The sequence below is a fragment of the Triticum urartu genome, chromosome 2A (genome assembly GCF_056163025.1).
Source record: "Triticum urartu cultivar PI428250 chromosome 2A, HENAU_Tu73, whole genome shotgun sequence".
In the NCBI taxonomy this organism is placed as follows: domain Eukaryota; kingdom Viridiplantae; phylum Streptophyta; class Magnoliopsida; order Poales; family Poaceae; genus Triticum; species Triticum urartu.
The window spans coordinates 26150696-26207057 of NC_141874.1; the positions used below are offsets into that span (position 1 = coordinate 26150696).

Sequence of the window (56362 nt, forward strand, 5' to 3'; positions counted from 1 at the left end):
TCGGTACATCAAAACGCATAAACTCATAATATAACTGTCATCGAAACCTTAAGCGTGCGGACCCTACGGGTTCGAGAACAATGTAGACATGACCGAGACACGTGTCCGATCAATAACCAATAGCGGGACCTAGATGCCCATATTGGTTCCTACATATTCTACAAAGATCTTTTATCGGTCAGACCGCATAACAACATATGTTGTTCCCTTTGTCATCGGTATGTTACTTGCCCGAGATTCGATCGTCGGTATCCAATACCTAGTTCAATCTCGTTACCGGCAAGTCTCTTTACTCGTTTCGTAATACATCATCCCGCAACTAACTCATTAGTTGCAATGCTTGCAAGGCTTAAGTGATGTGCATTACCGAGAGGGCCCAGAGATACCTCTCCGACGATCGGAGTGACAAATCCTAATCTTGAAATACGTCAACCCAACATGTACCTTTGGAGACACCTGTAGAGCACCTTTATAATCACCCAGTTACGTTGTGACGTTTGGTAGCACACAAAGTGTTCCTCCGGCACACGGGAGTTACATAATCTCATAGTCATAGGAACATGTATAAGTCATGAAGAAAGCAATAGCAACATACTAAACGATCGGGTGCTAAGCTAATGGAATGGGTCATGTCAATCAGATCATTCAACTAATGATGTGATCCCATTAATCAAATGACAACTCTTTGTCTGTGGTTAGGAAACATAACCATCTTTGATTAACGAGCTAGTCAAGTAGAGGCATACTAGTGACACTCTGTTTGTCTATGTATTCACACATGTATTATGTTTCCGGTTAATACAATTCTAGCATGAATAATAAACCTTTATCATGATATAAGGAAATAAATAATAACTTTATTACTTGCTTATCATGCCCCCCAAATTGCCATGCCAAACCTCTAACCCACCATGTCCTAGCAAACCGTTGATTGGCTATGTTACCGCTTTGCTCAGCCCCTCTTATAGCGTTGCTAGTTGCAGGTGAAGATTGGAGATCGTTCCTTGTTGGAACATCATTTACTTGTTGGGATATCACTATATTACCATGTTATCTTAATGCATCTATATACTTGGTAAAGGATGGAAGGCTTGGCTTCTCGCCTAGTGTTTTGTTCCACTCTTGCCGCCCTAGTTTCCGTCATATCGGTGTTATGTTCCCGGATTTTGCGTTCCTTACGCGGTTGGGTTATAATGGGAACCCCTTGATAGTTCGCCTTGATTAAAGCTTTTCCAGCAATACCCAACCTTGGTTTTACCATTTGCCACCTAGCCTCTTTTTCCCTTGGGTTTCCGGAGCCCGAGGGTCATCTTATTTAAACCCCCCGGGCCAGTGCTCCTCTGAGTGTTGGTCCAACCGAGCGATGTCCGGGGCTACCAGGGGCAACTCTGGGCTAGCCTACCCGACGTCTTGCTCATCCGGTGTGCCCTGAGAACGAGATATGTGCAGCTCCTATCGGGATTTGTCGGCACATCTGGGTGGTGTTGCTGGATTGGTTTTAACTTGTCGAAGTGTCTTGAAGAACCGGGATACCGAGCCTGATCGGAACGTCTCGGGAGAAGGTCTATTCCTTCGTTGACCGTGAGAGCTTGTCGTGGGCTATGTTGGGACTCCCCTGCAGGGATTTGAACTTTCGAAAGCCGTGCCCGTGGTTATGGGTAGATGGGAATTTGTTAATGTCCGGTTGTAGATAACTTGAACCTTCACTTAATTAAAATGTATCAACCGTGTGAGTTACCGTGATGGTCTCTTCTTGGCGGAGTCCGGGAAGTGAACACCGTGTTGGAGTAATGTTTGCGCAGGTTGTCCTCTAGTTTCTCGCTCACGCTTTGCCTCCTCTTCTCGCTCTCTTTTGCGAACAGGATAGCCACCATATATGCTAGTCGCTTGCTGCAGCTCCACATATATTTACCTTGCCTTACCTATTAAGCTTAAATAGTCTTGATCGCGAGGGTGCGGGATTGCTAAGTCCCTGTGGCTCACAGATTACTATTACACCAGATGCGGGGCCTGATGATTCCGCTCCAGATGGCGCGCTTGAGCTCAAGTGGGAGTTCGACGAGGACTCTCAACGATACTACGTGTCTTTCCCTGATGATCAGTAGTGGTGCCCAGTTGGGGTGATCGGGACCGTGTCGCATGTTGGGTTGTCTTTTATTTTGGCGCCGTAGTTGGGCCATGAGTGTTTGAATGTTGTAATGCTATTTATGTACTTGATTGACGTGGCGAGTGTAAGCCAACTATGTTACCTCCCCTTTTATTATCTATATTACATGGGATGTTGTGAAGATTGCCTAACTTGCGACATTGCTTTCAATGCGGTTATGCCTCTAAGTCGTGCCTCGACACGTGGGAGATATAGCCGCATCGAGGGCGTTACAAGTTGGTAATCAGAGCCTTCCCCGACCTTAGGAGCCCCCATTGCTTAATCGTTTTTAGCGGCCGAGTTGTGTCTAGAAAAATGTTTTCAGTCATTTAGGAATCATATATCGGAGAGTTTAGGAATTGTTTTTACTTCCCAGTCTCCTCAATGCTCTGGTAAGGCATCCTGACGTAGAGTTTTGACTCTTCTCTTCTCAAATTTCACGACAGTAATAGGCAGCCGAGACCCGTCACCTACGAGGATGCCAGAGGTATGACGCAAAGAGGGGGAACCATACGAGGTGAGGTTGTCCGTTTTACCTGCGACGTGCGACGTAGCGCCCGTGTCGAGGAACCAGTCCGGCGTACCGCCGGCATGCTGCTGTTAGACGGAGAGGTTCTGGAGCGCCGCATACAGCTGGTTATACTGCTCCCAGGTTGGCCCGCTGAAGGAGGGCGCGACGGCCACCGGGTAGGCCTGATGGGGTGGTGGCGGCTGTGGGCCTAGGACGCCTGCGACTTTGGGGGCGGCCCAGGGTGCGCGAGGCGTGGAGGGTGGGCCGGGCAGAAGGGCGGCGTAAGGGGCGAAGTAGCCGGTGGGCAGCGGCGCACTGGTGCTAGGCGCGGGCGCGCCACGACCAGCTGGAGAACCACCAGAGGACTGGCCGCCACGGCCGCGGCCGCACCCACGGCCATGCCCGCGTCCGCGGTCAGTAGTTAGAGAAGCGGCCGGACCTTTGCCTTGGTCATTGGAGATGCGATCAGGTGCCCGGTCGGTGGAGGCGCCGCCGGAACCCTGCCCGATGGTGAGTGCGGCGGCCGTGGCTTCGAGACGACCGTCCAAGCGCGCTCCACTAGTAGAAAAAGGGGCTTTGGTTCGGCCAGAAAAGAGCATTAGTACCGGGATTAATGTGAGCATTAGTCCCGGTTCGAACGGCTAGGGCACCGTGCAGGCATTACTCCCGGTTCAAATGGGACCTTTAGTCCCGGTTGGTGCCACGAACCGGGTCTAAAGGGTGCGATGCAATTTTCAAATCCTAACACCCCCCCCCCCCGTGTATCGCCTTTTCAGTTTTGTAAAAAGCAAATAAAATGATAAAAACTTCAAAAGTTAAAATCCTTCGAGATGTAGTTATGTTACTACATCTACTAGTTAGGAAAATTTAAAAATTTAAATTTGAACATGTTTTGCAAAAAGTGCAGGAAAAATGTAAAACGGCAAAAAGCATGGGACGGTGTTAAGAGGCGACGGGACAAGGGGGACGGGGACCCGGGGGGGGGGGGGGGGGGGGGTTGGGGTTTACTATTTTTGGTACAAGAACTAGAACAACGCTTTCCTTCTGAAATTATGTGAACAAGCTCCAACATGACCATATAACAACCAATTGTGGATGACTACCGGACCTAATAACTACTAACACAATTTGCAGGCCCATATGTAGTACTAGATGATTAGCAATTTAGCATTAATACGTCATCTGATCCTTTTACTCTCTGTATAAGATTTGTCCGAATTCGAACTTCGTAAAGTTTGATCATATTTATATGAAAAAAATCAACATCAAAAATACTAAAGTTATACAATATGAAAATTAAATTAACGGCACATTTAATGATATTTATTTTCTATTGTGAATGTTGATATTTACTTCTGTAAAGCTTGTCAAACTATATGAAGTTTGACTCCAAAAAGAAAAAACTTATATGTGAAATAAAAAGGAAAGGAGGGAGTACTATCCATGGAAGCTATTTCTCGCACTAAGCAAGTTAAGAAGGATCTCTCGCTAAAGCATCTAAAAGACGGGTCGGCCCATCAACTTTCACCGAAAAGAGAAATAATAAGTAAAGAAAAAAGACGAGCGCCAAAAGTCGATCCAGTGGTCTTGTGATAGTAGAAAACGCCCTAACCACTGTGTTAGCTTCCCATTTCGTGACAACAAGAAGGGGCGCGACCTACTTAGAGGGAAAACTATCTGGTTTTTCATTGGTTTTGTCATTCTTTTTTGCATTTTCTTTTTTCTTCTTCATTTTTGATTGGTTTTCTTATTTCTTCTCCATTTTTTGTTTGGTTTCATTTTTTCTTCTTCATTTTTTGTTTTTTCTTTTGTTTTTTTTCACTCTACATACCCGTATGTCAAAAACAGTTTTTTTATAAGTGATCCACACTTTTTGTAAACACTTTCAAAATTGTCCGAACACTTATTTAATTTTTTTAAATGTTTGTTCAACATTTTAATACTAATTCAACATTTTCAAATACTCGTTCAACATTTTTCAAATACTCGCTCAACATGTTTTAATACTTATTCTACATTTTTCAAATACTTGTTCAGCATTTTTAATACTTATTAAAGATTTTTCAAATACTTGTTCAACATTTTTTAAATACTTGTTCAACTTTTCTTAATACTTATTCAATTTTTTTCAAAAACTTGTTCAATATTTTTAATGCTTATTCTACATTTTCAAATATTTTGTCAACATTTTTCAAATGTGTTTTTTAAAGTATAAAGAAGAGTACAAGAATAAAGCAATAAACGAAGACAGAAAAAAAACAGGTCGTGGCCTCTTGTGCGGGCCGGCCCATCTGGGGCTTCCCCAGACGCGAGGCTACTCCCTCGTCTCGCGTAACGCGAGGAACAGGGGGTGCCCAGTACTAGCAGCCCGGTAACCCACGCCCCACACGTTTGCAGCCAGATATTGATAGATTGAAGGCCCATTCATTTCCTTGTGGTCTCCTCTTTCTTCTCGCGTGCGCGCCGCCTGCCGCCAACCCTGCCAGATCCTGACATTGAAATTAGACGAGAAGGGGATTAATCCGATCTAAGCATGGATGGCTCCAAACGCAAGAGTGTGCAACATGAGCGACACTAGCAACAACACATAAAGGGCCCGGAATAATAAAAGCTTGACATCAGATTTTTAGGCATGGCAGAATGATTTTTGCATGGCAATTTATATTGGAACAATGATGGCAAAATTAGTTTGTAAACACTGTAATTTCCCAACACATAAAATGAACTGAGACGGATTTGTCATGCTCATCAACAAAACATGCTATCCACGGCGAACATAATTTGCCTTAAGAATCATTAGATTTATCAGGCTTAAAAATCTGACGTTCACTACATATTCGGGTCCTCGTATGTTCCTAGTTTTGCCTAGTTGTGGCGTGCAATAAATTATTGTAGCATTAGTTAGAAACATTAAACACCAATTCCAAGATTGAAAATATTGGATTGTAAACTTATGTTTGTGTAGGCTTGAAGAGGAAACCACAACTAAGTATAGTAATGAACAAATTATGGATACCACTTTTGATCATTTTGCTAGTTACGTACAAAGCCTATCTTAAAATTACCATGTTGAACGATTCGAACTTACTGTCTACTTAATATGATATGTATATATATTACAAGTAATGCTTCATATGTACTCCCTCCGGTCCTTTTTAGTCTGCATATTAAAATTCTTTGAAGTCAAACTTCACAAAGTTTGACCGTATTTATATGAAAAAATATCAACATCTGCCATGCTAAAGTTATATAATATGAAACTTTAAGTCATGACACATCTAGTGGTATTGATTTTAGATTATAAATGTTGGCACTTTTTTCTACAAAGTTAGTCAAACTTTACGAGGCTTGACTTCAGTCAAATCTTATATGCGAACTAAAAAGGACCGGAGGGAGTATTAATTTTAAGAATAAAATGCTACATATATTGAGCGTTTCTATATGTCTTCTTTAATTGTCATCTTAGCCGCCTTCATGCTTAAATCCTGGCTTCATCCTTGCATAGAAATATAAATATGATATGGGTGCGTTCATTGAAGTGAGTGTATGTGAGCATTTGCGGTTGTAGTGTATTAAAAAAATATGCTTGGAAACTGCTTAGTGGTTGTTTTAACATGGTCCCTCTTACCTCACTACTAGGAAAATGCTTATAGGTAGAAGTTTACCAGTAGCGCATGTTTCTGACCCCACGCTACTGGTATTTACCAATAGCGCTAGGTAGAAAACACGCTACTACTATTAAATAACAACAGCGTTTGTTAGCTTGGGCCGCGCTGCTGTTACATGGGCCGCAGGGCAAAAACGGTAGCCCACTTACCTGTTACGTTTGTTTCGAACGGGCGCTACAGCTGGTGAGCTTAGCAGTAGCGCCGGCCTCTACCCAATGCTACTACTAGGGGAAAAGAAAACCTGCCTGCGAGCGCCCCCCTGCACCCCCTCACTCTCACAATCGATCCCCTCCGACGACGCCGCCGCGGTTAGGGTTCCTCCCCGGCCGCCTCACCCCCGTCGACGGCGCTGTGCACCGCCACCACGCACGGTTGCCTCTCGCCTCCTCCGACGCTCCAGCCCCGTAAGTCCCCCTCGATCTCCTCCTCCCTGCGCGCGCCACCACTATAGCTAGGCTCCAATCGATTCGCCGCAGCGGCTCGCCATGTTTTGGGATTTCGTGTGGGGGAAAGGGATTTAGGGATTGCACGGTGAAACCCATGCGGCTTAGAGAGGGGTTCTTTCCTGACAGTAGGGTTATGTCGTGAATGCTCCTCCTTTCATCTGAATGATGTTTATTGTGCCAGTTCTTCTTAAAGGTCTAAATGTTTGTATCCTCGTGATGAGCTACCCTATGTGTGAATTTGATCCACTAGCTTCTTTGTTGATGCATATAAAGATATGACCAAGAAGCCCTCACTGTTATGTGGTTTCATGGAAAAATCAATGCTTGATTTGATACTCTTTCAGGTTGAAGAGAGTGTTTGTATGTGGTGATGCTCAAATTGTCAAGTTGTTATGGTGCGCATTTGAATATATGCTAACACCCGATTAAAAAAAAAGCTAACTGATCTGTCTCATGTCTCTATTTTCTTGAATGAGAAAACTGACTTTGCTGTGTTAATTAGGACAGGTTGATGCTATCTTTTGTCTGTGTGTGCGATTGTTCTTCCCTTGTATTACCTCTTAGTCTGGTGCTTATATTTTGTAGTAGAAAATGTTGGCTAAATTTTCACCCACTTGTGAATTCTATATTAGGCTCTGTTTGGGTTATTAGGCTCTGTTTGGGTTACATGATCTCTATTAGGTTATTGCCTGAACTGAACTACAATTTAGTTGTTATTTTGCTTGCCATGTGAACCTCATGTGTATTCTCTATGATGCGTATATTATTCAAAACCTGATGTGTGTATTGAAAACTTTATATTTAATTTTTGGATCGTTAATCCTCTAATCATATTGCTTTAGGGAAATGACGCCACCACCACCACCACCATGCCGACGGTGCAGGTCAAGGTGCACCAGCAGCGTTGCAACTGGCACGCTGTTCGGCATCTACTACCAGTCGAGTTTTCTTCATGCGGCGGTAATAAATTATATGAAACTAGTAACCACTATTTTGTTTTTAGTGTTATTGGCATTAATGCATCGTGTATATATCATTTTGCCTTTTGCACACAGTTCGTCCCATCCAATGTGAGGTCAGAATTCAACAAGCTGACCGGAGACTCTGTGACCTTTGAGGCTCCTGGGGGACCCTACACTATGGAGGTCGAGAAAGGACGAAATATGACGCAGGTGGGAGGAGATGGATGGGTCCGTTTCATCGCCCACATGCGTATCACCGGTGGTGAGTTGATCAGCTTCTCCTTCAGAGCAGAAAGACCCAAGTTGGCCGTGATTTATGTCAACAAAGCAGAAGATGATGAAGATGATGAGGATGATGACAACCCACTTGGTGAAGCCATCGTTACTCAAAGAATAAGGTTGAGCGAGGAGGAGGTGTGCAACCTATGGGACATCATTCCGCCACGTGCTGACTTCGTCGGGGTGCCATTCGTGACCCGCCTGACAAGTACCATGGTTGATCGGCATATCATGGTATGTTGCATTTACTGTAGTAATTTGATGATATGCTTTATTGTTATACTTAGTGTAGAGTCCGATGATATATATGCTTAGTGAATCTTATATGCTTAGTGAATCTTATATGCTCAGTAAATCCGATGATCTATATGCTTAGTGAATCCGATGAATATATGCTTAGTGAATCCAATGATATATATGCTTTATTGTTATACTTAGTGTCGAAATGTAGGACTGTCTTTTGATAGTGTAGAATGTGTGAGGCTACTTATTAATTGATATGTTTTTCTTATTCAGAAATTGCCAAAGAGCCTATCTGAGAGTTTTGGTATCAAGCCTGATGAAGAAGGCTCTGCTGGAATACGCCTTACCACGTGGGGCTCCATCACCACTTGTGCGTACGGCGTGGACACGGACGGTCGCACACACTTCAACTCGGTTGGGTGGAAGAGCTTCCTCGTTGGCAAGAATATTCATGTTGGATAGGCAATCCTTATTACTATAAGGAACACCCACCGCCTAAGCTTGAGGATGATGGTCGTCATCGATATCATCTAGAACTACATATGCTTGTGAGATCTATCCATGCATGCGTGTGGATGCTGAACCATATATATGCTAGTATGACTACTTAGTAGACTTATCAACTATGATCTATCCATGCATTTTTGACTACTATATATGAGTTTGTGAGATTGTGTGGTTATATTAAATGTGGTGTTTGTCGTTAATACTTGTGAGATGGTTCTGTGAACTTAGTTTATTTGCACTGGACTTGTCTTGATTTCCATGAATATTGCCTCTGACTCTTTTTTTATTTTTAATTTCTATTTACCTAGTTGTAGCGCGGGGAGAAAATAGGGCGCTGCTACTATGTGATCATAGTAGTAGCGTTGGTTGAGAAAGAGGCGCTACTACTAAGTATTTTAGCTACATCGCTTGTTTAGAAATGCGCTACTGCTAAATAATAGCTGTAGCGCCCTAGCAGTAGCGCGGGTCCCCGCGCTACTGCTATGTAAAAAACCAGAGCCACTAGTAAGGTTTTCTCTAGTAGTGCCTCCTCATTTCACATAAGAGGTAAGAGTACATAATAGATCTAAGCCGTTTATTTTATTAAGAAGTGGCATGATTAACTCTTACCTTTTTACCCATCATGTGAAAAGAGAAGGTAATGTTGGAAATATGAGCAATTTACCGAATGATTTTGTTAACAGAAATACTAGATAAAGCATGGCCAATATAGTAGCGATAAAACAAGCCATGCGATTTGTCATAGAGAAGGTAAACAACATCTGCATATATGAACTTGAACTAAACACATCTAGAACAGACACTAGATGAAGTTGCATATATGAAGTAGAACCTAACACATGTAGGACAGAAAGTAGAGCAAAGAACTGTGTCATGACATCTAACAGAAAGAGCAAGAACACGTACGGGACAACAGCAGTAGAAGTGCTAGACTTGGGGTCGGTGTCCTCGCCTGCCATGTCGTCGAGGAGGTCTTGGACATCGGGGAAGAAGTCGTCGTCGGGGAAGTAGTCGTCGGCGACTGGATCATCCGTGATGAAGAAGCCAGTAGTTGCGCTGAGCGCTCCCCAAAAACCTTATCACCCTTCTCCCGTACAGGACTCAAAAGGTGCGGTTTCGGAGGCCTACTATCCCGATCCGCGGTGCACACGTCGTAGCAGCAGCGCAGTGCTCAGGAACTTGTGGCGAGAGGAGGAAGAGGTTCTAGTGCGTCTCTCTAGGAGGAGCGACCTCCCTTTTATAGGCGCAAGAGAAGGAGGCGAGAGGGCAGCGACGGGAGGCGAAACGAAGAGACAGAGGCAAAGCGAACAGCCAGCAGCCGAAGGGCTGCACCGTTCGCATTCGAACTGCACTTTCGCAAAAATCTTTTCAGCTTCCGTGTGACCTTTCGTAACCCGTAGTGCGTGGCAAAAATTTAGATATCGGCTCGGCTCATTCCCGCAACCCGCAACCCGCGGTGCGGCGTGGCGTGGCGTGGCGTGGGGAGGCGGGCGGCGGAGGAGGAGCACGCGTGGATATCCCTCTTGTTCTCATGCTCGTACAAGTGGGGAAAGAACCTCCCTTATAAGGAGGTCCAACTCCCACTAAACTAGCAATGTGGGACTAAACTTTAGTAGTATCCCTTGCCTTGCACAAATGGGTTAAGTAGAACTCTAGGATTTATTAGCAATTTCTGAAATAGTTATTGGGCTGCCAAAATAGACTAAATTCCAGTAATCCCCCACCAGATCCCAGAGGCACACATAAATTTGCCTTTGGTTCCAAAACACTGTTTTATATACCAGTACTGTAGTGGAGACTGTTAAGTTGAACTTCCACCTAGAATTCTATGCTACACTAGTAAGCAACTTGAACAATGGACTGGGCCTTGAACTGCAAGTTTTCTGCGAATCTAGCTTCACATAAAGCCTTAACCGATACGTGGCTACCGTGGGTCTTCCCCGCGGGTGGAGCTTATGCGTCATACTCCGTGACCTTTCATGAGTTTACTAGAGAGAACCCTACTCTCATAGATTGCGACGTTTGACAATCAGACTCCTATAGGTGTGTTCTTCAAAAGATGTTCTGCAGGATAACATCTCTGCTTAAATAAGCCAATTAGAACACATTAAGATATACATCAACCTGCCATGCAGATTAGGAGAGTATTGCATCTTCATGGAGTGGTATTGTGAATAGTAAGGATACTCTCCTCTCAGTTGACCAACAGCTTGTCTTCCACATCTAATTCATGGGATCTCCGATCACAAAGAATAGGTTACCACTGTGAACAACTCATATTGTGGGTCTCATACCCATCTCTCTCGATGCATTATCTATCACATTACGTGATAGACCCTTAGTAAAAGGATCTGCCAGATTTTTAGACGTTTGGATATAATCCAATGCAATAACTTCGGAGTTTTTCATTTTCCTGACAGACTTTAACCTTCTCTAAACATGGCTTGATGACTTCATGTTATCCTTTGAGCTGCTCACTTTCGTGATCACAGTTTGATTGTCGCAGTTCATAAGGATACCCGGTACAGGTTTCTCCACAACTGGCAAGTCATTCAAGAGCCGACGAAGCCAATCTGCTTCAACCGTAGCTGTATCTAGTGCTGTGAGTTCTGCTTCCATTGTTGACCTCGTTAAGATGGTCTGCTTGCAAGACTTCCAAGAAACAGCGCCACCTCCATGAGTGAATACATAACCGCTCGTGGCCTTTATCTCATCAGCATCTGAGATCCAGTTTGAGTCACTATACCCTTCAAGCACCTTTGGGTGCCCGGTGTAGTGAATTCCATAATCCACAGTGCCTTTCAAATAACGCAAAACTCTTTCTAGAGCTTTCCAATGCACATCTCCTGGTTTTGAGACAAACCGACTCAGTTTGCTAACAACAAAAGAGATGTCAGGTCTTGTAGCACTGGCTAAGTACATAAGCGAGCCAATAATCTGAGAATACTTCAATTGGTCTCTAGCAATTCTTCGATTCTTTCGAAGTAACACACTTGCATCATAAGGTGTTGGAGAGGGCTTGCAGTCACTATAGCCAAAGCGACTCAAGATCTTTTCCACATAGTGAGATTGAAGCAATGTAATCCCACCATCATCGTCTCTCAACAACTTAATGTTCAGAATGACATCAGCCACTCCTAAATCCTTCATCTCAAAACAGCGAGATAGGAAATCCTTGACCTCCTTAATAACATTCAGATTTGTTCCGAAAATCAGTATGTCATCAACATACAAGCAAAGGATAACTCCCTCGCCCCCACCATGGCGATAGTACACACATTTGTCAGCTTCGTTTACAACAAAGCCTGCAGCTGTTAAAGTTCTTTCAAACTTCTCATGCTACTGTTTGGGTGCTTACTTGAGTCCATACAAAGACTTCAGCAACTTGCACACTTTTCCTTCCTGGCCATCTAGTACAAACCCATCTGGTTGTTCCATATAAATTTCCTCGTCCAACTCTCCATTTAGGAAAGCAGTCTTAACATCCATTTGATGAACGAGAAGACCATGCGATGCATCTAGTGAAAGTAGAACTCGAATAGTGGTCAATCGAGCCACAGGTGAGTAAGTATCAAAGAAGTCTTCACCTTCCTTTTGGGTATAACCCTTAGCCACGAGCCGAGCCTTATACTTTTCAATGGTACCATCAGGCCTAAGCTTCTTCTTGAATACACATTTGCATCCTATAGGTTTGCACCCATAAGGACGATCAGTTATCTCCCAAGTTTCATTCGCCAAGATGGAATCCATCTCGCTAAGAACCGCTTCCTTCCAGTAGTCAGCATATTCAGATGCATAGGCCTCTGAAATAGAATTGGGAGTGTCATCTATGAGGTACACAAGAAAATCATCACCAAAGGACTTTGCAGTCCTCTGTCTCTTGCTTCTAATAGGAACTTCATTGTTCTCCTCCACAGGACTTTCAAAGTGTTCCATCAAAATTGTAGGTTCGGTAATTGTAACTGGTTCCTGATTCGATGAACTAGGCATATCCTGATTAGATGAGGTAGCCATATCCTTCATGGGAAAGATATCTTCAAAGAAAGTCGCATCATTCGACTCCATGATCGTACCGACATGCATGTCAGGTACCTCAGATTTTACAACCAAGAATCTATAGCCAATGCTATGAAAAGCATATCCCAGGAAAACACAATCCAAAGTCTTTGGTCCAAGCTTTCGCTTCTTTGGAATTGGAACATTGACTTTCGCCAAACAACCCCATGTTCGTAGATAAGAGAGTTTTAACCTTTTCTTCTCCCATTCCTCGAATGGAGTTATCTCTTTGTTCTTTGTGGGAACTCGGTTTAGGACATGACATGCCGTCAATATCGCCTCCCCCCACCATGCCTTGGAGAGACCCGATGTGTCTAACATGGCATTAACCAAATCTGTTAGAGTACGGTTCTTTCTTTCGGCCACCCCATTTGACCGAGGTGAGTAGGGAGGCGTCCTCTCATGGATTATACCATGTTCCGCACAAAAAGCATCAAATTCATTGAAAAAATACTCTCCACCACGGTCGGACCTAAGCCTCTTGATTTTTCGATCAAGTTGGTTTTCCACTTCAGCTTTATAGATCTTGAAAAAGTTCAAAGCCTCATCCTTAGATTTCAGAAGATACACACGAGAGTATCTAGTGGAGTCGTCAATTAACGTCATGAAATATTTCTTTCCACCTTTTGTCAAAACGCCATTCATTTCACAAAGATCTGAATGTATGAGTTCCAGTGGTGCAAGATTTCTCGTTTCCGTAGTCGTGTGAGACTTACGAGGTTGCTTAGCTTGCACACACACTTGACACTTAGATCCCTTGACAGTGGTGAAACTAGGGATTAAGTTCAACTTTGCTAGTCGCGACATGCAACCAAAGTTAACATGACAAAGACGTGAATGCCACACATTTGATTCACTATTGTTGCAAACATGATTAACAACTTTATTGCAAACGTCTGATAAGGATAAACGAAACAGGCCTCCTGACTCATAGCCTTTACCAACAAAAGTTCCATACTTGGATATTACAAATTTATTCGACTCAAAGACAAGCTTGTAGCCATCTCTACACAGAAGGGATCCGCTAACAAGATTTTTATTGATGGAGGGGACATAATGCATGTTCTTCAGCCGCACGATCTTCCCCGAAGTAAACTTCAGATCGACCATGCCAACACCATGAACAGAAGCACTTGAACCGTTGCCCATCAGCACGGTTGAAGTCCTTGCGGTCTAATAAGACGAAAACATGGAAATATCACCGCATACATGCACATTAGCACTCGTGTCAATCAATCAATCAGAAGAATGACATACTGAAAGAATAGTGGGAAATATACCATACCCAACATCCTTCATATCAATGTCTCCAATGACAACATTAGCGGTCTTGCCGCCTTTCCGAGGATGACGCTTGTCATAGCGATTAGGGCAACTAGGAGCCCAATGATCAGGATCCCCACACACATGACAGACACCTTTCTTCTTGTCATTCTTCTTCTTGAAGTTCTTGTGCTGGACAGCCTTGTTCTTCCCATCAAACTTTGCTTTACCATCAAACTTGCCCTTGTTCTTGAACTTGTGGGGCTGGAAGTTCTGCTTCTGTACCACATTGGCACTAGATCCTCCCTCAATACCTCGAGCACGTGTGTCCTTTGCTCTCGCCTTTTCTTCCACATCAAGAGTGCCAATGAGATCCGGGACGGAAAACTCCTGCCTCTTATGCTTCAGCAAGGTAGCAAAGTTTCTCCATGAAGGAGGAAGCTTAGTGATGATACCTCCGGCAACAAACTTGTCCGGTAGCATACAACCGAAGTGCTCAAGTTCTCTAGCAAATGACTGTATCTCATGAGCTTGCTCAACCACGGAGCGCTCTTCAGTCATCATGTAACCATAGAATTGCTCCATGATGTACAGCTCAGTGCCAGCATCCGAGACCCCAAACTTGGCCTCGAGTGCATCCCACATATCTTTTCCATTATCAATTGACGCATAAGCATCAACTATGTTCTCACCAAGAACACTCAAGAGAGCAGCCTTAAACAGAGTATCCATTTTCTGAAAGGCTTGTGCCTGTTGAGCATCAAGCTAGCTCTCCTTCAGGTTTGCCAAGAGTGGCGTCATAGCAACTCATGGTTTGAAACCATAAGACTGCTCTCACGCACCACCTCTTATAGTGGATACCCTCAAACATAGGCGGTCTCATGGAAGCAGCAAAACCACTTGGGGTAAATTGCCTATAATAAGGTTTTTGGATTGCTGGAAATATGAGAAATTTACCGAATGATTTTGTTAACAGAAATACTAGATAAAGCATGACCAATATTGTAGCGATAAAACAAGCCATGCAATTTGTCATAGAGAAGGTAAACAACATCTGCATATATGAACTTGAACTAAACACATCTAGAACAGACACTAGATGAAGTTGCATATATGAAGTAGAACCTGACACATGTAGGACAGAAAGTAGAGCAAAGAACTATGTCATGACATCTAGAAAGAGTAAGAACACGTACGGGACAGCAACAGTAGAAGTGCTGGACTTGGGGTCGGTGTCCTCGCCTGCCATGTCGTCGAGGAGGTCGTGGACGTCGGGGAAGAAGTCGTTGTCGGGGAAGAAGTCGTTGGCGACCGGATAGTCCGTGATGAAGAAGCCAGTAGTCGCGCTGAGCGCTCCCCAAAAACCTTATCACCCTTCTCCCGTACAGGACTCAAAAGATGCGGTTTCGGAGGCCTACTGTCCTGATCCGCTGTGCACGCCGCAAGCCGGGATGGGGAAGATCGTAGCAGCAGCACAATGCTCAGGAACTTGTGGCGAGAGGAGAAAGAGGTTCTAGTGCGTCTCTCTGGGAGGAGCGACCTCCCTTTTATAGGCGCAAGAGAAGGAGGCGAGAGGGCAGCGATGGGAGGCGAAACGAAGAGACAGAGGCGAAGTGAACAGCCAGCAGCCGAAGGGCTGCACCGTTCGCATTCGAACTCCACTTTCGCAAAAATCTTTTCAACTTCCATGTGACCTTTCGTATACCCGTAGTGCGTGGCAAAAAATTAGATATCGGCTCGGCTCATTCCCGCAATCCGCAACCCGCGGCGCGGCGTGGCGTGGCGTGGGGAGGCGGGCGGCGGAGGAGGAGCGCGCGTGGATATCCCTCTTGTTCTCATGCTCGTACAAGTGGGGAAAGAACCTCCCTTATAAGGAGGTCCAACTCCCACTAAACTAGCAATGTGGGACTAAACTTTAGTGATATCCCTTGCCCGAACATAGGGAAGGGCGACTGCATCGAAAGAAGGGTCGCCATGACCTGAAACTTGCGGGAGAGGCCGCAGATGAGATGGAGGGTCAAGGTCTGGTCGGTGATGAATTCGCCGACGTCGCCGAGCTCGTTGGCGAGGGATTTGAGGCGCCGACAGTACTCGGCGACAGAGAGGTCCCCCTGGACCAAGTTGCGGAACTCAGCGCCCAGGATGACCGCGCGACCTGCCTGGTTGTCGCGGAAGAGCAGGTGGAGCTGGGTCCAGACGTCGAACGCGGTGCTGGCCGGGGTGGCGACGACGTCCATCAGATCGTCAGCGACAACCCCGTGGAACCATAGGACGATCGTCAGATCATCGTTGCGCCAGATCGCGCTTTGGAGGAGCGGCGCGGTGGCCTCGTCGAGATGACGCTGCACGTTGTACTTGCAGCAGATGCAGTAAAAAAGTTGACGCCACTTAGTGTAATTACCGGATTCCAGCTCCAGCCGGTTCTGGAAGTGATGCGAGATGGAGGGTGGGAGACCGACCGAGGAGGAAGAGCCGACGTCCAGCGCGTCGTGGCGCGGGACGGGGACGCTGCCGGCGAGGCGGAGAGTGCCCACTGCAGGGGCCGTGGACGGCGCGACGAGGTGGAGCCCGTGGGGCGCCGCGGAGGAAGAGGGAGCCGCAGCCTCGGGGATGGGTTCCTTGCCGCGGACGACGGCGGGCGCGAGGCAAGGTGCGGGGGTCGCGACGGGGGCAACGCTGGGGGCCGCGGTAGGAGCCGCGAGGGCCGCCGTGGGCACCGGTGCCGTGGTGCCCATGGAGACCGCGGCGAAGAGACGCCGGACGGAGGCAGGAGTGTAGAGGGACTCTAGATCGGCAGAGCGGGAGCGGCGCAGGAGACGATCGATGGCAGAAAAACGGAAGCGTAGAAGGTGGATCGAAGGTATCTGATACCAAGCTGAGTTATATGTATCTCTCACACTTGTATTACATGGCCTCAACGGGCTTATATAGCAGTACAGCGGGTGAGTACAGCGAGAGAGAGGGAGAGATTACAACGGCACGCCTGCCATGCAGGACGTGCAAGCGCACGTAGTGCACACGAGGAGCGTGGGCCGTTAGGCCAACTGGAGACCCGGCGTGGAGGTTCAGCCGCATGGGAGCTGACGTATAGGAGTGCTCGAACAGGAAGAACACCTTCTGTACATCTAGCTATCTAAGACTCTAGTTCCTAGAAATAACAATAGACAGGACAAGACGAATGGTAGCAGCTTTTACAACTGGACTAAACGTGTCCTCATAGTCTATGCCATATCTCTGTTTAAAACCCTTTGCAACAAGTCTAGCTTTATAATAATCAATGGTTCCATCAAATTTTCTTTTAATTCTGAATACCCACTTGCAGTCAATCAAGTTTTTGCCTTGCTGTGGAGGAACCAAATGCCATGTTTTATTTTTCTTCAATGCCATGTACTCTTCATTCATAGCTTTCTTCCATTGCTCATTACCAAGTGCTTCTTCAACCGTGTTTGGTTCACCTGGTTCTCCTGTAGAACAAATCATGTCGTATTTAACTATATGTTTGTAGTCTACAAGTTTCGTTACCCCTTTTTGTAGTCGTGTGCGCCGTGGTGATGACGCAGCCTCGTCCACAGCCACAGAAGATCCAGCCTCCTGTACAGGAGTTCCAGCCGGAGCCGATCCCGAGGAGGATCCCCTGGGTGCAGCAGCGCGGGCTGTCCCAAAGGGATCTTCTGTGGCTTGTGGCTGTATTGCGTCGCCTGAGGAGGCCGCAGAGGATCCCGGCCTCTGGACCGGCCCATCATTGCGCAATGATGACGAATCAGCACTGGGAGCCGCACCAGGGCCCGCGCCAGGGCCCGCGTTGATGGAGCGAACCGGAGCCTGCCGCTTGTAGCACACCAGCTGGCCGCGGTAGCGCGCGTCGTCCGAGCCATCCATGCGTCGCCAGTTGGCAGCAGGGGATTGGCGCGCCGCTGGGTCCGCGTCGCGACCACCGAGAGACGACCGCATGTCGCAGGTGGAGTCGGGCGCTGCGGCGCGTGCGCCTGCAGCTGCGCTGGATCCCGAGGGAGAGGGAGATCCCGCGTCTGCTGCAACAGATCCCGAGGAGGATCGGATTTCCTGACGCTGCACCGATCCCGAGGAGATTTTGTCTCCTGTTTCTGAACACATGAAATAAGGGCCGAAATTTGCTCTTTCTTCTTCGTTTTTTTCGCCATTTGTTCCTGGTTCTGTCCCTGTTTCATCAACACAAGGCTCATGCAACGTATCAGCGGGATTAGTCAATAAGTGATCATCAATATCGTTCCCCCCTTGATCACGACCGGTGAGATGTGAGGGCAAAAGAAGGATTTCTTTGCGAAAAAGCGCACCGGCGTTAGGATAAGATCAGCAAAGGGAAACTATGTTTCATCGAACACAACATCCCTAGAGACGTAGACTCGACCCGTAGAGACCTTGTGTGACACCCGGGTAATTAAGCTACAGTGATCCTCTGCTAATGATGCCACGTCACCTCGTTTATAGTTGCTAATCTCGAGTTAGTTCGAAACCGATTCAAATTCAAATTCAAAAATAGGCAAACAATAAAAGTTTTCAAATATTAAAACTAAAATGTTCGGAGTGAACCAAATATTGCATAGATAATTATGGGGGGAAAACCACACATTTATAAAATGTTTAAATACTATGAGATGAATAAAAAAAGTAGTAAAAATGATTATTTGAATAACTTTTATAATTAATAAAATGTCAAACTAAGTTATTTGGGGTCTAGACTTTTTGTGACTATGGACTAGGTTGTAATACTAATTTAAATACTAAGTGTATGTTTTACTAAAATAGAATGCAACTACAATAAAGCAGGAAAGAATAAATAAAAAGAAAAGAAAACACAAAGACAGAAAAGAAAACTAAACAAAAAAAAGGTAAAAAGAGACCCCCCCACTGGACCCCTTGGCCCAACTGGGCCATGGCCCAGCCGGCCATCCCCTGGCCTATAGGCCACCCCCACCTCTTGCCCTGAAACCCTAACTCCCCCCACACACGACCGCACACTTCCCCCCACTCCCCACGTCTCCCTCTCGATCCGATCTGGATCGGGGAGGGGCCCCGACCACGACGTCGCCCGGATCGATCCCGGCGCCACTCACCACCCTGCCGCCCTCGTCACCGGTGGCTCGGTCGCTGGCCCCCGCCCTCGTCCTCGCGCCCCGTCCCCTCTCCCTCGACGGTGCCCCTCGCTGCGACGGCCGCGAGCGTGCCCTCGACGCCCGACGCCGCCTCGACCACGCCTCCCCGCCCGAACCGCCACCTCGCCGAAGCTGCCCCGCCGTCCTCTCCGTCGCGGCCTCAACTCCTCCCCGAGCCCACTGCCCTTGACCCCACGATCGCCGGTGAGGCCCCGGGCCTCTCCTCTCCCCTATCCCCGTATGCACGCACACGCGCCGACCGGCCTTGCCCATGAGCTCCTCCCCTTCTCTCTTCCTCTGCCCGTCACCGCGCCGGACCACCACCACTTACGGGCGCCGACCGCGCTCACTGTGGCCCCGCCCCGCCCGGCGTGTCATCGCACATGCCCGCGCCCGCCTCCGTGCGCGTGCACGCACTCGCTCATGCGCCGCGCCGCGCCTGCCCGCACGGCCCCGCCGCAGCCTCCACACCGCTCACTGCCGACCCCTCCCCCCCCCCCCCGCGTCCCTCGCTCGCTGCCGAGGCCTTCGCTCGGGACCGTGCCCGTTCCGCTCCGGCCATCCCACTTGACGCGCTCCGCCGTCCTCCCCGACCGCGGCCTCTGCCCGCGACCGCACGCGCCGCTCCGCCCCATGGCCGCGCCCCTGATACGCCAGCGCATTGTCGCCGCTCTCTGGCGCGACCACCGTTGCCGCTGCCGCAGCGCTCCGCTCGCCGGCCCGCTGCTCTGCCGCTGCCGCCGAGCGCGGCCTTGCTCCGTCGCCCGCCCGTCGCCTCGGGCCGGCCTCGACGGGCGCTTCGCCCGCTGCCCGCATGCCCGTTCGGGCCACGCCCGATAGGCCCCCTGGGGGCAATGACACGTGGGCCTGCCCCAGAACAAACAAAAAAAACTAAAAAAACAAAAAAATAGTTAAAATAAATAAATAATCAATTAATTAAATTAATTAATCCTAATTAACTAATCTAATTAACTAGTTAGTTTAATTAAATAGTAATTAGATTAGTTAAACCCTAATTAGACTAAACAATCTATGACGAACGGGACCCACATGTCAGGTTGACCAGGTCAACTGCTGACGTCATGATGACGTCAGCAAACACTGTTCTGGATAATGTTGATTTAAATAATTAAATAAATCCTAAAATTGATTTAAATCTTTTAAAATTAATATAAAATAAACCGTAGCTCGGATGGAAAAACTTTGTACATGAAAGTTGCTCAGAACGACGAGACGAATCCGGATACGCAGGCCGTTCGTCCGCCACACATCCCTAACCTATCGAACTCGCAACTTTCCCCCTCCGGCCCCTCTGCCCGAAAACGCGAAACACCGGGGATACTTTCCCAGATGTTCCCCCCCTTCCCCGGTATCACCTCTTACCGCGTTAGGGCACCCCTAGCACCGATACTTGTCATGTCATACATCGCTATGCATCTGTTTGCTTAAATATTTATTGTTTCTTCCCCCTCTTCTCTCGCTAGACACCGAGACCGACGCCGTTGCTACCCAGTACGACTACGGAGTTGACGACCCCTCTCTCTTGCCAGAGCAACCAGGCAAGCCCCCCCCCCTTGATCACCAGATATCGCCTATTCTTCTCTATACTGCTTGCATTAGAGTAGTGTAGCATGTTACTGCTTTCCGTTATTCCTATCCTGATGCATAGCCTATCCTTGCTACTACTGCTGATACCATTACCTGCTATCCTACTGCTTAGTATAGGATGCTAGTGTTCCATCAGTGGCCTTACACTCTTGTCCGTTTGCCATACTATACTACTGGGCCGTGATCACTTCGGGAGGTGATCACGGGCACATACAATATACTTTACACAGATACATTACCTGTGATACTGTTCGGAGTTGGGGGCTGAAGGGGTAGGTGGCTCCATCCCGGTAGAGGTGGGCCTGGGTTCCCGACGGCCGCCGACTATTACTTTGAGGCGGAGCGACAGGGCAGGTTGAGACCACCTAGGAGAGAGGTGGGCCTGGCCCTGGTCGGCGTTCGCAGATACTTAACACGTTTAACGAGATCTTGGTATTTGATCTGAGTCTGGCTACTGGCCTATACGCACTAACCATCTACGCGGGGATAGTTATGGGCACTCGACGTCGTGGTATCAGCCGAAGCCTTCGTGACATCAGCAACGGAGCGGCGCGCGCTGGATTGGACTGGAACGCCTACTAGGCTAGGTCTGCTTCCGGCCGCCCACGCAACGTGCAGGTGTGCTAAGGGCGATGGGCCCAGACCCTTGGGCGCTTAGGTTTAGACCGGCGTGCTGACCTCTCTGTTGGTCTAGGTGGGGCTGCGACGTGTTGATCTTCCGAGGCCGGGCATGACCCAGAAAAGTGTGTCCGGCAAAATGGGATCGAGCGTGTTGGGTTATGTGGTGCACCCCTGCAGGGAAGTTAATCTATTCGAATAGCCGTGATCTTCAGTAACAGGACGACTTGGAGTTGTACCTTGACCTTATGACAACCAGAACTGGATACTTAATAAAACACACCCTTCCAAGTGCCAGATACAACCGGTGATCGCCCTCTCACAGGGCGACGAGGGGAGGATCATCGGTTAGGATTATGCTACGTGATGATACTTGGAGGACTTCAGTCTACTCTCTTCTACATGCTGCAAGACGGAGGCTGCCAGAAGCGTAGTCTTCGAAAGGACTAGCTATCCCCCTCTTATTCCGGCATTCTGCAGTTCAGTCCACAAATGATAGCCTTATTCCAGTTGATACCAATGCATACATATGTAGTGTAGCTCCTTGCTTGCGAGTACTTTGGATGAGTACTCACGGTTGCTTTCTCCCTCTTTTGCCCTATCCCTTCTACCTGGTTGTCGCAACCAGATGTTGGAGCCCAGGAGCCAGACGCCACCTTCGACGACGACTCCTACTACACCGGAGGTGCCTACTACTACGTGCTGCCCGCTGACGACGACCAGGAATAGTTTAGGAGGATCCCAGGCAGGAGGCCTGCGCCTCTTTCGATCCGTATCCCTGTTTATGCTAGCCTTCTTAAGGCATACTTGTTTATCTTATGTCTGTACTCAGATATTGTTGCTTTCGCTGACTCGTCTATGATCGAGCTCTTGTATTCGAGCCTTCGAGGCCCCTGGCTTGTAATATGATGCTTGTATGACTTATTTTATTTGTAGAGTTGTGTTGTGATATCTTCCCGTGAGTCCCTGATCTTGATCGTACACGTTTGCGTGTATGATTAGTGTACGATCAAATCGGGGGCGTCACAAGTTGGTATCAGAGCCGACTGCCTGTAGGAATCCCCCTTCCACACTCCTTGGCCGAAGTTGAGTCTAGACATTTCAAAAACTTTTACTAACATGGCTGTGTGCCTTACGGACCCACGTCGCCATCTGGGTGGTATTAGGATCTTTTACTCCTCGATCCTTACTCTGGGACTCTGAACTCTCTTCTATTCGGGTTAAATGAAATTTGCAAAATCTAACTCTAGGTTCTCGTTACCACTTCCTGCCGGCGAACCCTTTCATTACAGATGATCTACTGCTTCAACAGAAGATTCTGACAATACTCTCCGATATTTTCTCAAGACCTTGTGCATGTTGCTTTTGCAATTCCCTACCACCAAAAAAATCCCTATGGATAAATACTTACACCTGTCATTCTTACTTTTATTCCCAGTTGGTCTTGTTATTACAAGATACCCCGAAATACTCGTCGTTGTTTCGACAATCCTTGGAGCTTACTGCCTTGCTGTTCTTTGTCACCTGAATAGCCCTACGGATAATTCTCGCACTTATCGAGTATCCGCTCATCCCCCAGTTGTCCATGTGTTTCACAATGGTCATCGAAATACTATTCGATCCTCCAAAAATCCTTAGTAGCTTATTGCTCTGCAATAATTGGTTGCTTGCATTAGGGATGCTTTCCATATGTCTGGCAATATTCGTCAGTATCCTTAGGCACCGTCTTTTTGATCCTATTGATTCAACATGAGTGTGAATGCATGCAATCATCAGTTGATCCTTTTAAATTATCTTTCCGGCTTAGACGTCATTTTAAACATGAGCTGGTTCTCAATAAATCCAATTGCCATCGATTGTACCCCTAAGGCTATTCAACTTATCCATCCCTAATCAGAACATTGCTTCTGATCCCTTGATTTGAAAATCATAATTCCTTTGCATTTGAGCTCTGGATTAGTCAGTTGTTTCCATAATCCAATGCCTTTGCATTGTTACTTCCTCTGGTTCTGTGCTGATGCTCACATCAGCTCTGTTATGGACCGGCAGATCCTTTAATGGATTTTATCCGACAATGTCCTTCATATTCAATAACCTTGTGAGCCTTCCCTCGGATACATAATGCCTTTGGTAAATTGTATCATCTACTTTCTCAACCTTGCTCTACTTTCGAGCTTGTGATATTTACTCTTGAAGCTTGTGGTATATGTTTCTAAGAAGCCCCTATGGGTTGAACATATGCCTTCCCTAAACTGTGGGAACTCGAAAGTTTTCACGAGTCATACACTTCTGGTATTTTGCCAGATGAAATTTCAACACTACAACTTCTTCGAAAGTGAGAAGTGAATGAAAGGTTATGCATTGGAGAAGTGGGAGTCGACCTTGAACTTTGTGTTCATGCCCATGGACACGATGTAGATCTTATCATTAAAGCTTCTCTTAAATTAAATTATTCCTTTGGTATAAGTTCATCTTATATCTGGGATCTGACCTTTTGCAATCGTGGTTCCGACCATGTTCTCCTTTAAATACCATTTCGCGTGCAAGTTTAAGTGCTTGTCTTCTGTAGAGAAATACCCCAGTCCAACCTTTACTTTGATCTGTCATCGAGTATTACCCCCTCTGGTATCTCGAGATTAGCACAGAACTGCATAACTTCTTATGAGTTCTTCTTCAAGTATTATTTGACTTTCGCTGCATCATCATTTGACTTGATGTCATCGCCAACTTCTCGACAAATGTGTCATGGTCATCATCAACATCCTGAGCTCTTCCAAGATATATATCAAATTCTTGATGAGAAATACCATCCTTGCCCCTCAATGGTTTGTGTTATCACCGACCACTTTATTGCCTTCCGTTCAACACAAACTTATTCGTGTTTTGTGTTATACCTTGAGATCCTTGCTATCCAGCATTTGTTCTTCTTTCCCTTGGATTGATACCACCTTTTATGTCAAGAATGTCATGGTAATTTTACCACCTCCTAAGGATTCTTGATATAGTAATATCTCTCGCCTTTTGCGTTCATTTCTTGGTCTCCGTGTTGTTTCTAATCGGAATACCGACAAATGGTCTGTGATGTGCAAATTCTAAACTTCTAGCAACCCTATTGCTTTGAAGTTATTGGTCTACAGTTTCATTCTAAGTCTATTGCTTATTGAATCATCATTCGAACATTGATCGTGCTACCTAGTCCAGATTCTTGGGTGCACCCTTCTATCATTGTTCAGTTGTGTATGTTTCCCTCGAGCATACATCATTATATCATTTGATCCGACAAATGATATTTCCTTGTTCACATAATTGTGGAAATCAATCCTTTGGAAATCTCGATGATTTGTTGTTGAGCCTATCAGCCACCTCCTCATCCTCTCCTTGGTTTACTGATGAACTCTTGTTTCAGAACCCGCTTCCATTGTTCATTTCCCGAGAATCTTACGATGTCTTCTCGTCAATTTGTGTTGCACCTTTTCTTCTCAGACATCCTGAGTCTGATGTATCCTGACACCAATCAGATCTGAATCTCGGTCAGGTATGATGGTTGGAACATATTTCCAAGAGTTATAACATTGGTCTTTAACCCGATAAGGTGATTTCATCCTAACACACCTGCCCGGAGGGCCTATTGTTATAGTTTCCTTTCTAGCAAGGTTAGTCATTCTTCCATGAGTAATTTGTAAAACTTGTGTATCCTGTCAATGATATCTCGAAGATTGTCTGTGGTACTGCGATTTTCAACAAGAACATTTGAAGCCCAGTGCTAAATGTTTCCTGCTCAATTACCCAAACACCATTGTATGGGTAATGTCATGAAATTTCTCTCCCCTTACCTAAAGAGTTTTCTACATTATATCCTGTCATGGATATCATACTCTACTTGTCCTTGGGAAGGATATACCCTTGAAATATGTGTTTAAACACATTTTCCTTTCCATTGTTCTGCTTAAACCTGATAATCACTTTTTCCTTTCCATTGGGTTGTTTAAACCTTCTTGTGATCTATATGATCTAAGCAGTAGTTTTCTCCTACTTAGGTAAACACCTCGGTGTACAATTCTATCAGTAAGACCCTGTTACTATTGTTTTTGACATTGTGGTAACCGCCGATGGACGAGAACCTTGCCTATTGGCCCGCCTCGTTCAACGAGCAGGAAAAGGGTTCTCTTCGTCCCTCGCCCTTGGTACCGATGTTGTTGCCAACATAACCGATAGATTATCCTCTGACAGGCCTTGCTTACATGATCAGGCAAGATGTCACCGCCCTTCCTACTTTTAACCCACATGGTGGGCCCATAACCCACAGTTCTACATGATCGAAACCTGACTCTCCTATACACCCTGTTGCCAAAGTTATTCCTAGAGCTTGACTTCGTATGTAATTTGCGAGCCACCTTCCTAGTGATCAATTCTGGTATCGGACACAATACTTATTCCCATTGCTCTGAACCCCATTCACACTCTGTTTCAGGCAATGAATAATTGCCTATCCGCTTGAAACTTCTTATTGCACCGTCTTACTTTGCTCTCGATGTGTTTCATTTGTTCAACTCGAGAGATACTCATATGTTCATACTTGGGAAACCCCCAGAAGATTTTCCCTTATAACATCCTATCGTTGTAGAGCTGCCCCTTACCTATTCGTAAGTACGATGGAGATCCCGAAGAAAGGATGACAAATTGATCATGGTGACTTGAAGCAGTGAAATGAAGACATCAACGAAAGGGATCAACCTCTTCGAAAGGGCAGCCAAGACCGAGAAGACTCGTTAGGTTTTTCGCTACCAACACCTTCGCCCCTTACTCCACCACTTAAATCTCGGGACGAGATTTCTTGTAGTGGAGGAGAATTGTGACGCCCGGGTAATTAAGCTACAGTGATCCTCTGCTAATGATGCCACGTCACCTCGTTTATAGTTGCTAATCTCGAGTTAGTTCAAAACCGATTCAAATTCAAATTCAAAAATAGGCAAACAATAAAAGTTTTCAAATATTAAAACTAAAATGTTCGGAGCGAACCAAATATTGCATACATAATTATGGGGGAAAAACCACACATTTATAAAATGTTTAAATACTATGAGATGAATAAAAAAAGTAGTAAAAATGATTATTTGAATAACTTTTATAATTAATAAAATGTCAAACTAAGTTATTTGGGGTCTAGACTTTTTGTGACTATGGACTAGGTTGTAATACTAATTTAGATACTAAGTGTATGTTTTACTAAAATAGAATGCAACTACAATAAAGCAGGAAAGAATAAATAAAAGGAAAAGAAAACACAAAAACAGAAAAGAAAACTAACCAAAAAAAAGGTAAAAAGAGACCCCCCCCCACTGGACCCCTTGGCCCAACTGGGCCATGGCCCAGCCGGCCACCCCCTGGCCTATACGCCACCCCCACCCCTTGCCCCGAAACCCTAACTCCCCCCACACACGACCGCACACTCCCCACCACTCCGCACGTCTCCCTCTCGATCCCATCTGGATCGGGGAGGGGCCCCGACCACGACGCCGCCCGGATCGATCCCGGCGCCACTCAGCACCCTGCCGCCCTCGTCACCGGTGGCTCGGTCGCTGGCCCTCGCCCTCGTCCTCGCGCCCCGTCCCCTCTCCCTCGACAGCGCCCCTCGCTACGACGGCCGTGACCGTGCCCTCGACGCCCGACGCCGCCTCGACCACGCCTCCCCGCCCGAACCGCCACCTCGCCGCAGCTGCCCCGCCGTCCTCTCCGTCGCGGCCTCAACTCCTCCCCGAGCCCACTGCCCTTGACCCCACGATCGCCGGTGAGGCCCCGGGCCTCTCCTCTCCCCTATCCCCGTATGCACGCACACGCGCCGACCGGCCTTGCGGAGTTGACGACCCCTCTCTCTTGCCAGATCAACCAGGCAAGCCCCCCCCCCCTTGATCACCAGATATCGCCTATTCTTCTCTATGCTGCTTGCATTAGAGTAGTGTAGCATGTTACTGCTTTCCGTTATTCCTATCCTGATGCATAGCCTATCCTTGCTACTACTGTTGATACCATTACCTGCTATCCTACTGCTTAGTATAGGATGCTAGTGTTCCATCAGTGGCCTTACACTCTTGTCCGTTTGCCATGCTATACTACTGGGCCGTGATCACTTCGGGAGGTGATCACGGGCACATACAATATACTTTACACAGTTACATTACCTGTGATACTGTTCGAAGTTGGGGGCTGAAGGGGCAGGTGGCTCCATCCCGGTAGAGGTGGGCCTGGGTTCCCGACGGCCGCCGACTATTACTTTGAGGTGGAGCGACAGGGCAGGTTGAGACCACCTAGGAGAGAGGTGGGCCTGGCCCTGGTTGGCGTTCGCAGATACTTAACACGTTTAACGAGATCTTGGTATTTGATCTGAGTCTGGCTACTGGCCTATACGCACTAACCATCTACGCGGGGATAGTTATGGGCACTCGACGTCGTGGTATCAGCCGAAGCCTTTGTGACATCAGCAACGGAGCGGCGCGCGCTGGATTGGACTGGAACGCCTACTAGGCTAGGTCTGCTTCCGGCCGCCCACGCAACGTGCAGGTGTGCTAAGGGCGATGGGCCCAGACCCTTGGGCGCTTAGGTTTAGACCGGCGTGCTGACCTCTCTGTTGGTCTAGGTGGGGCTGCGACGTGTTGATCTTCCGAGGCCGGGCATGACCCAGAAAAGTGTGTCCGGCAAAATGGGATCGAGCGTGTTGGGTTATGTGGTGCACCCCTGCAGGGAAGTTAATCTATTCGAATAGCCGTGATCTTCAGTAACAGGACGACTTGGAGTTGTACCTTGACCTTATGACAACCAGAACCGGATACTTAATAAAACACACCCTTCCAAGTGCCAGATACAACCGGTGATCGCCCTCTCACAGGGCGACGAGGGGAGGATCATCGGTTAGGATTATGCTGCGTGATGATACTTGGAGGACTTCAGTCTACTCTCTTCTACATGCTGCAAGACGGAGGCTGCCAGAAGCGTAGTCTTCGAAAGGACTAGCTATCCCCCTCTTATTCCGGCATTCTGCAGTTCAGTCCACAAATGATAGCCTTATTCCAGTTGATACCAATGCATACATATGTAGTGTAGCTCCTTGCTTGCGAGTACTTTGGATGAGTACTCACGGTTGCTTTCTCCCTCTTTTCCCCTATCCCTTCTACCTGGTTGTCGCAACCAGATGTTGGAGCCCAGGAGCCAGACGCCACCTTCGACGACGACTCCTACTACACCGGAGGTGCCTACTACTACGTGCTGCCCGCTGACGACGACCAGGAATAGTTTAGGAGGATCCCAGGCAGGAGGCCTGCGCCTCTTTCGATCCGTATCCCTGTTTATGCTAGCCTTCTTAAGGCATACTTGTTTATCTTATGTCTATACTCAGATATTGTTGCTTCCGCTGACTCGTCTATGATCGAGATCTTGTATTCGAGCCTTCGAGGCCCCTGGCTTGTAATATGATGCTTGTATGACTTATTTTATTTGTAGAGTTGTGTTGTGATATCTCCCGTGAGTCCCTGATCTTGATCGTACACGTTTGCGTGTATGATTAGTGTACGGTCAAATCGGGGGCGTCACACCTTGAGACAATTGACACCTTTGTGTTGGAAGCTATAGCCAAGGAACACACATTTGGTGGAACGAAACATGAGTTTACGTTTGTTGTAGGGACAAAGATTGGGCCAGCATGCGCACCCAAAGACAAGGAGAGATTGATAGTTTGGTTTTTCATGGAGAAGTCTTTCTAGTGGTGTTTCATTATTGATGACACGACTAGGAAGGATGTTTATGAGTTGGACGGCTGTGAGAAAGGCCTCATCCCAGAATTTGAGAGGCATGGATGCTCCTGCAAGAAGAGCAAGGCCAACTTCAACTATGTGACGATGTTTTCGCTCGGCTAAGCCGTTCTGCTGGTGCGCATGAGGGCATGATACGTGGTGTGATATGCCAAGGGTTTGGAAGAAGGAGTTTAACTTCTCGTACTCCCCCCCCCCCAGTCTGATTGAACAGCAATGATTTTGCTGCCGAACTTGCGTTCAACGAGAGCTTGAAAGTTTTGAAAAACTTGAAACACTTTGGATCTATGCTTAAGGAGATAAATCCACGAGAATTTACTATAGTCATCAATGAAACTGACGTAATAAGAGTGTCTACCAATAGAGGTGGGGGCCGGACCCCACACATCGGAAAATATAAGTTGCAACGGTTTGGTAGAAACACTAGTAGATATGGGATATGGCAATTGAAGACTTTTCGCTCTTTGGCACGAATCACAAATAGTTTCATTATGTCGCTCAACCACAAACGGGAGCTTATTTTTCCTAAGCAATTTTTCAACTAGAGAGAAAGAAGCATGTCCTAATCTATCATGCCACCGTGTTGTGATGAAAGCTTGGTAACACCATAGACATGTTTATTGAATCTTCTACGCACCGGGATCAACGGATAAAGCCCTCGAACACATCTACCTCGATAGAGGATTTTCTTCGTTTCCTGATCCTTAATCAAAAAGAAATGAGGGTGAAACTCGAGGAAGACATGATTATCTATGGCAATTCGGTGAACAGAAAGAAGACTTTTGGCAGCACTAGGAACATGCAAGATTTTCTTGAGATGAATATTGCGACTAGGGTACTAAATATTGAATGACCAATGTGATTTATCCACATACCTTCTCCACTTGCCGTGTGGATTTGATCCTTTCCATGGTACCTTTCCTTCATGATCACCTTCTCAAGTTCGTTGGTGATGTGGTTGGTGGCGCCGCTATCGACATACCAGTTGGTGTCGATGTCGTAGGAGCCGTCGGCCGCCGCAGCGACCTTGTCATCGTCTTGAGAGTCGTCCTCGTCCTCATCATAGCGGTACCACCAGTCTTTTGCGGTGTGGCCCGGCTTACCACATATCTGGTAGCGAGGTGAGTCCGGGCGAGATCGACCAGAGCCACCGCCGCCGCCGCGGTGAGCCTTGTTGTTGAAGCGCCCGCCGTTGTTGCTGCTGCCACCAGACCGCTCCCTGCCGCGGGAAGAGCCGCAGGAACGGCCACCGCCACGTCCGCGGGTTGCAGCGTTTGGGGACGACTTGAAGGAGTGGCCGCCAGCACCATGGAATTGCGCCATGCGTTGGTCGAAGTTGCTGAGCATGGCGAAGATCTCATCGAGGGAGGCGGGTGAGACGCGTGCGTCGAGGGCTGAGACCAGGGGCTGGTACTCCAGATCCAGCCCATGGAGGATGTAGGAGATCAGCTCATCATCCTGGATCGGCTTGCCCGCCGCAGCCAGCTCGTCGGCGAGGCCACGCATGTAGGCGAAGTAGGTGGCAGTGGATTGGGTACCTTTCTGCGCGTTAATGAGGGAGGTTCAGATGTTGTTGACGCGGCTCAGCGATTGCGACGAGTACATGCCCGCCAGCGTCGTCCAGAGCGCGTTTGCCGTGGTGACCGCGGTCACCGTGACCAGCACCTCCTTGAAGAGGTTGCTGAGGAGGAAGCCGAGCACCTGCTGGTCCTCCCTGACCCAGAGAGGGTGGAGAGGGTTGGGCTCGAAGGTGTCCTTGCCGTCCTTGTCCTTGGCGGTGTGGAGCTTGGCCGGCTCCGGTGATGTGCCGTCGATGTAGCCGAAGACACCGGCGCCACGCGGTTGGGGTGTGATCTGCGTGCGCCACAGCACGTAGTTCATGCGGGAAAGCTTCTCAGTGACCTGCCCATTGAGATTGGACTGGGCGGCACCGGAGGAGGAAGACATGGTTTCGGCACAGGTGGAGATGGAGGCTAGATGGGAAGTAGGAAGGCTCTGATTACCATGTGCGTTGGCGGAAACGTCTTACCCATCCAGGGCGACGTGCTCCATGTTAAATAGGCAGGGTGCGAACCTGAGATACACGTACAAGAGTTGGTTGAGATACAACTTGATGAAGAAGAAAGATAAGAGATAAGCTAGCTAGTAGTTACAACAGAATATCCTATGTGCTTAGCTATCCTGGAGAAATACTCAACCTCCTGTGCGTCTCCAATACGTGACACAATTATGTGTTTAACACAAACAAGAACAATTGGTTTGTAATAAGGCATGGGAATGACTTCTATTTCTGCCATCCGTCTTGGTTTTACAGTATTTATGCTTAGTGATGCTAAGCTACCACTTGGGATAATTACTATGTATTTTTACACAGTGATTCATGTAATAATGTTGAAAACTTCAGCTACTTGCTTGACACATGTTCAATAGAAAACAATCCTTATTTGCCACTGCATGCCATGCCCCAGTGCGAAGCATCAGAAGTTCAGAACTTTTTGCTCATCGTCCGCGGCTGCTGAGGTTCAGAACTTCACAGTTCAGTGTCTTTTAGCTCTTGTCCGGGGAAGGTAAATAAATGCTTGATGACATGTAACTTATGCAATACCCATTACATTCATACGGTCTATTTATCCGCTGCACTACTGTTGCATATTGGTGCACTGTGTATCGAATGCCTTGCGTGCATGCTTGATCCGAGAACAGTTACCTTGTTCAATCAGGTGGTGAGAGACATTGCAATAGGGGTAATATTCAGTAGCACTTGTCCAGGTTTATTTGACATATGTGAATTGGGCAATGGTCTAGTGGTAGGGTCGCAGTGGCGCATCCTTACTAAGCAGAGTAGTTCGAATCCTGCCACAAGCAGGTAGGCTCTATCTTATTTAAATTCGACGGTGCTCCTCTGAAATTTAGTTTACCTTGGAAACTCTTGTTGGTTCACGTGAGTATACTTGATGACAAACCGGTTAATGTTGTGTGTTTGTGTGTGTCTGTGTACGTGTGTGCTGAGAGTTCTGGGCCTTACGATTGTGTTCTTGAAAAGCTAAGATGTGCTCCTCCGCCTCCAGAGCCGGATTAGATCAGCGCTTCATCAACGCGTCTAGACACGGCGCCGGCTGTCCTCCTTTTTATTTCAATTATCTTGGGCTTGTTGAGGTTGTTCCCTCAGCATTAACCTATCGTACCATGTTCGTTTGCTACTTGTCTGGTGTGTGTGTGTGTGTGTTGTGCTGGATCCTTGTATGCTCTTGTTTGGCTCTGGTAGTTTGCTTTATACATAAAGCATGGTGTAGCCGCTGCGGTGGCCGTCCGCGACGTTGATGACTCGACCGTCGAAACGTTGATGCGGCGGCGCGGCACGGCGCTGAGAATTGGAGGAGGCGGCGGTCCATCGTCGGAGGAGAGGGAGCTAGCTAGGGTGCTAGCCAGAGAATGAGGAGAGAGTGAGGGCTTTTCAATTGGAGCGAACCCTCGCGTTCCCCATTTAAGACGAAGGCATCGTTTGCCGACTTTTGGAACTCAGCATAACAAGGCGCACGGTCAACTGGTCAATTGCATGTTACCCGGTGGCCCACCTGTCAGTTTTTACCGAGTTTTCGACACACAAAACTTGGCAAAGCCGTGACGCCTGGTATTCTGATTTAAAAAATGTAAAATGTAAAATTTTTACGAGTGCGCTGAGGACAAAAATCGACAAACGTGGGACATGTGGAATTCCGATTTTAAAAAATAAAAAATAAAATGTTTACCGAGTCTCCGTTAACCAAAACTCGGCAAACAAAGGCCGCCGTCACGGCTCCGTCGACTGTTGTACAGCAGGGCCCACTTGTCAGGCTTTGCCGAGTGTATTTCTGCAGAAACTCCGTGAACATGAGATTCAGCCAAGTTTATTAAGTTCGCCTAGTTGTTTTTCATTGGAACCTAGCAAAGGCATAGCTATACCGAGTTGCTTATCACTCCCGAGTCCAATTTTGGATTAAACTCGGCAGACAGAAGTTTGCCGAGTTCCCAATAGAATGAACTCAGTGAAGTGTCGGAACTTGGGTCAAAACCAGATTCTAGTAGTGTTTAGGTATTTTGAATACTAATATACAACTTGCATGCTGAGCTTGCTACACAGGAGCGTATTGTACTTGCATACATGATAGATCATAGAAGAGCTATCCTTCTATTCGATCAGGTGGTGAGAAACATTTCAGGAGAGGTAATATTCAGTAGTACTTGTCTAAGTTAATTTGACATGCATGCGCGTGAATCCCTGTAATTTTGTTTACCTTGGAAAGTTTTGCTAGTTTATCTGAGAATAATTGATGACAGACTGGTGAATGTATCTGTGAAAGTGGTTCTGGTTGTGATCCTGCAAAAGCAGAAAGATGTAGTTGTTGGACATGGAGGTAGACTAGGACAGCACCAACCACAGTGCCCTTTAATTTTGTCACACTTTGAGTGCGGAGGTTAGCTTGTTGGGAGTTGCTGGGGTAATTGTTTATCCCTAATCATGGAGTAAACTATAGTATATTAAAGCTTTAGTACGTACACGGCAGCTTTGAGTGCTTTTCTGATGGAGCAACTTTGGAGTTGTTGGTTGGTGATAAGACTATCATCCTGCGGGAGAGTCTCCCTGCTCTAGTTTTGCGCGTACTGCTAGTTGCTACAGCAGAGCTCGATTGGAGACATACCTCTCACGCTATACCTTTGGCTCTGAAAGGAAGAAACTGCAGAGAGAGCACAAACCTGCATGGCCATCATGAAGGCAACTCGACCAGACTAGTACATGTGCAGGTCTCTCCTACTCTTCCTCTTCTTCTCCTCCTTCTTGCTCTTCTTTCAATATCTGAGAACTATTATCTGCAGCCAGCCCAGCCATTGGTGATGTCGTTATGATGAATTTGAGCTCTGCGTAGTTCGTTGAGATGGAATCTAAAGCTGAATTTGTCCCTGTTAAAGGCTCGCATGGATGAAATAAAACGGTATTGTTTCACCATACTTGTTGTACCCCCCCCTTTTTTTTGGTTGTGTTATGTACTCCTATTTCTGATTTGTTCATGTTCCTATTTCGGATTATGCTGCATCTGCACACGGGTGTAACGGAAATTTGAGAAAGCCTAGTTTCGTCTATTGAACTACATGCAGCTAGAGAATATGGTTGTCTTGTGTGTGTCCCATAAGGCCATGTGGCGGTGACGCTTGGTCCTCGCAGGCGATGAATCGGCCTCTCGCGGCAGGGTGGTATTCTAGACAACCAAAGAGTGGAGAAGGTCTTTTCGTCAAAAAGAAAAAACGGGTGGAGAAGGGGATGTGCTCTAGGAGGGTATTTGCTATTTGTCTCTTTTTTTTCTTAGCAAGAGAAATTTTTGATCTATTCATAATCAACTATGTTAGTGCAGAAAACACCAGATATAACAAAAACTACAATCAGATCCGTGAACCACCTCTCGTTGACTATAAGTACTGGCTCAAGCCAAAGGAGCGCCACCGTCAATACCCTTTCTTCAGCACAGTTTGAAGATAAGGCCTAGCCTAGACAAGGTAGCAAGCGACAGAAGAAGATAATAGCATCTCCACTCGTTCGCCCCCCCGAGCGCACCGGCCAGCGCTTTTTTGGCCCTGGGGCGATGTAGTTCCCAGCCACACTCTTAGGTTTCGGCCCCAAGACGCGTATAAATTCAAACTTGACATTTCCCGCTATCCAAAAAACGCCACAAGCTCGGCGATCAACGACTGCCACATAGTTCGGTGATTATCATGCCACAGTTCAGCGATCAATCATACTCGAAAGTTCGACGTTCAAAAGGAAGGACGCGTAGGCAATGCATCAAACGGCGGCATTGTCCTCCGGTGTCGGACTGGCGAGAGTCGGTGTGTGCGGGCTGGTTGGCGTCGGTGCGGCTTCTGTGCTGGGTGTCGTGGAGGCATCATCGCTCGCGCTTGGCGGCGGCGTTGGGGTCGGCGTGGGAGTTGGCGCGGTCGTCGACGACATCTGGTTCAAGATGAGGCCGCGCTCCGCCAGGTACCACGCCTTGACCTGCTCGTCCATCGTCGACATGTCCGCCCCCATCAGGAATGCCAGGTCGGTGTTCCTCTTCTTCGCGGTGACGTTGGTCCGGAGTAGGTCGAGCTTGACGGCGCTGTTCATCATCAACACCGACCACCGCGCCTCGGACTTTTCTTCCCTCTGGGCGGCGTGGTTCTTTGCGTCGATGATGCACTGCTCGAAGGACGCATGCAGCCATTCAGTAGCCGGTGCGACGTTCTTCGCCGTTCTGGCTCGTTTGTTGCCGTCAGGGCGCCCATCCGCCGCCCCCGGCGTGGGCGCGTATGGCTTGTACGTCTACTTGGCCTTGGCGAGGGTGCGTCGGACATCCGCCCACTTCCCCACTTCTTGATCCAGGGGAACACGAGAAGCTACTTGAACTCTTGGTCGGTGTTGCTGTCCTGGCGGTACATGGCAAACATCCGAACCATCTACGCCGAAGAACAAGTGTCGGCAACGCACACGGCGAAAAGAAGTGGGAGCCTGCGTCTGTGCACACCCGACCCTCGACATTGGCGCCGCTTTCCGGGCGAGCCGCGATCTCCTCGACAATCCCATGCCATTTGTTGCAGACCATTTGGATGAGCGCCCAATGGTTCGTCACGGCCTTCGAGCCGCGCTGCATGTGGATGGTGGCGAAGTAGGTGTCGACCAAATTGCGCTCATCGAACTCTGACTTGATGCGCTCCCAATACATGTCGGCGTTCTGGTTCGTGTCGGTGATCGGGTTGAGGCAGGCGGTCTTCCATGCTTCGGCGAGGCACTCGTCTTCTTTGGACGTCCACTTGACGCGCGGCTCGCCGGTCCTGGGCCCCGCTTCTTCCTTTTCCCTTTACTAGCCGGAGCAGGCGCCGGCTCCTCCTCCTCCTCCTCACCGTAGTCGAGCCTGTTGTCCATGTCGCCGGCGAGGTCCTTTCTATCGTCTTGTGCCTGGAACCTAGGGGAGGCGGCGGCGGCTGAGCTACTCGTGATGATCTCGTCAATGTCAGCTTCCCTCGCGTCGGGGTTGCCGAAATGCGACGACGAGGCTTGCGAGAAGTGCAGGGCGTCATGGCGCAGCGGCGGTGTCGGGGAGGCGGTGTAAGCCGGCGGCGAGTAGGTGTAGGGGCTACTGGACACCGGCGAATGCAGGTGAGGGCGTGTGCTGGTCGGGGTTCAGACCGGAGGGTGAGGCGCGCTGGCCATGCGGAAAGGTGATGTTGGGGGTGAATCCGCCGTGCGCGTCACCGTCGGCGTAGCCCGGCGAGGGTGCGCACCCCCAGGGCTGCGGCGACGGCGAGAAGCTGGCCGGCGACTCGACGCTCTACTGGCTCCATGCAGCTTGCGGGCCGTGGCCGTCGCACTACTACAAAAACAGTTATAGCCAATATGGACAGTAATGACGCACTGTACATGTGGTGCGCCATTACTAAATACTAATGGCGCACCATGTGTTAGTGTGCCATTAGTGTGCAAATACTAATGGCGCATCACATCCACGGTGCGCCATTAGTAACTTTTTTTTAATTTTTTCAAAACTACTAATGGCGCACCGTGGGATGGTGCGCCATTACTAGTTCAACTAGTAATGACGCACCACTCCCACGATGCGCATTAGTAATTATGTTTCAAAAAAAATTCAATTTTTTTTATTTTTATTTCTTAGACTACTAATGCCGTACCGTGGGAGTGGTGCGTCATTACTAGTTGAACTAGTAATGGCGCACCATCCCACGGTGCGCCATTAGTAACTTGGCCACCACTTCCACCGAATGCACCCCCCACCCCCCTGGACCGCCTTTTCAGTATTAAAAAAAATAAAAAAGATGGAAATGTCAAAAAAATAAAAGAAAATAAGTTTCCCATGTGATATGTGGTCTAGTTGTCGTGAAAATTTACAAATATGAATTTCGACTTTATTTGCGAAATCTCTCGAGAATTTGTAAAATGGGCATAACTTTTGCGTACGAACTCGGATGAAAAAGTTTCTTATATGAAAAATCATCTACTTGAAAAGTTACATCCGAATTTAACCGGGAAACATCGTTAAACATTTTCAAAATACTCAAAAACCTAGCAGAAAAAAAGATGCAGGGCTTTTAAGATCTGGAGAGGCAAAAAAATTCAAAAAAATTCAAACTTACTAATGGCGCACCTGCCCATGGTGCGCCATTACTATCTTCCCGCCTTCAAAATTCAAAATAAGTCAAAAAAATACAAAAAAAATTACTAATGGCGCACCTGCCCAGGGTGCGCCATTAGTATCTTCCCGCCTTCAAAATTCAAAATAAATAAAAAATTAAAAAAAGTTATTAATGGCGCACCTGCCCCAGGTGCGTCATTACTATGCCGTATATATGGCTGGGCGTTGTCCTCTCCTCCTTACCTCTTCATTCTTCTCCTCCACTCCATCTCCTCCTCTCCTCCACTGCATCTTCCCTTCTCTCCTCCACCATACTACCCTCCTCCTCTCCGGCGACCTCCTCCTCCTTCCTCTCCTCCCCTCCCCTCCCCTCACGGTTTCTCCTCCCTCCTCTCCGGTGAGCTCCTCCTCCCTCCTCTCCGGTGAGCTCCTCCTCCCTCTTCTCCTCCCATCCCCTCATGGTTTCTCCTTCCTCCTCTCCGATGCTCCGGTGAACTCCTCTCTGGCGACCTCCTCCTCTCCGGTGACCTCCTCCTCCTCCTCTCCGGTGAACTCCTCTCCGGCAAAAGAACACGGCAAAAGAATGTACAAGATCCAAAAACAGGAACAAAATTTGAAATAATATCGTGCCAAAAAACGAGCAAAAAATGGGCAAAAAAAATCACGATCCAGATCCAAATTCAAAATTCAAAAATAGCAATGGCGCACGGTGGGGGTTAGACGGTGCGCCACTACTATTTTCCCGCCTTCAAAATTCAAAACTACTAATGGCGCACCGTGGCCTATACTAATGGCGCACCAGTGGCCTATACTAATGACGCACTAGTGGCGTGGTACTAGTGGCGCACCAGTAGTGCGCCATTAGTAGGCAAAACTGGTGCGCCACTAGTAGGCCTTTTCCTAGTAGTGCCGGGTGGATTCATCATCCCAGCGCGAGACGCCTCTGCCTGCTCCGCCGTGTCCCGGGCCCTCTTGGCGTTGAGCCTGTTCCGTCAGTCGGTGGTGACAGTCTCCCAGCGCTGAACCTCCGCCTTCCGGTCGGCGTTCGACATGCTCGATGGTTTTGCCGGCAGCGCCCTCGGCTTCCTCTGCTTCGGCTAGGTGGCATCGGTAATGGCAGCGGCGTGAGGTGCCGAATACTTCTTCGGCGGCATGGCGGGATGGCGGCCGGATGGCGAGGAGAGGGAGGAGAATGGCGGGATAAGAGGGGCAGAAGGGGGAATGGAGGGAAATGGAGGGGAAAAGTGGGGGATCAGCGGGAAAAAGGGTCGTCTCTCGCCGACAGAGCGAACCCACGCACCTTTTTGCTTCGGCCGGCGCCCCTAGGCGGCCCCTGGGGGCTAGGGTTCGGCTCGGATTCGCCGGCTATTATTTCGGTCCAAACCAACGATAAACAAGATCCTAGGACGCGACTGGGCCGATTTTTCGGTGCCGGATGAAAAAAACGCCCTGGGAGGCATGCATGTTGTGGGGGGGGGGGGGGGGGTGAGTGGAGATGCTCTAAGATACTAGGAGTTTGGCCAATCAAAGTTTGAAGAATCCATTATGTTAGCTAACCGTGACCAAGTCTCTTCACGCCTGCAGGTGGATAAAGGGGCCTGCTTTTATAGAGAACCATGAATAGAAAATTATTAATGCATCTTCTCACGAAATCAATAATTGAGGCGTATTCATTGCAAGGATCACTCCGATCTTCCTAGGTTGCAGCAAATGGCGCGCTGCATGTGTGCCACTTGTCGCAACCTGAGAGTTTTTCCTTTTTTCATAGATCCGTTTATTCAAAACGTTTTATCTCTTAAACCGTGCGTCCAAATCTTGAACCGCTTTCACCGTTGGATTTCGCGTCGAGACTTCAAAATTAGATCTCATGTTGATAGGTTTTGACAAACTTTTTTTCACGAAAAAACCGGATGAAAAAACTGAACCGGGAGCACGGATTTTTTTTCTTTTCGAAAGAGGCATGCCCGTGCCTCTCACGAAAGCAAAACCGTGCCTCTTGCGGAAGGAAAAAAGAAGAGAAAACTCGTTTTTTTCGTTTCCAAGGAGGCATGGCCATGCTTCTCCCGAAAGCACAGCCATGCCTCTCACGGAAGCAAAACCATGCCCTGCTGAAAGAAAAAAAAATAGAAAACATGTTTTTTTTCGTTTCCGAGAGGCACAGCCATGCCTCTCGCGAAAGCACAACAGTGCCTCTCGCGGATGCAAAACCGTGCCTCTCTCGGAAGGAAAAGAAATAGAAAGCACGTTTTTTCCGCTACCGAGAGGCACGGCCATGCCTCTCGCGGAAGAAAAAAAAACAGAAAACGGTTTTTTTTCGTTTCCGAGAGACATGGCCATGACTCTCGCGAAAGCTAGCAAAACCGTGACTCTCGCGAAAGGAAAATTCCGTGCAATTTTTTATCTGAAACCTAAGGAAGACCGGCGGAAAACCAAAACGTGAAAAAAAATCCGTTTAAAAAGCCGAAAACGTGTGCGGAAAAATAAAAAAAAATCCGAAAGAAGCGCCCAGAGCGCGACATGTGTCGAACGTCTGAGAGCGCGTCAAGTGGCGCTGATCATTGCCAGGCTTTCGAAGGAGCGCTCCTTACTAGTTGCTCCCTCTCAGGAATTCCTTCCTTCCTCTCTCGCTCAGTGCCGGAGCTTGACGCCCATTGTTGGGCAGGCTAGGCGGGCCAAACAGAAGGAAATAGCCTATGGGCTGATGTTCCAAGGCCTAGGAGTAAAAATAGCAATGTATAAATTCTAAATTGTGGGTGGGCAACAGCCCATTTGGCTTTGCCATAGCACTGCTCCGAATTATTTTATCCAAAACCCATGAAACCCGTTGTACGATTCTAGTGTTGTAAATCACATCTCTTAGTTTGATGAATCGAGGTGTGGGCTACGAAGAAGAAATGCCATACCAACTATCAAAGTGCAAATCCAGACCACCATCACCGTTGGACGATCTCTCAAGCCAGTTGAAGGACATTGTCAGCTAGCTTAGGGGGTGGACAAAATGACAAAGGGCTTGACTACAAGCACACCACTACTTCAGTTGCAAGCCGAGGATGAAAACACCACCAACTTAGTATAGATAACATCAACACGATAGTATTCCATGGGGTAGTCGTGCCTATCTACAGTGTAGTTGCACACCAGAGCATTCTCACCACAAAGTCTCTTGAAGAAGATCGTTGAAGATATTAAAGCACGTTAATGTCGTTGTGAGAATCTGACATGCCAAAGAAATTTAAAGTATACCAAAATCCAGCATTCTTGTGATGCCACTGCTTCAAGTACGATGATGGTCTCTTTGGTGTGACCATTGTATTGCCTGCAGAAACGTATCAGGCAGTTTCTTCCATTGCAAATGCATGCAACCGACTGAACCAAGCATGCCTCTAAAACCTCTTGTTGCTCCAGTTGCCAAGAGTTTCTATGCCCTTGGCATTTGGTTCTCTCAAGTTCCGGTCCGAACATCTTCAACGCGGCATAGACATATCTCACCATTGTGGCGCTCTCTTCCATCCCAATCTCATAAACGACATCTCTAACCGAATCATATGCAAGCATCTTCAAAGAAGCCATGCATTAATGGTGAGCAGAGAACAACAGTTGTCAATAACAATCCTTGCTCAGTGTGAAGTACTGATCCTATGCCTTCACACCATCCACTACGCGCAAGAACAGAAGCCTGCTCATCCGGAAGCGGCGAAATAAACCCATCATGAAATACCGGGTTAGGCTGAAACTAGTCGGTGTATAGTCTCTTTTGGCCCCATATCCTATCCCGAGCAACAACTATCTTGCCCAACATCAAACCCTTGAAGTTGATTACATGTTCCTCTTCTCCATTTCTTCAAGGATGCTCATCCTCACCATGAAATCTTCGTCTTCATCGTTATCAATGTCTGAATCCGGTGAACTGATGAATTCCTTGAAAATGAACTCATCAATCTCCTTCGATGAACCCGCAATTTGCCTACAAATGTGTAAAACAACATAAAAAAACAGCTCCGACATTTCCACAAACACATGGCGGGCGATGTGTATGTTGAACAGAGACGTACCAGCGTGGCGTCTGGGGCAGCGACTATGTCCGGGGTGGCAAGGACGTCCGGGGAGGACGGGAGGCAGTGGCAGAGATGCGAGTTGGCGTGAGCCTAGGATGGCGTTAGAGCAGGGGTAGGAGAGTAAGAGACGGGCAAGACGCGACACGAACAAGGAAAGAAGAGAAAGGAAGATGGCGAGGGTGGTCAATTTCTCAGAGAACATGACACTGATAAGGAATGACCTAGAGCTTATTCGAGCATTTCTCAAGGAGATTGGAAAGAAAGCTTCGACAGATGGAGTCACTGAAACATGGATAGGGCAAGTCCGAAGATTGGCGTATGATATGGAAGACATTGTGGATCAATTTATGTATGTTGTTGGCAAACACCATCAGAAAGGGTCATTGTGGATTTCTGTGAAGAAAATCCTGAAGAAACCCCAGTATCTGTTTACACTAGGTGAAATTGCTACTGCTCTTAAGAGAATAAACCAAGCGCTTACACGTCTTAAACAGAACAAAGACTGGACTGAACCAATAGCTGGTGTGGGTGATGTTTCTGCAACAAATTATGACAGCCAACAGCAACTCTATCTTCCTGGACATGATTACTCAATCTCTGATGATGAAGTTGTAGGATTTGATAAAAATAGAGAAATCTTGATGGAGTCACTGAATTTGGAAGAATGTCTACCTCTGAAAATTATTGCCTTGTGGGGTATGGGTGGTATTGGGAAAAGCACTCTTGTCAGTAATGTGTTTAGAAATGAAGGATCCAACTTTGAATGCCATGCATGGGTTTCCGTCTCCCAGTCCTATAAACTAGATGATATTTGGAGAAGAATGCTGAAAGAAATCTATTCTAAAGATAAGAAAGAACTTGATGCTGAGAAGATGACCTGTGCAGAGCTACAAGATGAATTGAAGGAAATCCTGCAGATAAAGCGATACTTGATCATATTAGATGATGTCTGGACAGCTGAAGATTTCCGAAAAATTAAAGAGGTTCTTGTCGAAACAAAGATGGGAAGCAGAATAATAATTACAACACGATTTGATGAAGTAGCTTCAGAAGCTGATGATGCCTACAAGATTAAAGTTGAGCCTCTTGAGGAGAAGGATGCATGGCTTCTATTCTGCAGGAAGGCATTTCCGAGAATTGAAAATCACAACTGCCCCTTAGCTCTACAAAAGTGTGGTAAATCCATAGTGAAGAAGTGTGGTGGTTTACCGCTAGCTCTTGTGGCCATAGGGAGCATATTGTCTCTTAAAGCGAAGAATGTTACAGAGTGGAGTCTATTTCTTGGTCAGCTTAAATGGGAGCTACACAACAATAGGAATCTAAGTCGTGTGGAGAAGATTCTGAATCTAAGCTACAAATACTTGCCCGACTATTTGAAGAGTTGTTTCTTGTATTGTGCCATGTTCCCAGAAGACCATTTGATCCATAGAAAAAGATTGATCAGACTGTGGGTTGCTGAAGGGTTTATTGAACAAAAAGGAACGTGCAGTTTAGAAGATATTGCTGAAGGTTACCTTACAGAGCTCGTGCAGCGAAGCATGCTTCATGTGGTAGAGAGGAACAGTTTTAACAGGATCAAGCGTGTTCGAATGCATGATCTTGTGCGCGAATTAGCCATTTTCCAATCCAAGAGAGAGAGTTTTGGTACAACTTATGATGATGGTCATGGGGTGATGCAGGTGGAGTTGGATTCCCGCCGCTTGTCAGTGCTCCAATGCAAAAATGACACTCAACCAAACATAGGTCAATGCAGGCTTCGTACCTTCATAGCATTTAGCTCCAGCAAGGCTTCATCTTCATTGTTTCCTTCAGAATCTAAGTACCTTGCTGTGTTGGAATTATCAGGATTACCTATTGAGATTATTCCAAATTCTGTCGGAGAGCTATTCAACCTTAGATATTTGGGCCTCGACGACACCAATGTGAAGATACTCCCAAAATCTGTTGTGAAGCTTCACAACTTAGAAACACTGAGTCTTAAACATACAGACTGCTTGTATCTTCCTCGAGGAGCTGAAAAGCTGAAGAGATTGCGGCACATTCTTATTTATCAATGGATGTATAACTTTGCCCCGACTTTTAGAAATTATGAGTCCATGGAGCTGTTTGATGGATTGTGGAGTTTAAAGGAATTGCAAACTCTGGATTCAGTTCGAGCTAGTGATATTTTCATTGCAAAACTTGGAAATTTATCTCAGCTGAGGACCCTTTGCATAAGCGAGGTAAGGAGCATCCAGTGTGCACAACTGTGTAACTCTTTATCCAAGATGCACCAGCTCTCACTATTACAAATAAGAGCCATCAATGAAGACGAGGTGCTCCAGCTTGAGACATTAACATTGTCAGACCGCCTTAGAAAACTCAATTTTACAGGGCGATTTTCTGAAGGAACTTTGAAATCTCCATTTTTCTCAATTAATGGAGATGCACTTCACAGAGTAGTTTTAGTTTGGTCCCAGCTGTCGGAGGACCCATTGCAACACCTCTCTGAATTGTCAAATTTGACCGAAATAGTTCTTGAAATGGCGTATACTGGACAGGAGCTAAACTTCCGTCAAGATTGGTTCCCCAATGTGAAGATTGTTACCTTGCAGGATTTGCCACATGTCAATCAAATATTCATACAGGAGGGAGCTTTGGTCCGCCTTGAAGAACTTGTGATCAGAAACCTGGCCGAACTGCGGGAGATCCATGGGCTGGGACATCTGAAATCCCTCAAAGAGACACGGTTTTATGACATGCATCCTGCTTTCGTAAGGAATCTTAAAGCGGAAAGACCAGAGCATATCCCAATATCCTACTACAGGACAAAACAGTAATTGACCCATCCTCAGCTTGCCAATATATTATGTTCGCACTTTCATGCCATTTAGTGTGTGCTCGATCACCTGCACTAAATTCTAACTTTTTTAGCTGATGAGATTTCGTTCTGTTGCAGACCCGGCAGAGTGGCATGAGCCTTTGTTTGGTGGCTAGGGTTTGCAGTCATTGTCATCGGTGAGGCGGCTATTATGCATCTCTGTTGTACAATGGAGATTTGTGGGACGAGTGTCGCTCATCTTGCTGCTATTATTTCTGCTTATTCAAACAAGAACTGGTTTGTAATAAGGCATAGGAATGATTTCTATGCTGCCATCCATCTTGGTTTTACAGTATTTATGTTTAGTGGTGCCAGGCTACTGCTTGAGATAGTTATTATGTATTTTTACACATGTTATGATGTTTAAAACTTCAGCTCCTTGCTGGACACATGTTTAAGAGAAAACAATCCTTATTTGCCACTGAATGCTATGCCACAGTGGGAAGCATCTGAACTTTTTGCCCATCCCCCGGGGCTACTGAGGTTCAGAACTTCACAGTTCAATTTCTTTTAGGCAGCTCTTCTTCTGGGGAATAAATGCTTAATGACATGTAACTTATGCAATACCCATTACATTCATATGGTCTATTTATCTACTGCCCTACTGTTGCATATCGGTGCACTGTGTATTAGAATGACATGGTGTCGGATAAGTTTCATTGATATGCGAAAAGAACAAGCAGTAACCCTTCTGCAAATGTTTACCAAAAATCAGAGGAGGCGGCCGCTTATCATTGAAAACTTTTGATTGGTTAGCTAGGGCCATTTAGGTAATTGAAAAGTTAGATTGCTAACATAAAACGTACATGATGGTATTTCTACACGGAGGTGTGAACTGAGCCTTGCACACGTGCTGGTCAGGTGGTGAGAGACATTGCAAGAGGCAGTGGGTAATATTCAGTAGTGCTTTGACACGTGAGAACTGCGTCTGTGTAGTGATAATTAGCCAAGGTATTATTGTGTCGAGCACTAAGCAGGCGTGAGCTGTGATATTTATTTCTGCCGGTTTGCATCAGCATGCGCCTATCTGTATTACGTATACAGTTCGTCATTCTGAAACCATAGCATAGCACCAACCGGTCTACTCAGACTGAACTAGACAAGTACGTAGTTGGGTGTAGTTGCGCGGCAATCAGAGCAGAGCACCCAATGGGATCGCGAGAGTAGGAGGTGAGCACGCACCTTGTGGAGGCGCCCGGCGGCGAGGTACGGGCGGGTGAGATCCGATCTGGGGTCTGAACCCCGTCGCGCGAGAGACGGAAGGGGGCCGAAAGCTCGCGAGGAAGCAAAATGGCGTGGCGCTGGCCGAGGCACCATGGTTAAAGGCGCCCGGCGGAGCGACGGCCGACGGTGGAGGTGCCCGGAGCGGCGGATTGGGCGGCAATGCCTCGGCGAGTCTGTTTTTTTTTTAAGAACTCGGCGAGCAAGCAAACGCAAGGAAGCAGCTGGCCCGGCCCATCCCGGCCATTGGACCGGTCCCCATTGTGGGATTTGCAGCCGAGCCGATGATGGGCTTTTTGTATGTTTGGGCCCGCTACTGAGTAGTAATACGGGCCGGAGACACGAAAGAGGTGGTGTAATCCGATTTGATCGGACAAGAGACGACCCGTGTTGTTCTAAAAATAAATAAAAGAGATGACGACCCGTGTTGGTAACTTGTTATAGTCGGATCGGAATCCTAGCGAGGCGCACACCAGGTCCAACTCAACATACAGAGGTCCATGCTATATATACGCACACCTAGCACGTCGTGACTCGTGAGTTTTTTTTTTTGAGAAGATCGTTAGTTTGTACGTGCTACTACATCCGCAGAGAAGAACAAGATGTTTACTTCAACATCATCCGCTTGAGCGCTGGGGAAATCTCTGGTGGTGCCGGCGGACATGTCGTCGGCCATGGTGACCACCGCCGCGGCAGTGGGCAAGGCGAAGATGACGGCCCTGGCGATCACGGCGGGAGAGAGCATGGCGGAGATGAAGAAGAATCTGGCAGCGAACATCGCCACCGATGACAACAAAAGCACCGGCAAGGAGATCGTTGTTGCCGCAGCACCAGTACTGCCACCGGCACCCACACGGCCCAACATCTTCGCCGTGATCACCAGGCTGGCTGACCGGCCCTTCCTCAGCGCGGGCGCGTCGGAGAAGCTGACGACGCTCGGGAAGAAGCTGGCAAAGAAGCTGACGATGGAGGCGGCCCGCACCATGATCAAGATGGACGTGAAGCAGCTGGTGGACGACCTCGACGAGGCGTTCCAGGCGGCCGAGCTCGCGCTGGACGACATCGAGCACCAGCACCTGTGCCTCCAGGCGCTCATCATGTCGCATCAGGACGACAAGAAGAACCTGGCGAGCAAGCTGCGGTTCGGCGTCAGGCGCTCCCGCATGAAGCTCCGCATCGAGAAGCGGCAGGACGAGGTCGAGACCATCGTCAACAAGGCGTACCGCCGGGTCGTTGGGTCCAAGAAGAAATCGAAGTCGCCAAAATATTAATTTTTATCTCAGTTATTGAACCTCATGAGCATACGTACGCTTGTAGAAGTCTCTCCCTATGACGAAAAAAATATTTTTTTTGTACTATGCTAGTGGTTATTTCCGAATTAAATCTTGTTTTTTCAACTTGCTTTTGTATATATTTGTGTTTGTTTGACTTGTTTTTTTTACTAGTGTACCTATTATGTGGGTAGAAAACAGTTTCTTTAAAACACATCACATACGTAGACGCTTACAACACACATATGCTCACCCCTATGATACACGCACGTAACCTCGTCCTCGTAGGCAATGGACACGCCATACCACACCATTCGACGACAATAAACCTAAACATCCAAACGAGTCTTAGTTGGCATAGAAGCAATCTTTTATAGGAAGACACTCTCTCACAATTGTACTGGATGATTGTAGGGGAGTGAACAAACCTCTTAAAATAAACTACATGTGACGATAGAGGCCGAAGGACCTACAACCTTTTATGATGACGTCTATCGACCGGATCATAAGATCAGAGAGGTTTCTCCCATCATGGATGGGTATTATGCAGGTGTAGATCGTGGCTATTTTGAATAAAAGAAGTGTGTCCAACATGGGTGCTCCTCCACGTTACCTATTGCAGTTGTGTTTGGCATTTTTATGGATTGTGGCAATCTCATTTGGTAAACCAATTTCTGTCTATGTACACACTAGGTACTAAGCTAATAGAGTCCTGATCATGCCCAAGCATGCAACGTTGAGAACGAAAGGGAAAAAAAACTGATCCATCAGAGAAGAGCAATTATTGCTCGGAGTTAGGTAAAAAAAGATACACAGCAAAAAAGGGGGAAAAGGGCCTAAAAATAATGCGCTAGAAGGAGGGCTCGAACCTCCGAGATTGTGGTTAACAGCCACACTCTCTAGCCATCTGAGCTATTCCAGCTTTGTTGACTTATTTATTTACAAGTTTATAAATTATTTGAACTTCTTGTCTTCTGCATTCTTTTAGGCTAAAACTTAGCATCTATTATTATCTGTTATGTCAATACCAGGAATATATTAAAAATATACATATACGTAGTCCACCTACTAATTACTACAAAATCAAGAACATACTAATGTGTTGTGATGGATTGTCACAATCTCATTCGGTCTATATAAGTGTTCGTTTGAATCTTTTTCTATTGGTTATGTGGCTATTCTTTTCCACACAAATAATATCTTGTTGTTGTTGCCGTCGATAGTTAATTGTTCTAAACAAAGTGTAGTTTTTATTAACTCAAAATAAAGTGTGAAGAGGATATAAGCACACACACTACCTCTGCATAGATAGGACGACGCACATAGCCAATATCGAAGCACACACACAAAAGTCAAACCGACAAAAAGCAAATTCATACAAGACCGAAGCTATGCTAGGTGGAGTATAGAAAGAGAAAAAAGACTTCGAAGCAATCAAAACAATGATCAACAAGCTACAACAATGCCCATGTCCGCATCAACCATCTCTTGACGATGGAGGGGTGATGATGGTGGCGCGCCTTCGCCTTGCTTCAGTGCTTGTAGTCGTCGTTAGGTGGTCTACGGATCTGGATGTAATTTTTATTTCTGGTGTTCGTTGTACTGTCATGATTGAAGATGAATAGATTGAGAGTTTTTCGCAAAAAAAAAAAGTTACAATGGGCATCGCTAGATCCAACCACCAAAGGCCAATTCTTGGGTTTTCACCTTGAGGGTCAAGTCTAAGCAAATTTGAGCACTGCCCTCAACAAAGTAACGACACAAAAACATCGTCATTTACAGGCATAACTAATTAGGGTCAAATCTTGGGATTTCACACTGGAGCTCAAGACTTTTACTTGAGAAACACCATCAAATTGAAGTCATCATGTGTTGTTATCACCACTTTCCGTGATTCCAGCATGCACATGTGTAACACAATGTTGGTGTGAGACACCATGCAGGTGAAGATCATGATCTCATAAGCAGATATTCGAGTCTCAACAATATACAATCGTTACCGAAGGTTCCGAACAACGAAGCTCATCGTCGCACATGCAACAGAGATCAGCGAGAGATCATGTCACCGCCACTGTCAAAATACCAAGTCGGGACACTCCATGAGTCATGCACCATCCCCATGCCCTGATGTCCTCATCTGTGGTGACAGAATCAATCCGCAAAACATACTCGTCATTGTCACCGGATATGAAGATCTAGGAACCCCCCCCCCTCCAGTTGTGGCAATCGCCTACCAACGCAAGACCATGCTATCACATGTGTGCCCGAGGAAAGAACCATCATATTATGATGCATCGGGTTGATGTTGCCTCCCGTGAATTACTAGTAGAAAAAATGGCTTTGGTCCAGGCCGGGCCATCCCATTAGTCCTGGTTCAGTCACGAACCGGGACCCATGGGGGCATAGGTCCCAGTTCGTGAGGCCAGGGGGTCGGCCGGGCCTCATGGGGCATTGGTCCCGGTTCGTCTAGACCCTTTGGTCCTGGTTCCAGACACAAACCGGGACCAATGGGCCTCGCTCCTGGCCCACAACCATTGGTCCCGATTCGTAACTGCGGGACCAAAGGGGTCCTTTAGTCCCGGTTCCAGTCATGAACTGGGACCAATGAGATGCCTATATATATCCCCTCGCCCGCGAGCAGAGCAGTGGAGTGCTTTGTTTTTCTGGCCAGCCGTGGGAGAGCTTTGTGGTGCTCTAGCTCACCTGCTATGCACATGAGGTGTTCGATAAAATGCCCAAGCGACGGTGCTCCGGCGTCGTTGATCTTCTTGAAGGCGCCACCTTGGAACTGTGGTGTGATGGTCGAAGATGTCACTACTAGGGAAAAGCCTATACACAGAATCTTACCATCAGCGCGCTATAAAATCAGGCGATGCTGCTAAGTAGCAGTAGCGCGGGCTGTGGAAACTCGCTGCTGAAACAAGTTTATCAGTAGCGCGCGCACTCCAAGCGGTGCTACTGCTAAAATTCCCACGACGCCACCGCGAGGCCAGTTATAGCAGCAGCGCATTAAAATAGACAGCGCTACTGCTACGTAACGTAGCAGCAGCGCATTCAGGCAATAATCGCTACTGCTAAATTAACTACAGATCTCACTAGCCTCATCCACAGATCACACTCACACACACTCACGGTCTCCTCCTCACCCCCCGCCCCGTCGCCCCTCCCCCATCGCCTCTCCCCCGATCTGCGCCGCTGTCGCCTCATCCTCCTCGCTGGACTCGGTACCGGCCTCCTCCTCCATCCTCCCTCCACTCGCCGCTGGCCGCCCCCTCCTCGCTCCGCCTTCCTCCTCGATCCGTCCTCCCTCCACTCGCCGCCGGCCGGCCCCTCCTCGCTCCGCCTTCCTCCTCTGTCCTACTATCTTCTCCCTCCTCGAGTCGCCCCTCCTTGTCCCTCCTCCCTGATACATTTTGATTTAGTAGGCTTTCATATGTAACATTTTGATTTAGTTGATTTAGTATGCTAGTGGATTTAGTATGCTAGTTGATTTAGTATGCTAGTTGATTTAGTTGATATGATTCAGTTGATTTAGTAGGCTAGTTGATTTAGTTGATTTAGAACATTTTGATTTAGTTTATTTAGTAGGCTAGTTGATTTAGTTGATTTAGTAGGCTAGTTGATTTAGAACATTTTGATTTAGTTGATTTAGTAAAATGGCGCCACCACCAGCACCACTATGTCGACTGTGCAAGTCAAGGTGCGCCAACAGCCTTGCAACTGGCAAGCTGTTCGGCATCTACTTCCATCCGAGTTTTCGTCATGCGGCGGTAAGAAATTAGATGAAATGTAACAACTATTTTATTTTTAGTGTTGGCATTACTGCATTGTGTCATTTTGCTTTTCTTACACATATCGTCCCATGCAATGTGAGGTTGAAATTCAACAAGCTGACAGGAGACACTGTGACATTTGAGGCTCCTGGGGGGCCGTACACTATGGAGGTCGAGAAAGGATGCAATATGTCGCAGATTGGAGGAGATGGATGGGCCCGTTTCCTCGCTCGCATGCGTCTTACTGGTGGTGAGTTGATCAGATTCTCCTTCAGAGCAGAAAGACCCAAGCTGGTTGTCATTTATATCAACCTGGTGGAAGATGATGAAGATGACGAAGATGATGAAGATAATGAGGACCCACTCAATGAAGATGATGAGAACCCACTTCATGAAGTCATCATAGCTCAAAGAATGAGGCTGAGCGAGGAGGAGGTGTGCAACCTATGAGACATAATTCCGCCACGTGATGACTTTGTCGGAGTGCCATTCCTGACCCGCCTGACAAGTACCATGGTCGATCGGCATGAAATGGTATGTTATACGTACTGCATGTAGTAATTTGATGATATATACATGCTGTATTGTTATACTTACAAATCTAGTCGATGATATACTTTAGTGTAGAGTCTGATCACATGCTTAGGCTATTTATTAATTGATATGTTTTTCTTATTCAGAGATTGCCAAAGAACCTATCTATGAGTTGTGGTATTGAGCTTGATGAAGAAGGCTCAGTTGGACTACGCCTTATCGCAAGGGGCTCCGTCACCACATGTACTTATCGCATGGGCACAGATGGTCGCACACACTTGAACTCGGTTGGGTGGAAGAGATTCCTCGTTGGCAAGAATCTTCGTGCTGGACATGCCATCCTAATTACTATCAGGAACACCCACCGCCCAGGCTTGAGGATGATGATCGTCGTCGATATCATCTAGAACTACATGTGTGTATGTGGCTATATCATCTAGAACTACATATGATGATCGTCGTCGATATCATGTAGAACTACATATGATGATCGTCGTCGATATCATCTAGAACTAAATATGATGATTGTTGTCGATGTCACCTTGTACTGCTTGAGGATGCATGTTGAGTATATATGAAATTGTTATCTAGTACTCCCTCGGTTCCAAATTACTCGTCGTGGTTTGAGTTCAAATTTGAACTAAAACCACGACGAGTAATTTCGAACCGAGGGAGTACTACCTAGTACCTATAATGCTTTATGAAATTGATATCTAGTAGTACCTAGTATCTGGAAATTGCAGTTTATCGAAGCCGGAATGGGGAAATGGTGAAATATATAACAGTAGCGCTGGACCGGGAAATCACTACAGCTAAGTAATAGCAGCGCGTTCCTGAAAAGCGCTGCTGCTATAGTCAATAGTGGTAGCGCGGGTACAGGCAGCGCTACTACTAAGAGTTAGCTGTAGCGCCTTATTGGTAGCGCGGGTACCCGCGCTGCTGATAGGCCTAAAACCCGCGCTGCCGCTAGCCTTTTCCCTAGTAGTGTGTGGACTACCGGATGTCTTCAGTGGGCTCCCGCTTGGCTTCTTGCGGTGGATGTGTTCCTTGCCAACGGCCGTGTCAAAGTATGGGGTGTCGCTTGCTCGGTGAGGTAGCTGTGCTCTCATTCTCTCCTTGGCAACCTATTGTTCCTGTCCTTCCACTCGGGGTGAGTGGCTCTTCTTGTCGACGGCGTGGCGTTCTCCGATCCAGGACGAAAGGCCGGGGTGCCTTCTTCGGGGGCAGAGACGGATGGGGGTCCAATTCTGGTTGGCCTAATGGAGGTGATGGAGCACAGTCTTCCTCTGTCGGCGGGCTGCTCCCTTGTCCGTGTCGTGTCATCTGCATGATCCTGTTCGCCGAGAGCCTCGATGCTCAAGTCAGCGCTTGGGCATTCGATGTTTGCTAACGGCTCTTTTGGAATCTTGTATCTTTGCCATTTTTCTGTTAGTTTGCTCTTCTTCTGTAGTTGGATCGATGTAGTGGTGGTTTGCTTTATAATATAAAGTGGGGGAACCCTTTTTCGTAAGCATCTGGTGAAAAAGTCTAGCCGGTGTGATCTACTGGTGGCTTTGCCTGTTTGACTTTAGATCATGTTACTACTACTTTATTTAATTACTGACAGCTGAACAACACCTGCATTGGTAAATGCCTATCTACAGCTGGAGTATCTCATCCTTCACAAACTGCATGCTCCTTTTTTCTGCAGCAATTCCCATTGCTGTTAGAAGGAGAGGGATTGGCGAAATCGATTATGTATTGCTTGAGCCTCATGGCGTATATACAGTGCGTACATGATCTACTTGGAGTACAAGACAATGTAGAAATAAATCCTAGTCTATCATATACTGCCTAATAAATCACGATACTCAACATCCCCTCCGCGGTCATAACGGTAGTAACGTAGACGTTGAGATTGGAGAAGAATCCGAAGGTAATAGTAGTAACGCAGACTATGAGATTGGAGAACAATCCGAAGGTAAGCGAACGTCCCCCCTAACAATAATCGTAATGGTCAGTGCATTGCGGAAGTCATGGTTGGAGTGAAAACTGATGAGGTAGCCGAGAGCGTAGGGTGGTGTAGCCGTTGTTGAGTTAGCCATGTGAAAGCACAAGTGTTCCCTGGGTGATTTTGATAATTAATGTCAACATATCTCTTGATGGACTAATATTTTCATCTAGCATATTTCAGAAAGTTCACCAGAGTGGCATGGACAAGAGGATGTGGAACCCCTTCTAGATGCTAAGGACAGAAGATTGGCAAAATATCAAGACTCTTCATTTTTATTTTAGTGATCCAAGATCACATTGAGTCCATAGGAAAGCCAATACTATTAAAAGGGGATAAGGTGTTGCTTAATGGTCTACTTGCTCAAAGTGCTTAGTGATATGCTCCAAAGCCCTCAACCATTTTCTCAAATCCAATATGTCCTAAACCTAAAGTCAAACTCGGCCCCACCGATTTGATTCATCCGGCGCCACTGAGTTCACTTGACATAGCCACTGCCAGAAACCATAATCAATTCGGTCTCACCGATGGGATCTCGGTCTCACCGAGATGGGCTTGCAAACTCTCTGTTGCCTGTTGCAACTATTTCGGTCTCGCCAAAATATGCAGTCGGCCCCACCGAGTTTGCTTGACCAACTCTCTGTTTGCTTATTACCGAAATCGGTCTCACCGAGTTTGTGTAATCGCCCGAACCGAGATGAGGTTTTACTCTAGCACATCGGTCCCACCGAGTTGATCATGTCGGTCCCACCGAAAATCCTAACGTTCACATTTTGAACTGAATCGGTCTCACCGAGTTTATACATTCGGTTTGACCGAGTTGGCTCTTTTGTGTGTAACGGTTAGATTTTGTGTGGAGGATATATATACCCCCCCACCCTCCTCTCCATTAGTGAGAGAGCCATCAGAACGTGCCTACACTTTCAGCATTCATTTTCTGAGAGAGAACCACCTACTCATGTGTTGAGACCAAGACATTCCAATCAAACCACAAGAATCTTAATCTCTAGCCTTCCCCAAGTTGCTTTCCACTCAAATCATTTTTTCACCATAGCCAAATATGTGAGAGAGTTGAGTGTTGGGGAGACTATCAGTTGAAGCACAAGAGCAATGAGTTCATAATCAACACACCATCTATTACCTTTTGGAGAGTGGTGTATCCTAGATTGGTTAGGTGTCACTTGGGTCTCCGTCAAGATTGTGGAGTAGAACCAAGGAGTTTGTAAGGGCAAGGAGATCTCCTACTTCGTGAAGATCTACCCAAATGAGGCAAGTCCTTCGTGGGCGATGGCCATGGTGGGATAGACAAGGTTGCTTCTTCGTGGACTCTTTGTGGGTGGAGCCCTCCGTGGACTCGCGCAACCGTTACCCTTCGTGGGTTGAAGTCTCCACCAACGTGGATGTACGATATCACCAGCTATCGGAACCACGCAAAAAATCTCCGTGTCTTCAAATGCGTTTGCACACTCCAATCCCATTCCTTTACTTTCTTGCAACTTGGATGCTTTACTTTCCGCTGCTCATATACTCTTGCCATGCTTGCTTGAAATGTTTTGTGAATTCTTAAACTTGTGCGAAAACTCCACCTCAACTTGAAGAATTTAAAAACTGCTACTTTTCTTTGTTGAGGGTCTAACCCCCCCCCCCCCTCTAGACACCTCTTCTGGATCCTTTCACTATACGAGGGACGCCATGGTCGATGTTGAGTCGGGGTGGCCGGTGTCGAGGTAGTCACCATGGACTGGGAAGAAGTGCGGTGGCGGCGCTCTGAGTAGGCGGCGGTGGCTAGGATAGGAGCGCGGTGGCGGTGTTCGAAATAGGCGAGGAAGAACCCAACAACGTGACTGAGATCGGCGCCGACGGTGGTGTTCCCGTGCCTAGGAAGGTGGTGCGGCGCATACCACACATAAGTCGGCACACGTGGACGATGAAGTGGACCGCGTGCCGCAACCCTGCGGCCCGAAGATGCGACGTAGCAGCAGTGTGCGGGTCAGGGCGACAGCGGGGAAGACCTCAGGGCAGCGGCAGGAAGCACGTGCCACACTCGATACGACCCGATGGCGGCGAGGTAGCCGCAACACGAGGATCAGTGCAACCACAGGGACGCCCTGCAACGGACGGCCTCGGGGTGGCGGTGGACAGCAGGCCGTGACACTAAGGCCCGAAAGGGCGATGCAGTGGCAGCGCACGGGTCGGAGCAGCCGCGGAGAGAACCATGGGGCGGCGGCAGGGACTGCGTGCCACGCTGGCTGCGGCCCGACAGGCGATGCAGCGGCAATGCAAGGGTCGGTGCAGGCACGGGGACGACCTAGAGCGGATGGCCTCGGAGCGGCGGTGGACCATGGGCCGTGGCACTATGGCCCGAATGGGCGATGCAGCGGCGGCGTGCTCGTCGATGTGGTCGCGGGAAGAACCATGAAGCGGCGATGCCGCGGTCCAAAGGAACGAGACAGCTGCAGCCCATTGCTCGATCGGTGGAGGGCGCGCTATACTGATGTTCTTCACGGAATCCTGCGAAACTGTGCACATACCGATCAGACCGAAGACACAGTGAGCGAGATCAAGAAGACGCAAGCCGATGGCTGGATGTGGTAGGAGGATCCCACGGCCATGAGACAGCAGCTGCATATGTTCGCGCCGCCCGTACCTAGGGTTCGTCCGCTGGTCGTGTTGACCGGCTGCCTTAGACAATATTTTTCCTGATCGCTTGATCCGGGTTTTTCTCTCTCTCTCGCCGGTCGTCATGATCTAACAGCTATTTCCTGAAAGATGTACAGAACTTAGAAGATCAATAACGGATGCTTTGCAACAAACTATTTGTGATCAGAAGTGCTAATATGAAAGAAAAAAAGCAAGGGCACGGGAGCATTTTCCCTTTTTACGTTTATGTGTGTCTTTGTGTTTCTTAAGCATATATAGTGCGTCAAGTGTTAACAAAGCATCATTGGACAGAAACTTACCTTTAAGTTTATGTTTTATGGTTGAATGTATCTGTCCAATGAATAGATCTAGAATTTTCTTTCCCACAAGAACAGCACAATAAGGGGCCTAAAACCATCTCCATGTCATAGCATAAACCCTCGTTCGGCTCCCAAGAAGGCCAGCTTAGTTTTGTCAGAGGATACCGTGGGGAAGCTCAGATTGGTCCCATCCATAATAGAAAGTACTCCAGTTAGTCAACTGCAAACTTGGTTATTCCCACTTGAGCTTTGCTTCAAGCCACTTTTATTCAATTTATACCACCTCTTCATCAACCAGCCA

The 56362-nt window shown here is 47.4% G+C and overlaps 2 protein-coding genes across 4 annotated transcripts; both read left to right on the plus strand.

Moving 5' to 3' along the window:
- Positions 1-7924: 7924 nt before the first annotated feature.
- LOC147983121 (uncharacterized) lies at positions 7925-8717 on the plus strand. The gene is made up of 2 exons (XM_087539442.1): positions 7925-8246; positions 8529-8717. The coding sequence occupies exons 1-2, from the start codon at positions 7935-7937 to the stop codon at positions 8715-8717; spliced, it is 501 nt and encodes a 166-aa protein (XP_087395568.1). The 5' UTR covers positions 7925-7934.
- A 25100-nt stretch (positions 8718-33817) lies between these two features.
- Positions 33818-44733, plus strand: LOC125535234 (disease resistance protein RPM1-like). 3 transcript variants are annotated; one of them, XR_015615571.1, is made up of 3 exons: positions 33818-34023; positions 34100-34211; positions 44391-44733. XR_015615571.1 is itself a non-coding variant. In XM_087542851.1 (2 exons), exons 1-2 carry the CDS (start codon positions 41623-41625, stop codon positions 44407-44409), a joined length of 2664 nt encoding a protein of 887 aa, XP_087398977.1. In that variant the 5' UTR covers positions 39782-41622; the 3' UTR covers positions 44410-44733. The 3 variants fall into 3 exon arrangements, 1 of the variants encoding a protein (XP_087398977.1); XR_015615570.1 differs by having other exon boundaries at positions 33828-34023; positions 34096-34211; XM_087542851.1 differs by lacking the exons at positions 33818-34023; positions 34100-34211 and adding an exon at positions 39782-44267.
- The last annotated feature ends 11629 nt before the right edge of the window (positions 44734-56362 follow it).

Bases quoted from the DNA above. Each gene is read 5' to 3' on its own strand.
- LOC125535234 (XM_087542851.1), top strand. From the start codon at position 41,623: ATGGCGAGGGTGGTCAATTTCTCAGAGAACATGACACTGATAAGGAAT.
- LOC147983121 (XM_087539442.1), top strand. From the start codon at position 7,935: ATGACGCAGGTGGGAGGAGATGGATGGGTCCGTTTCATCGCCCACATG. The intron at 8,247-8,528 runs GTATGTTGCATT...TTTCTTATTCAG, and splicing joins TGGTTGATCGGCATATCATG to AAATTGCCAAAGAGCCTATC.